Source organism: Oncorhynchus nerka, linkage group LG2 (genome assembly GCF_034236695.1).
Source record: "Oncorhynchus nerka isolate Pitt River linkage group LG2, Oner_Uvic_2.0, whole genome shotgun sequence".
NCBI lineage: Eukaryota > Metazoa > Chordata > Actinopteri > Salmoniformes > Salmonidae > Oncorhynchus > Oncorhynchus nerka.
Window position 1 is genome coordinate 14,404,808 of NC_088397.1, and position 66,050 is coordinate 14,470,857.

At 35.9% G+C, this 66,050-nt stretch overlaps 3 protein-coding genes across 3 annotated transcripts; 1 reads left to right on the forward strand and 2 right to left on the reverse strand.

Moving 5' to 3' along the window:
- Window positions 1–17,667: 17,667 nt before the first annotated feature.
- On the forward strand, window positions 17,668–48,679 carry pcid2 (PCI domain containing 2). Its single transcript, XM_065023632.1, is given in 16 exon segments — window positions 17,668–17,892; window positions 18,313–18,367; window positions 18,530–18,619; window positions 18,749–18,888; window positions 19,069–19,110; window positions 19,215–19,269; window positions 20,266–20,369; window positions 46,958–47,033; window positions 47,128–47,222; window positions 47,224–47,359; window positions 47,492–47,565; window positions 47,679–47,700; window positions 47,703–47,786; window positions 47,788–47,810; window positions 48,239–48,362; window positions 48,468–48,679. Coding segments are annotated over 15 exon segments (1,191 nt in total). The 5' UTR covers window positions 17,668–17,892; window positions 18,313–18,331; the 3' UTR covers window positions 48,558–48,679.
- Window positions 48,611–51,814, reverse strand: prozb (protein Z, vitamin K-dependent plasma glycoprotein b). The gene is made up of 8 exons (XM_065023630.1): window positions 51,602–51,814; window positions 50,784–50,947; window positions 50,578–50,602; window positions 50,372–50,485; window positions 50,134–50,265; window positions 49,870–49,955; window positions 49,605–49,725; window positions 48,611–49,493 (listed from the first exon to the last, which is right to left on the reverse strand). Exons 1-8 carry the CDS (start codon window positions 51,690–51,692, stop codon window positions 48,868–48,870), a joined length of 1,359 nt encoding a protein of 452 aa, XP_064879702.1. The 5' UTR covers window positions 51,693–51,814; the 3' UTR covers window positions 48,611–48,867.
- A 526-nt stretch (window positions 51,815–52,340) lies between these two features.
- Window positions 52,341–60,597, reverse strand: LOC115127300 (uncharacterized). Its single transcript, XM_065020625.1, has 18 exons — window positions 60,490–60,597; window positions 60,185–60,348; window positions 60,005–60,029; window positions 59,649–59,762; window positions 58,985–59,122; window positions 58,708–58,814; window positions 58,149–58,269; window positions 57,323–58,027; window positions 56,874–57,111; window positions 56,013–56,329; window positions 55,387–55,547; window positions 55,155–55,179; window positions 54,782–54,895; window positions 54,472–54,603; window positions 53,989–54,266; window positions 53,580–53,697; window positions 53,122–53,309; window positions 52,341–52,955 (listed from the first exon to the last, which is right to left on the reverse strand). Exons 1-18 carry the CDS (start codon window positions 60,545–60,547, stop codon window positions 52,533–52,535), a joined length of 3,426 nt encoding a protein of 1,141 aa, XP_064876697.1. The 5' UTR covers window positions 60,548–60,597; the 3' UTR covers window positions 52,341–52,532.
- Between the last annotated feature and the right edge of the window lie 5,453 nt (window positions 60,598–66,050).

The window sequence follows — 66,050 nt, forward strand, 5'->3', positions numbered from 1 at the left end:
TGACAAGGTACAAATCTGTCGTTCTGCCCCTGAACAGGCAGTTAACCCACTGTTCCTAGGCCATCTTTGAAAATAAGAATTTGTTCTTAACTAGTTATTTTCAAAGACGGCCTAGGAACAGTGGGTTAACTGCCTGTTCAGGGGCAGATCGACAGATTTGTACCTTGTCAGCTCGGGGGGTTTGAACTCAAAACCTTCCGGTTACTAACTTGCCTAGTTAAATAAAGGTAAAATAAAAAAACAAAAAAATAATATTTTATAAGGTGTTATATACAGCTGGCTCATGTAAAGAGTTATCAGCTGTCTATGTACTATGTATAACTCTGCAGTAGGAAAAACTGCAGCTGGCAAGAAAACCTGGTGGATTCTGGGTAACAAATGTCCCTTAATGTGTCTGTATTCGTGCACATGTGCATGTGTGTGTGTGCTTATGTCCCCATGTCTGGGACTGACAGCAAGGGACAGTCAGTCGGTCAGTGGAGAGGTTTACACCTTTCATCCTTTCACACACAGCTGCATTCTCTGCTGAGTCATCTGCCTACGTTACCATGGTAACGGCTGGTAGTACTGTAGCATGGGGGCGTCCATCTGTCTGTACTGCGAAAGTACCGGCTGGGAATTAATTTCACTACCGAGCAGCTCCGGGAGGCAGGACGCTACATGGATGATGAAACTGGAACAGGACCAAGTCACGACTTCTTTGTGAGGGAAGATGGGACACGGAGCAATGCGGATTGTGTTTGAGACTCATGACATTCAATTAAACAGCTGTCTCTGGTAGGGAGAAAAACATCATGCTTGATGCTACCAGATAGTGCATACAGTAGGTATAGGTAGGTGTAAGAGGTAGGGGTAGAGATAGAGGTAGGGGTAGAGGTAGGGGTTAGGGTAGAGGTAGAGGTAAAAGTAGGGTTAGAGGTAGGGTTAGAGGTGAGGGTTAGAGGTAGGGTTAAAGGTAGGGTTAGAGGTAGGGTTAGAGGTGGGGTTCCAGGTAGAGGTAGGGGTAGACGTAGAGGTAGGGGTAGAGGTAGGGGTTAGGGTAGAGGTAAAAGTAGGGTTAGAGGTAGGGTTAGAGGTGAGGTTAGAGGTAGGGGTAGGGTTAGTGGTAGGGTTAGGGTTAGAGGTGAGGGTTAGAGGTAGGGTTAAAGGTAGGGTTAGAGATGGGGTTCCAGGTAGAGGTAGGGGTAGACGTAGAGGTAGGAGTTAGGGTAGAGGTAAAAGTAGGGTTAGAGGTGGGGTTAGAGGTGAGGGTAGGGTTAGTGGTAGGGTTAGAGGTAGAGGTAGGGTTAGAGGTAGGGTTAGGGTTAGAGGTGAGGGTTAGAGGTAGGGTTAGAGGTAGAGGTAGGGTTAGAGGTAGAGGTAGGGTTAGAGGTAGGGTTAGAGGTAGAGGTAGGGTTAGAGATGGTGTTAGAGGTAGGGTTAGAGGTAGGGTTAGAGGTGGGTTAGAGGTAGGGTTAGAGGTAGGGTTAGAGGTAGAGGTTAGAGGTAGGGTTAGAGGTAGAGGTAGGGTTAGGGTTTAGAGGTAGAGGTAGTTAGAGGTAGGGTTAGAGGTAGAGGTAGGGTTAGAGGATGGGGTTAGAGGTAGGGTTAGAGGTAGTGTTAGAGGTAGGGTTAGAGGTGGGGTTAGAGGTAGGGGTTAGAGGTAGGGAGGTTAGAGGTAGGGTTAGAGGTAGGGTTAGAGGTAGGGTTAGAGGTAGAGGTAGGGTTAGAGATAGGGTTAGAGGTAGAGGTAGGGTTAGAGGTAGAGGTAGAGGTAGAGGTAGGGTTAGAGATGGGGTAGGGTAGAGGTAGGGTTAGAGGTAGAGGTAGGGTTAGAGATGGGGTTAGAGGTAGAGGTAGGGTTAGAGGTAGGGTTAGAGGTTAGAGGTAGGGTTAGAGATGGGGTTAGAGGTAGGGGTAGGGTTAGAGGTAGAGGTAGGGTTAGAGATGGGGTTAGAGGTAGTAGAGGTAGGGTTAGAGGTGTTAGGTAGGGTTAGGGTTAGAGATGGGGTTAGAGGTAGAGGTAGGGTTAGAGATGGGGTTAGAGGTAGAGGTAGGGTTAGAGGTGGGGTTAGAGGTAGAGGTGGGTTAGGGTTAGGGTGGGGTTAGAGGTAGTGTTAGAGGTGGGGTTAGAGGTAGTGTTAGAGGTAGGGTTAGAGGTAGGGGTTAGAGGTAGGGTTAGAGGTATAAATAGAGGTTAGAGGTGGGGTTAGAGGTAGAGGTAGGGTTAGAGGTGGGGTTAGAGGTAGTGTTAGGGTTAGGGTTAGAGGTAGGGTTAGAGGTAGGGTTAGAGGTGGGGTTAGAGGTAGAGGTAGGGTTAGGGTTAGAGGTGGGGTTAGAGGTAGTGTTAGAGGTATAAATAGAGGTAGGGTTAGAGGTATAAATAGAGGTAGGGTTAGAGGTATAAATAGAGGTAGGGTTAGAGGTATAAATAGAGGTAGGGTTAGAGGTGGGGTTAGAGGTAGAGGTAGGGTTAGAGGTGGGGTTAGAGGTAGTGTTAGGGTTAGAGGTAGGGTTAGAGGTAGGGTTAGAGGTAGAGGTAGGGTTAGAGGTTAGAGGTAGGGTTAGAGGTAGTGTTAGAGGTATAAATAGAGGTAGGGTTAGAGGTATAAATAGAGGTCGGGTTAGAGGTATAAATAGAGGTAGGGTTAGAGGTAGAGGTAGGGTTAGAGGTAGGGTTAGAGGTATAAATAGAGGTAGGGTTAGAGGTAGAGGTAGGGTTAGAGATAGGGGTAGAGGTAGGGTTAGAGGTGGGGTTAGAGGTAGGATTAGAGGTACGGTTAGAGGTGAGGGTTAGAGGTAGGGTTAGAGGTAGGGTTAGAAGTAGGGTTAGGGTAGAGGTGAGGGTTAGAGGTAGAGGTGAGGGTTAGAGGTAGGGTTAGAGGTAGGGTTAGAAGTAGGTTTAGGGTAGAGGTGAGGGTTAGAGGTAGAGGTGAGGGTTAGAGGTAGAGGTGAGGGTTAGAGGTAGGGTTAGAGGTATAAATAGAGGTAGGGTTAGAGGTATAAATAGAGGTAGGGTTAGAGGTAGAGGTAGGGTTAGAGGTAGAGGTAGAAGTAGGGTTTGAGGTGGGGGTAGAGGTAGAGATAGGGGTAGGAGCGACAGGTAGCCTAGTGGTTAGAGCGTTGGACTTGTAACCGAAAGGTTGCTTGTTTTCATAATATTTGTCGATAAATGTCTCTAGTCTTAAAATTTGTTTTGTGTTATTATCCAGATTGAAGGTTATCACCCACCAGATTATGTAGTGCTAATATTTTAGTCTAACTTGCCAATATTGAATATTAGGTTTTATCTTGAGGTGCTCCACATAACTTCAGTCCGCCATTACCTTCACGTCAGCACTGCTCCCTAATTCCCAGAATTAGGGGCTTGTAACCGAGAGGTTGTAAGATCAAATCCCCGAGCTGCCCGTTCTGCCCCTGAACAAGGCAGTTAACCCGCTGTTCCTAGGCCGTCATTGTAAATAATAATTTGTTCTTAACTAACTTGCCTAGTTAAATAAGGTTAAAAATAATCATAAATAAAAAGAAGGGGTATAGTATTTGAGAGAAACACTGTGTTCCATTCCACCAAAAGCAGTGTCTACCTCATAATCAAAATAATTTGAAGACAGTTTGTCTTAGTTTGATGATTGGCTACTACTTGAAGTATATACATGAAGCAAGAACATGACTTGTGTCTTCAAATTCAACCTGATCAACAAAGGATGAAGAACTAGGCCCGAGGCTGGTGGTGGGTCTGGTAGGCAGAATAACTTGATCCCATTGATCCAGACAGCTGAGAAAACTCAACAGTGGCCAGAATGGCCCCTGATACCCCCACAGAGAACACATACCTCAGACCACCCAGAGGGTCACACACACACATGCACACACAGAGACAACCACGCATGTTATTCAGAAAGCTTCCAGGATCTTTCACTGCTTTCCCTGGAAAATGTAAACTATTCCATGTCCACCATGTAGCAACTGTTCGTGATGACAGTAGACGTATACACTACAGTATATGCCTTTTTAGGGGTGAGGAAGTTCACTTTCCGTTAGACAGCAACTCGCCTTCACACCTCACAAACGTTTTGGGGCGTAGATCTACCTACTTATTTTATGGACTTAAACCCACACTGGTAAACGTCTCCCAACTTGTTCTACCGTAAGCCTAAGTAATTATCCCTCTGCTTTCAAAACAAAGCAAAGACTTGGAACACTGGTAATGTGTATACAGTAAACCTGGGTAAATTGTACCCACAACGCTGACCCTTCACCGGGCACAGATAGAGGTCTAAGGGTGCCTGAGCACCTGACCTTTTCCCTCCTATGACAACAGTGCCCTTTCAGATTGGTGGTGGTTTTCAATTATTATATTAGAATTTAATCTCATTTAATTTTCTCTCATTACTTAAATTAATTGCCCATCAAACTAGGTATATTCTCCTTTTTTGGATATTGGAAAAATTCCCCACATGAGCATGTGCACTGCGCTACCGGCACTGAACGGTAGTGTCGAAGGGCTCCCTTTTGAGTTGCATGTGTGATCTCACGGTCAGGAACAGGGAAGATTTCAATTTGACTGTTTGTTAGGAGGCCTAAGAGGCAGATGTCAGCACCCGAACAAACTCCAATCACAGGTAAAGACTAGTTAGATTGTTTCAACAGCATAGCTAACTAGCTAGCTAGCTAACTAGCTGATTTACATAATATATTTTCATTATGATCAGCTGATAGCCGACCCCTCTTTGCCCTCTCTTTGAGCAGTAGGCTGTAATCTTGCTTACAGTGGGATAAGTGACGTGATGTTGCAGAAAGTCAATGAGGCCTATGCTTGATAATATATGTTGAGCATTAGATAATTAGCTATGAATGTAAGAAATGTAAGTAAACTTGTGTGTGTAACTTGGAGCACCTTCCCCGCCAAAGGCCTGTGCACGGCCCTGCCCTTCACACTGTGTGGGATTGTGGAGATGGATTGGTGACATTCCTGATAGGCTTGGACAAGTTAAAGATTAGTTTTCTCAGTCATATTAGCTTTGGCTTTCATTGACTTCAATGAAAGAATCCTCAAAAGATAGGCCTCCCACTGAGGGAGACACACCTAAATAGCATACTTGAGGCAGGTGTGTGAGCTAATCAAGGGACTGTTGATTCATTGAATCAGATCGGGTATGTTAGTGCAGGGCAAGAACAAAAAATGTGCACCCCTGTAGGTACCCAAGGACCAGATGAAGAAACTCTTAAGCTAAGTGAAATGGTGAGATAGCATGGTCCTTTCCCCCTCTCCTTCTTAGCAGACACCACTACACCCGTCTCCAGCATCTGTCCCTGACAGTAATGTGCTGCTGTTTCATAATGTAGTATAATTAGTCACTAACCCTCCTCCACACCGCTTGGCCCAGCAGCGTGCCATTTGCACTAGCACCATGCCAGTGACCATGTGGGCAGCGGGATTATCCCCAACTTCCTGGTGGAGAGCCAAAAGCATGATGGGAAACAGGAAATTGACAAGTGACCTGACAGGAGGACTGTCATCTGCTGCGGAGCTGAGTGAAGCCAAGATGACATAACAACATGGTTGCTGAAACGTTTTGTTTTAGATTACATTTCCTTTTGTTTTACGTGTCTCCATGAAATATCTGGGTAAATACCTGTTACAGAAGCGTACATTAATGCAGTAATGTACCATTCCTCACAGCGGTTAGTACTGTGTATTTAGCTAGATTGATATGTTCTGCTGCTTGGCTGACTCTGGATGTATTACAAATGTGAACAATGTGAACAATTGATCTGAACAAATGTCTGTCTTTACACTGCATGTGAACATGGTCTTCTGTCCGCATGCATGACCTCTCCTGAAGGACAAAGACAGTCTCATATTTCACCCATTAAAACAATTGTTCTGCTCTAAAGTCACCTTGTCCCTGCAGTAGCAGCAGCACACTGCAGAGAAGGCCCCCAGCTACTCTCTCTCCCCCCTTCTCTCTGTTGGGCAGTAACTGATTACATGTAATCTGATTACCAAAAAAACGGCGTAATCAGGTACATTACCAGAAAAAAATATTGCAATCAAATTACAGATACTTTGGAAAAAATACTAGATGATTACTTCTTGGATTACTTTTCAAAAATAAATACATTGACACCATTCTGTTTTCTCAATGACATTCAATTAAGCATTGAAAAAAGTTGGTTCAGGTTGGTTCCACCTGAGCGAGTCTGACCACAAGTCAGAGACCACTATGATGTCAGAGACCACTATGATGACACAACAAATGTGTTTGTTGGATCCTTTTTGTCTTCTTCAGGGGAAAGTAATCCGATTACATTACTGAGTTTGGGTAACCCAAAAGTTACATTAATGATTACAACTTTGGACAGGTAGCTAGTAACTCTAACGGATTACAAGTAGAAAGTAACCTAGCCAATCCTGGCTACTTTCTCCTCTACCTCTATCTGTAATCACAGAGTCCCATTAGGTTCATGCTACCTGCATAGGTTTAAGTTCCTCCTGAGCGCCGACAGTAGTGGTTTAGTAAGGTGAGCCACCCAGTTTACAGGGATGGATGGATGACTGCATCTCCTCCATGCTGGTTAGTGACAGACAATGTGGGCAAACCCGTCCTGCAGGTAGGTGTATGAGGACTCCTGCAGGAGTGAGAGTAGAGGACCGTGGCTGTAGTGGCCGACCGTGCTGATCTCTAGATTATTGGCACGAGAACTATTCTGAAAAGCAAATCAATCACCTGCACTGACTCACAGGGGCCCCTTTCCTTGCAGCAGGCTACTCCTCCTTCTGAATCCTCCTCCTGTGAGTGGAGGGCTGGGAGAAGAGGCCCCGCCCCCAGCAGATCACATGGGCTAGGGGAACAGGAACAGGAAGAAAGTGAAGACTGCTGCAGTTACTGTGGACTGGAGTGTCCTTCCTGCATGCTAACCTTCAACTTCCCAGGCTCTCACTCCCACACCAAACCTATAGTCTACTGCCTGCTCCTATTCCCATCATAGATGCACTGTTCCCTCATCAGATAATGCCCATAATGCAGCAGATAGAGTATATGGAGACATTTTTTACAACTGAAATATACAGTATGTGAAATGTATTGTGAGGAATACTGCTCCATGTATTTCATATATTACTGTCCTGTCAGTCCTATTCTAAGTAACATTGGGAGAGAGATACCCATGAAGCCCCACACAGCCATGAAGGTAACACAGTCTTGTTACAGCTATTTTAATTGAGAGGAGCCTTCAGTGTGTGTCCTACTCCGACATGCTCCTCCACACACACACACATACACACACACACACAGCCAGGAGGGAAAGAGCCCTTTGCTCAGCCCGGGAAGCTGTGTTATTAATAGCAACAATGCATTTGGAGCTCAGAGAAAGAGAGTGAGAGAGATAGTAGAGAGAGGAAGAGAGAGAGTCAGATTGCAGGGAGTCGTCCTATAAGTGCAGTGTTTCTAAATCGAGGTTGTGTCCTCCACAGACGTCACTCGGAGTGACGGAAAAGTACCACAGTTGACTGACAGACCGAGCGCTGCTTCTCTCCGTCTGCACCCCTCAGGAGCACATTTGGGATTGAGAGATCATCAATCTCCCCTCTTAGAGCCCTCTCAGAGCAGTCCTTTACTTGTCACTACTATCACCTTCATCTTCCATATGCTGTAAATTGGGTTGTACAAGATGAGTAAGTTAGTCAACACCATTGTAAAGTGTCAACATGCATCTCAGTGTGAATAGCATGTTCTGGCTTCAGTTTAGATCAACATCTGAGCATGTTTTATTAGCATGAAGCAGAATATGAACACTTATAGGAATGTGTGGTTTTAAAGCATAAAGAGAAACTCTAAAAGGTCATTCCATTTTACTTGAAATGATTAGGTTCAGTTCCTTTGACTGATTAAAGACTAGAGGTATGCACCGATATTAGCCTTTTCTCACAATGTAGACTACCACGTAGTCACTTTAATAATGTTGACATATTTCTCATTACTCATCTCATATGTATATACTGTATTCTATTCTACTGTATCTTAGTCTATGCCGCTCAGACATTGCTCATCCAAATCTTTATATATTCTTAATTCCATTCCTTTAGATGTATGTGAATTGTGTGTATTGTTGTGAAATTGTTAGCCATTACTGCACTCTTGGAGCTAGAAACACAAGCATTTCACTACACCCGCAATAACATCTGCTAAACATGTGTATGTGACTAACACAATTTGATTTGAGTTCTAGTTTGATGTCACAGATATTGGAGGTGGCCCCCTACTGACAGACAGCCTCCATTGCAGGCTGAACAAAGTCAAACAAGGCCATGGGACACCATTATAGAAGAGTTTTACATGGCTCGTCATCTCTAGTGGACATTGAGCATCTGACCAAGTTACGCACGATTTGGGTTAACTAAGATTACATGGCTAGTCGTCTTATTAAACGGTGCCAATCATTTCCCTTCATTTAGGATTTAGGAGGCTGGCAGATGTTCCTGTAAAGCTGTCGGGTCAGAAACATCAGATAGCATGGCATATGAATCCACTGAACCTCTTTTGAAGTATGGAAACTTTGATTTTAGGGTGAAGAATCTCTTTAAGCTCATTACGTTTTCAGAGCCATTATAACTCATTATAACAGTGCCAGTGGTTATTAGAGTTAACTTCTAGCTACTTACTGCCACTCCAGGTATGTTGTCAGCCCATCCGCGCCCACTACCCACACACTAGGCCTAATCAAAGGCCCGAATATGCTGGAGGCAGGGAACCTGTCCTTGACTGTCCTTTATCTCCAGACTCTGTGCTCCCTAGCTACCCAGACTCTATAGGGACTAGGCTAAGAAGAGAGAGAAATAAATGAACCCAGAGCTCAAAAAACTCATCTAACTTTGCGGCTTACGTTTTGGATTACCCCGCACTAAGCACGTCAGTGGCATCGGGCAGAACGAAACCCATGCCAATCAGTCGGTAACAAAAGATGCCAGCATGAGAGAAAAATGTGCGTGTGTGTGTGTGTACAGTGTCGTTTTTCCCCATGGTGAAAGCAGAGACAACCAACACCGTATTAGATAAACATGGTCTTTGCGGAGCTTGTAACCAGAACCAGATCACTTGAAACCCATCTCAATGGTGTCATTGTCCTGCTGAATGGTTTGATTACCAGGGCAACAGTCAGGGTTGTCATTATGGCTGACATAAGCTTTTCTTCCAAATCAAAACAACAATTTGCCTCTTTCTGGTTCCCTCGGGATGTTCACTGTATCTAATTGAGCAAAGGCTTTGGTGTAGTGTAAAACTTCTGTGCGCTTTGCCCCAGTTAGAAATAGTAATTCCCTTGTTCTGCAAGCTATATTTACCTTAATACAGTACAGATGTTGGATCTTAATTTGCCCTATTTTGGCACACAAAATAATCCAGCAGCAACAGGATTTGAATGTTTAATTGCTTGATCTTTGGTAAGGCTAAAACTGGTCAAAAGTAAGCAACGTGAAAAGTGCCATACTGTTAATAGAACTGTGTGTTAGTGTGGGTTTTCAGTGAATTTATGCAAATCACGAAGCTGCAGAAAAATTCTCAGCAACAAAAGAGTGATCAAATTAACATCCTACACCTGTAGCACCACAGAGACTCCTCTAAGCTCTGACAATGACAAAAGACCACCAAGTGAAACAAAGTCAGGTGAAAATTACAGTATTAAAACTGAATTAGCTTTAGGTCCAGAGTAACAATAAAATGTTTACTGTTGGGGGTACTTGAAGACTGGAGTTGGGAAACACTGGTCTAGTGCACTAGATCCTGAACACTGTTCCTGAACACTAGATCCTGAACACTGCCGACTGTCAACAGAGGATGTGAGAATAGTGCACCGCCCTGCAGACAGTGCTTACAGTACACACTAAACACACACAAGAACACAACTGGGAAATAAGCACCTAGCAACCACCACACCCATAACTCCTCATAATGTATTACTGTACCCATTGTGTCTAGGAGTATATTTCTATTTGATCCATATTTGATCTATTATGCAAACTGTAAGAGTTTCATTTCTCTGCAAACTATGGACGGTTTTAGATTCCTATGACTTATCATCCTTTATCTCCCCCTCCCTCCCTCCTTCCCTCTTCCTGCTGCATCTCGCCTCACCTGCTCTGTGTCATGGCAGGATGATAAATAGAGACAAAGCCTGCACCGTGCCTCTCCATATTACTGCCATGCAGTAGGTGAACTCTGTGACACTCCATCCAATGAGAAAGTGACTGGCATCAAGGTTACTAGACACCGCCTTCAGTCACAAGGGAGATCACTCACTTGACGTGTCACTACACCTGAGAAATGAACCACTTTCAACAGCTACAGAACTACTAATCAGAAACAACATGAGTTTCCATATCTGCCACTTTCACTGCAGCACAAGTTTGGCTGAAATCTTAGCTTTCTCTCTTACAGGGAAAACAATCCACAGTATAGGAAGAGGGGTGTGCATTGGTCCTTACTGCTGACTAGACTTATACTCAGGACTCTGCGGCCCTATAGAATGTGCCACTATATACAGAAAGTACACATCACAGGCTGAAACAGTAGACCTCAGCTGCAGAATGCTCAGGCTCTGGAGCTCAGTAAACAAAAGGTAGAACCCTTTTGGGTTCCATGTAAAAACACTTTTCACAGAGGGTTCTATATGGAACTCCAAATGGTTCTTCTATGGGGACAACCGAAGAACCCTTTTGGAAGCCTTTTTTCTAAGAGTGTACTAGTTTTTGTTATTGCTGATAACTCTCATAGAGATCCTATTAAATTACTAAACCTTTTATTCATTGTGAATAATTCACCACAGGTTCATGAGAAGGGTGTGCTTGAAAGGATGCACATAACTCTGCAATGTTGGGTTGTATTGGAGATAGTCTTAAATTATTTTCCACACACAATCTGTGCCTGTTGTAGTTTTTATGCTAGTGTGGGACGAGAATCCACTCTCACATAGGTACGTGGTTGCAAAGGGCATCAGAGTCTTAACAGTGCGATTTGCCAAGGCAGGATACTCTGAGCGCAGCCCAATCCAGAAATCTGGCGGTGGCTTCTGATTCAATTCCATTTTCACAGAACAGCTTGTTGCAATTTCGATGAGGCTCTCTTGTTCAGATATCGTTAAGTGGACTGGAGGCAGGGCATAAAAGGAATAACCAATCCAGTTGTTTGTGTCATCCGTTTTGCTATATCACATTTGACATTGTCCGTAAGCTTGAGTTCATTTGCACACAAACAAATTATACAATGATGTATTGACCTGTGTGTTGTCCTTGATAATGCAGACAGAGAAGCGCTCCAACTTCTTAATCATAGCCTCAATTTTGTCCCGCACTTTGAATATAGTTGCAGAGAGTCCCTGTAATCCTAGATTCAGATCATTCAGGTGAGAAAAAACATCACCCAGATAGGCCAGTCATGTGAGAAACCCATCATCATGCAAGCAGTCAGACAAGTGAAAATTATGGTCAGTAAAGAAAACTTTAAGCTCGTCAAAATTTTAAAAACAATACTTTGCCCTTTGATAACCAGCACACTTCTGTATGTTGTAAAAGAGTTACATGGTCGCTGCCCATATCATTGCATGGTGCAGAAAATACACCAGGGTTCAGGCGCTTTGCTTTAACAAAGTTAACCATTTTCACTGTAGAGTCCAAAATGTTTTTCAAGCTGTCAGTCATTCCCTTGGCAGCAATAGCCTCTAGGTGGATGCTGCAGTGTACCCAAGTGGCGTCGGAAGCAACTGCTTGCACGCGCGTTAGCACTCCACTATGTCAACCTGTCATGGCTTTTGCGCCATCAGTACAGATACCAACATGAGCAGCAGCTACGTTTGGCTACATCCCGTGAGAGAGTAACAGTTAATGTGATTGGATGTTAATTATTTGACTAGGCTACCTGTATTTGACATTGTGTTGCTATTTTGCTGAACACTAGATGGTTTAATTAGATTTTTGGCAGTGAAGCAAGACTTACTCAGGCGAGAAAAGAACCTCACCTAAAGGTATAGCCCGGTTGGAATTTGTTTATCACATTTTTATTTGGTGTACCCCCGATGGCATTGTGCGTACCCCTGGTGTTGCCCCAGTTAGGGAATACCTACTGTAGACCAACATTTAGTTTTCAACCGTGGAGATTTGTATACATCTTCCTGTCTGTCTCTTTGACATTTGCAACATTGTTTCAATATTCAAATTAGATCTCCAGCTGTCCCATAGTAATGATCGTGTCGGGAGTCGGGACGAAGCAGACAGGCAGCGTTTCTCTGCCAGTCGAAATCATGAATCAGCTGGCATCATTTTTATGGATATATACAAAGAACTGTCAATTGAAAAAAGGTAAAACGTGCAGCTAGTTAGCAGTCTTTACAGCTTGAAGTGATTGTGTTAGCTGTGTTGTTGGCTAGCTCCTCTGAACAACAGTTGGCCGTAGTTGACTAGCTAGCAAGCAAGGGATAAGAACGTTTCCAGCCAGTATGGCAATGGAACATTTAGAATGAACGACAGTGTCATGACGTTGACCTGGGGGGTAGGTTTATGACAGTCATAAATACCTCTTCCCCCCTTTTTTCTCTCTCTACCCTACTGATGTTACATTTGCAAAACCCTTGGTTAACATAGAGATTCTAGGAACATCAGAAGGTGGGGGAAATGAACTATATTCTGGTAATCCGACCAATTGTCATATGCAGTGGTACTTAATTAATATGATGTCAGTTCAGTTGTCATCTGAGACATTCTCACCAATGATAAGATGACATAAACTCTACAGTGGAAAGTCTACACATCAGAGTTATCGGATTCACATGGAATTGTTGTTCAATTTAAATGTTTGAATATGAAATTATTCGTGATGGGATGAAATGTGATTTTAGCTTCTAAAATGTGAGATTTGGATTTCATAAGGTATGGCTCTGCTCAATCAGTGGCCCGCCCCTGTGAAGGGACATGGGCTATAAAACTTTTCAAACACGCCCTCCTCTCCCTTCCTATATAAAGCCTTGACGACAATATAACCTCCTGTTTCGAGGATGTGGGGACGACGGTCCGATGTCAGAATAGTTCAGATAATAACTACAGAACGAAGCCAACATCAGCGTGAGCTTTGGTTGCGAATGGTATGAACTTTGAACTCTTATTCACTACAGAACTGATACCTCCTAGCCGTTGAGTTAGCAACAGCCGCTGCAAACTAGGGTTAGGAAGGAACTGACAGAGTATCCCGTCTACCACACAATGACATTACTACAACGTATTCAATTTACCAGCAGAGACATTCTTCAAAGGACAAAGGACTCGGTTGGGCAACACGGCCTTCCATCTACCACCAACCTACCGAAACGCAGCTCAGAGTAAATATTTATTGCATTTTCCTTTTCCAAATGGGCGGTAATTTAGAATGCATAAGATACTATATTTACGATAGCACAGCTTCGCCCTTTGTTCCTCAGTCTTCCCGCTCTTTCACTCAAACCCAGCCCTTTTCTTTTGTGTAACCAGCTGTCATATCTGTTCCGCCCGCTAGGGACATTTTCCTTTATGACGTAATTTGTAATCAAGTTATGATTTAAATATGTGTATGTGTAATTCTGTGTGATTAGTTAGGTATTTAGTAAATAAATAATGATACCCAATTTTGCATTGCTGATTCAACTTGTTAGCCAGGGTTCGTGCAGATAACCAAGAATTTACAACTTTCAGATGAGACTGAATTAAGATGACGATTAATATTGACTGCTATTGATGTAAAATATTACTAGGTCTTTAGGAGTTTATTCGGAAGATTAATATTATTTTGTGGTGCCCGACTCTCTAGTTAATTACATTTACAAGATTAGCTGACAATCAGGTAGTATTAATTACGGAGAAATTATTTTATAGAATAGCATGTCATATCACTTAATCCGGCATAGCCAAAGACACGACAACAGGATTGCGTCCATAGATCCAGAAGAAAAAGACTGAACGACTGGGTCGCATCTCAAGCAACCGAACCAATAGAACAAGCAACCAGCCGGCTTGGGTAGCAACCCTAGATTTGTGTCAGGACTACATCTTGTGGAAGGATGAAATAGTATGAATAAATTCATTAAAATAAAGTTTTTAATGCAAATATGTCAATCACTATTTGAATATGTTGGTAACCAGTTGTATAAAAGTGATAATACCCTCGAAGACGGTGTTTGGAGAATATATTGACTTGGTCTCGGGCCTATCTACACCCATGCCAATATATCCTCCAAACACCGGCTTCTCAGGCATTATCACTGAATTCATTTGAAAAATGTATGGAATCATTCTTCTAAAATTGGCTGGCAAACCATGGTCAACCAACATGGCTGACCTTTGGACCATCATAAGAAGGTTCATCTCCATTCTAGTATTCTAATTTGTAAATCTATGATATTTATTACTGGCTGCCACTTTTTCAGGTGGCTTTGTTAACCCAATATCCACAGAATATGCAATGCAAAGCAGCATTGTCACCTGTGAGAGCAAATGTATTTAATACCTGTTGTCATATATTCTAAGACATTTATCTAACTATTTTTTTGCTTATTAGCTTCCTGGGATTGTTTTATTCAAATTTACCTAATTAAAAGACCTAATTAAAAGAGGTAGGGAAAGTAGAATAAAAAGAACTAAATGAGTCAGCTAAAGCTGACGTTACAGGGCAATAAACTAAGGTCAACACTAATGTGAGTAGTATGCAGTATTATAGTGCATCTGTCAGAGGGACACCAGCAGAAAACCTTGATTTATGTCAATTCACAAAAATAAGTATTTAATCTACTTTTCTATCGATTTAACTCATTAGTAATTACAAGTTATGTGACAGGAAGGTCAGACTGAGGTCAACATAAGGTTCCTCTGCCCTCATCGGCTGGACAGGGCCTATTGTAAATTATGCATGTGTGCAGTTACTGTATGTCTCATCATCACACAAACTAATCTGACAGCCAACCTCATGAGTCTAGTTTATAACGCAGTTTCGTGAGGAGAGCTTTAAGCTTCAGACAACACAGCTAATCCACAGCAGGAACTTCCATATATGGGCATTGTCTCCGGTATTGAAATTCAGCCTTAGAGCAGGAACTCCATATATGGGTACAGACTTTCATATTGTAAGTTGCCCGGAGGAGGAACTCCATGTATGGGCCCAGACACCCCTATTAGCAAAGAACAAATATGGACATAGAGCCGTGACCATGCCAATTGCTCACCTGCATTCAGCCCCTTACGAACACCCTGCCGGGAGGCCACCTACCAGCCTCAGTCCACGACCAGGGTCTGGCCTCCCCATCAACTCACCCCCTAGGCTTCCTACACAATGGTGGGCCAGCTCAACCCCGGTCCATGACCAGCGGCTGGCCCTGCCAGCAGGGGGCAGCTCAACAGCTCAACAGTAACAGGGCTTGGGGATTTGCTGTACTGTGGTTTGCTCCATTCACATCACCGACTGATATGCTGTCACACAATAGTGATGGGGCACTCGTAAAGATTTCTACTTTCTATGCTGAGGCCAAGGACAAAGCTTCAACAACACTAAAGAAGGGCACAGATAGTATAACTAAGGCACAGAAGTTTTTTTTTTAGCAGGAAAAATGTCCTTATGAAAAGCACTCAGACTCTCTTAAGCATCACTTAAAGGGTAATTCCACCACTTTTCAACCTCATATTTATTATCTCCAGCACAGTACCAGTGTATGCATTTTGAAAACCGACCATTTCTTTTCGTTTTGTAAAAATATATAAAGTTCAAAAGTTCTACCCGATGACATCATCAAAAGTAAAAACATTTTAAATGTGCGGTTGTGTGGGGAGCAAGAAAATACTTTCCCTCTGGCTAGAAACTTTTGAAAATCACAGGTTTTGAAAATCACTGTTTTTCCTTCATTTTAATCCAACCCTGTGATGTCACAGAGAAGCATTGTTTTTAGGATCTTTTTAACCACAGATCATAGAAACATGACATTTTCACATTCAGTATGTAGACACTGGTATGGTGCTGGAGATAATGATTATGAGGTTGAAAAGTGGCGGAATTGCCCTTTAAAAAAGAGAAGGTAATTTTGGAAGGTTATTCAAACTGAATGGATTAGGATTTCACACGAGAGTCAACTAGTGTCAGCCACGACATGAAACGCCCATCAGGCGAGCTCTAGCACAATGACACTCATGCCAGCACAGCAAAATGTAGAGGAAGATCAAATAGGGGTTTATTTACAGCAGACAGACTGTATGGCTCCCTGTAAACACAAAGCTATATTAAGAGTTTATAGGCTCCTTATATGTTGCTATGCCAAACAGGTTTTACAGTACAGAGTACAGTTTGTACTCATTTTTGGCTCTGGGTAGCAGCGTTCAATGTGATACTTTACCCTGTCTTTCCCATCAGAGGTACCCGGAAAAAAATATGCTCTCTGAGGTATTGTGGGGACAAAAAGAGAGCTTTCTCATACAGCTCCCCTGAACACGGAATGAGACAGCAATTCGAAAGAGTCCTAGTAAGGAGAGTCATTTGCAGTCAGTGTACGTACATTGGTGGCATTTCCATTGCGTCTGTACAAAGACACTGAGTGGGATGAAGGAGGGATGAAGAGCTTTTGGTGTGCTGAAATTGAAAATCTTCTGAAACCTTGTCACAATTGTGCCCAGCAGCGACCTCAAATAGACGCCTGGCTATTACTGATGTGACTCCTGAGTTTGACATCATCAAAACAGGGGCAGCAGGTTGCTAGGCAACAGAGGGGACAGCTGCGAAATCTACAGTAAGCAGATGTTCTTGAATGTAATGACAGCACTGTTGTTTTATGAGGGCAAAGAGATTTAAAATTTATGATTTTGACAGGTCTTTCAGAGAACTGAAGTTACTGCAGTGTCACCTACAGTGTCCTTGTTCTAGCTGTGCTATGTCGGCATCTCTGGATGTTGCAAGGCTCCCATTGGGAAGCATCTCTCCCTCCGACACACACGCACACACACACACACGGGCTTCATGGCCTATACCAAAGTCACTTTAGAGGGCATGCCGGCAATCCATACCCCGGCTGGGATCCAATATGTTGCTGTGATACCTCAGCAACCTGAGAAGAGGAGCTGCAGAATGATAGAGAATGGAGAGAGTGGAGGGGGTTAGAGATTGGAGGGGGTTAGGACAGGGAGGGTTAGAGGGATTGAGACAGTGGATGGGGTTAGAGACAGTGGAGGGGGTTAGAGACAGTGGAGGGGGTTATAGACAGTGGAGGGGTTAGAGGGAGTGGATGGGGTTAGAGGGAGTGGAGGGGGAGGGACTGGGCCACGTGCTGAGCTAAGGAAGGTAGAATCACTGTGATATCATAACATTGTGAACAGGTTTGCAGGACACACAGGAACACACACACAGAGACACACAAGGCTAGCGGCACTCTGCAGGTTCTATTTTAAGAGCCCATTCTCACTCGTCCATTAATCACACAGTGTAGCGTGAAACACTCCCTCCAACAGGGCCAGACACATCATAGATCACGGAGGCGCTGTGTGTGTGTGTGTGTGTGTGTTGTATGAGAGCGAGAGATTGCGAGAGCAGAGATTTCATTGTGCCTAGCTTCTAATAAGCACAGGGAGGCGACAAAGTTATAGCTAGACTATTGTAGTACGTGGGGGGACTTTTATTTTGAAGGCTGAAGGAATACCTTGACCCGGAAGTGATTCGTGTAGCTACAGCTCAACGACGCGAATACATTTTAAACATAAATTTAACCACAACAGGTAGCTATAGACGGATACATTGGAATTATGCCATTAGGTTAGTACAGTGGTTCCCAACCAACCAGGGGTAGGTACTAGGGAGCCCTGGCTTACTTGGCTTATCTACAGGGGATACTTGAGAAGACTCATGAGACCAAAGGCTTTTACTGGTAAAATGCGCATGAGGGGGTACAGTACTCTGGGCAGAGCAACATAACATTTTGTTGGTGGTACAATAACCGAAAATAATTGGGGACCACTGGCTATGTAAACTAGCTAGCTAACGTTAGTTACACGTTGATGTATCATTATCAGCTACAATCTAGCGGTCCTTGACAGTTAATGAATGAATGCATGCTACCTAGCTAACGTTAGTTAAAACGATACAAAAAAGTTACATTATATTGATCCCAATTTAATCATCACACTCGTGATACTGAATTAAATTCTTAGCAAATCTACTAGTAACGTTAACTAGCTGGATAAATTGCCAATAGCCATAGCACAGTAGTTATGTTGTCAGATTCAGAGCTTTTGCCGCTTAGCGGATTTGCTTAAATACCTGTTTTATTATTTAAACTTTTTCGTAGGTTCACATCCCTGGCTGCAATGGCGCACATAACAATCAACCAGTATCTCCAACAGGTAGCCATTTTTCTATTTTATCTTACAGGTTATCAAGTGAACCCATATAGCTAGCAGTCTTCTTCCTTAGCACAAACTTTCATTTAGTTATTCTTTGTGTTCACAATGGTCACCACTAGTCACGCATGCTCAGTTCACACCATGTTGCTTACCTGTTCCCAGGTGTATGAGGCCATTGATAATCATGAGGGGAGTTTTTGTGCAGAACTGCTGTCATTCAAACACCCACATGTGGCTAACCCACGTCTCCAGGTGAGGCTATTCAGGCTGCCTGAACCTTCCATGCCTTCAAGTCCTGCTGACCTGTTGTTACACTTGTATCTCTTCAGATAACACCCTCTGTGTTTTGCTCTAGAAACATGACTGTATGTATGCCTGCAGCTCGCCAGTCCAGAGGAGAAGTGCCAACAGGTGCTGGAAGTCCCGTACGATGAGATGGTTGCAGCACACTTGAGGTGCACCTATGCAGTGTCCAACCACGACTTTGTTGAGGCGTACAAATGTCAGACGTTGGTGGTCCAATATCCTTTTGGCATTTCTGGAGATTACTTTGGATACATATTCTCATCACTCCCCATCCCTGCCTGACAAATATATACATACACACAAGATATATGCAAAAGCACATATTGTGCTATCGACTGGTCCATTTCCAAACTGTTATTTCATGGTTTCTCTGCGGTTCGTCCTTGACTTTCTACGTCATTCTTGAGGGCCTTCCAATCTCACAAAGAGGAGAACTGGTAAGGATAAGCATGTAAAATTACATTTTTGATCAATTTAGCCTTAGTGTTTTTCTATTCTACATATACACACCTGTAGGATGACTGCTCTATGTGCTGTTTAGGGCCTTGCCAGTGATGTTCGCTGTCACGCTGGACCTGCGGATATTTGCCAACAATGTAAGTGAACATAAACTATTGTTCTCTAAAATGCTTCTGATCCAGTGATGGAAAAGTCATGTCCTAAAGGAGGGGTTTGATGATTGTAGTATTATTGTCCTATAGGAGGGTTTGATGATTGTGGTATTATTGTCCTATAGGAGGGGTTTGATGATTGTAGTAGTATTGTCCTATAGGAGGGGTTTGATGATTGTAGTAGTATTGTCCTATAGGAGGGGTTTGATGATTGTAGTAGTATTGTCCTATAGGAGGGGTTTGATGATTGTAGTAGTATTGTCCTATAGGAGGGGTTTGATGATTGTGGTATTATTGTCCTATAGGAGAGGTTTGATGATTGTAGTAGTATTGTCCTATAGGAGGGGTTTGATGATTGTGGTATTATTGTCCTATAGGAGGGGTTTGATGATTGTAGTAGTATTGTCCTATAGGAGGGGTTTGATGATTGTAGTATTATTGTTCTATAGGAGGGGTTTGATGATTGTAGTAGTATTGTCCTATAGGAGGGGTTTGATGATTGTAGTAGTATTGTCCTATAGGAGGGGTTTGATGATTTGTAGTAGATGATTGTATTATTGTCCTATAGGAGGGGATGATTGTGGTATTTTGATCATTGTAGTATTATTGTCCTATAGGAGGGGTTTGATGATTGTAGTAGTATTGTCCTATAGGAGGGGTTTGATGATTGTAGTATATTGTCCTATAGGAGGGGTTTGATGATTGTATAGTATTTGTGGTTGTCCTATAGGAGGGGTTTGATGATTGTAGTAGTATTGTCCTATAGGAGGGATGATTTGATGATTGTAGTATTATTGTCCTATAGGAGGGGTTTGATGATTGTAGTATTATTGTCCTATAGGAGGGGTTTGATCATTGTAGTATTATTGTCCTATAGGAGGGGTTTGATCATTGTAGTATTATTGTCCTATAGGAGGGGTTGATGATTGTAGTATTATTGTCCTGTAGGAGGGGTTTGATGTTTGTAGAATGATTTTCCAGGCAGAGCAGCAGCTCCTGAGGAAGGGAAAAGGCAAACTGGGAGACATGCTGGAAAAAGCTGCTGAGCAACTGATGGGCTGTTTCAGAGTGTGTGCCAGCGACAAGTGAGTCTCACAGGACATGGACACTATTGACAGCATATTACACTATACATCTAACAGCAGACAGCATATTACACTATACATCTAACAGCAGACAGCATATTAAACTATATATCTTACAGCATATTAAACTATATATCTTACAGCATATTAAACTATATATCTAACAGCATATTAAACTATATATCTTACAGCATATTAAACTATATATCTAACAGCATATTATGATTGTACTATATTGTCTATAGGAGCATATTAAACTATATATCTAACAGCATATTAAACTATATATCTAACAGCATATTAAACTATATATCTAACAGCATATTAAACTATATATCTAACAGCATATTAAACTATATATCTAACAGCAGATCTTGAGCATATTAAACTATATATCTAACAGCATATTAAACTATATATCTAACAGCATATTAAACTATATATCTAACAGCATATTAAACTATATATCTTACAGCATATTAAACTATATATCTAACAGCAGACAGCATATTAAACTATATATCTAACAGCATATTAAACTATATATCTAACAGCATATTAAACTATATATCTAACAGCATATTAAACTATATATCTTACAGCATATTAAACTATATATCTAACAGCATATTAAACTATATATCTAACAGCATATTACACTATATATCTTGCAGCATATTAAACTATATATCTAACAGCATATTACACTATATATCTTACAGCATATTAAACTATATATCTTACAGCAGACAGCATATTAAACTATATATCTTACAGCATATTACACTATATATCTAAGCATATTAAACATATTTACAGCATATTAAACTATATATCTAACAGCATATTAAACTATATATCTAACAGCATATTAAACTATATATCTAACAGCATATTAAACTATATATCTTACAGCATATTAAACTATATATCTAACAGCATATTAAACTATATATCTAACAGCATATTAAACTATATATCTAACAGCATATTAAACTATATATCTTACAGCATATTAAACTATATATCTAACAGCATATTAAACTATATATCTAACAGCATATTAAACTATATATCTTACAGCATATTAAACTATATATCTAACAGCATATTAAACTATATATCTAACAGCATATTAAACTATATATCTAACAGCATATTAAACTATATATCTAACAGCATATTAAACTATATATCTAACAGCATATTAAACTATATATCTAACAGCATATTAAACTATATATCTAACAGCATATTAAACTATATATCTTACAGCATATTAAACTATATATCTTACAGCATATTAAACTATATATCTTAACAGCATATTAAACTATATATCTAACAGCATATTAAACTATATATCTAACAGCATATTAAACTATATATCTTACAGCATATTAAACTATATATCTAACAGCATATTAAACTATATATCTAACAGCATATTAAACTATATATCTAACAGCATATTAAACTATATATCTAACAGCATATTAAACTATATATCTTACAGCATATTAAACTATATATCTAGCATATTAATCTTACAGCATATTAAACTATATATCTAACAGCATATTAAACTATATATCTAACAGCATATTAAACTATATATCTTACAGCATATTAAACTATATCTTACAGCATATTAAACTATATATCTAACAGCATATTAAACTATATCTAACAGCATATTAAACTATATATCTAACAGCAGACAGCATATTAAACTATATATCTTACAGCATATTAAACTATCTATATTAAACTATATATCTAACAGCATATTAAACTATATCTACAGCATATTAAACTATATATCTAACAGCATATTAAACTAATATCTATCAGCATATTAAACAGCATATTAAACTATATATCTTACAGCATATTAAACTATATCTTACAGCATATTAAACTATATCTAACAGCATATTAAACTATATATCTAACAGACATATTAAACTATATATCTAACAGCATATTAAACTATATATCTAACAGCATATTAAACTATATATCTAACAGCATATTAAACTATATATCTAACAGCATATTAAACATATTAAACTATATATCTTACAGCATATTAAACTATATATCTAACAGCAGACAGCATATTAAACTATATATCTAACAGCATATTAAACTATATATCTAACAGCATATTAAACTATATATCTAACAGCATATTAAACTATATATCATATTAAACTATATATCTTACAGCATATTAAACTATATATCTAACAGCATATTAAACTATATATCTAACAGCATATTAAACTAGCAGCATATTAAACTATATATCTAACAGCAGACAGCATATTAAACTATATCTAACAGCATATTACACTATATATCTTACAGCATATTAAACTATATATCTTATATTAAACTATATATCTAACAGCAGACAGCATATTAAACTATATATCTAACAGCAGACAAACTATATATCTTACATATTAAACTATATATCTAACAGCATATTAAACTATATATCTAACAGCATATTAAACTATATATCTAACAGCATATTAAACTATATATCTAACAGCATATTAAACTATATATCTTACAGCATATTAAACTATATATCTAACAGCATATTAAACTATATATCGTACAGCATACTAAACTATATATCTAACAGCAGACAGCATATTAAACTATATATCTAACAGCATATTAAACTATATATCTTACAGCATATTAAACTATATATCTAACAGCATATTAAACTATATATCTAACAGCATATTAAACTATATCTTACAGCATATTAAACTATATATCTTACAGCATATTAAACTATATATCTTACAGCATATTAAACTATATATCTTACAGCATATTAAACTATATATCTTACAGCATATTAAACTATATATCTTACAGCATATTAAACTATATATCTAACAGCATATTAAACTATATATCTAACAGCATATTAAACTATATCTAACAGCATATTAAACTATATCTAACAGCATATTAAACTATATATCTAACAGCAGACAGCATATTAAACTAAATATCTAACAGTAGACAGCATATTAAACTATATATCTAACAGTAGACAGCATATTAAACTAAATATCTAACAGCATATTAAACTATATATCTAACAGCATATTAAACTATATATCTAACAGCATATTAAACTATATATCTTACAGCATATTAAACTATATATCTAACAGCATATTAAACTATATCTAACAGCATATTAAATATATCTATATTATATATATTAAAGCATATTAAACTATATCTAACAGCATATTAAACTATATATCTAACAGCATATTAAACTATATATCTAACAGCAGACAGCATATTAAACTATATATCTAACAGCATATATCTTACAGCATATTAAACTATATCTAACAGCATATTAAACTATATAACTTAGCAGCATATTAAACTATATATCTAACAGCATATTAAACTATATATCTAACAGCATATTAAACTATATATCTTACAGCATATTAAACTATATATCTAACAGCATATTAAACTATATCTAACAGCATATTAAACTATATATCTAACAGCATATTAAACTAACAGCATATTAAACTATATATCTAACAGTAGACAGCATATTAAACTATATCTAACAGCATATTAAACTATATATATATTAAACTATATATCTTACAGCATATTAAACTATATATCTATACAGCATATTAAACTATATATCTAACAGCATATTAAACTATATATCTTACAGCATATTAAACTATATATCTTACAGCATATTAAACTATATATCTAACAGCATATTAAACTATATATCTTACAGCATATTAAACTATATATATCTTACAGCATATTAAACTATATATCTTACAGCATATTAAACTATATATCTAACAGCATATTAAACTATATATCTAACAGCATATTAAACTAGCATATTAAACTATATATCTAACAGCATATTAAACTATATATCTAACAGCATATTAAACTATATATCTAACAGCATATTAAACTATATATATATCTAACAGCATATTAAACTATATATCTAACAGCATATTAAACTATATATCTAACAGCATATTAAACTATATATCTAACAGCATATTAAACTATATATCTAACAGCATATTAAACTATATATCTAACAGCATATTAAACTAATATCTATATAAACTATATATCTAACAGCATATTAAACTATATATCTAACAGCATATTAAACTATATATCTTACAGCAGACATATTAAACTATATATCTAACAGCATATTAAACTATATATCTAACAGCATATTAAACTATATATCTAACAGCATATTAAACTATATATCTAACAGCATATTAAACATATATAAACATATTAAACTATATATCTAACAGCATATTAAACTATATATCTAACAGCATATTAAACTATATATCTAACAGCATATTAAACTATATATCTAACAGCATATTAAACTATATATCTAACAGCATATTAAACTATATATCTAACAGCATATTAAACTATATATCTAACAGCATATTAAACTATATATCTAACAGCATATTAAAACTATATATCTAACAGCATATTAAACTATATATCTTACAGCATATTAAACTATATATCTAACAGCATATTAAACTATATATCTAACAGCATATTAAACTATATATCTTACAGCATATTAAACTATATATCTAACAGCATATTAAACAGCATATTAAACTATATCTAACAGCATATTAAACTATATCTTACAGCATATTAAACTATATATCTAACAGCATATTAAACTATATATCTAACAGCATATTAAACTATATATCTAACAGCATATTAAACTATATATCTAACAGCATATTAAACTATATATCTAACAGCATATTAAACTATATATCTAACAGCATATTAAACTATATATCTACAGCATATTAAACTATATATCTATATTAAACTATATATCTAACAGCATATTAAACTATATATCTAACAGCATATTAAACTATATATCTAACAGCATATTAAACTATATATCTAACAGCATATTAAACTATATATCTAACAGCATATTAAACTATATATCTAACAGCATATTAAACTATATCTAACAGCATATTAAACTATATATCTAACAGCATATTAAACTATCTAACAGCATATTAAACTATATATCTAACAGCAGACAGCATATTAAACTATATATCTTGCAGCATATTGAACTATATATCTAACAGCATATTAAACTATATATCTAACAGCATATTAAACTATATATCTAACAGCATATTAAACTATATATCTAACAGCAGACAGCATATTAAACTATATATCTAACAGCATATTAAACTATATATCTAACAGCATATTAAACTATATATCTAACAGCATATTAAACTATATATCTAACAGCAGACAGCATATTAAACTATATATCTAACAGCATATTAAACTATATATCTAACAGCATATTAAACTATATATCTTAAGCATATTAAACTATATATCTAACAGCATATTAAACTATATATCTAACAGCATATTAAACTATATATTAAACTATATATCTTACAGCATATTAAACTATATATCTAACAGCATATTAAACTATATATCTAACAGCAGACAGCATATTAAACTATATATCTAACAGCATATTAAACTATATATCTAACAGCATATTAAACTATATATCTAACAGCATATTAAACTATATATCTTACAGCATATTAAACTATATATCTAACAGCATATTAAACTATATATCTTACAGCATATTAAACTATATATCTTACAGCATATTAAACTATATATCTAACAGCATATTAAACTATATATCTTACAGCATATAAACTATATATCTTACAGCATATTAAACTATATATCTAACAGCATATTAAACTATATATCAGCATATTAAACTATATATCTAACAGCATATTAAACTATATATCTAACAGCATATTAAACTATATATTAAACTATAACAGCATATTAAACTATATATCTAACAGCATATTAAACTATATATCTAACAGCAGACAGCATATTAAACTATATATCTAACAGCATATTAAACTATATATCTTACAGCATATTAAACTATATATCTAACAGCATATTAAACTATATATCTAACAGCATATTAAACTATATATCTTACAGCATATTAAACTATATATATTAAAGCATATATAAACTATTAAACTATATATCTAACAGCATATTACACTATATATCTTACAGCATATTAAACTATATATCTTACAGCATATTAAACTATATCTAACAGCATATTAAACTATATATCTAACAGCAGACAGCATATTAAACTATATATCTAACAGCATATTAAACTATATATCTTACAGCATATTAAACTATATATCTTACAGCATATTAAACTATATATCTAACAGCAGACAGCATATTAAACTATATATCTTACAGCATATTAAACTATATTTTACAGCATATTAAACTATATATCTAACAGCAGACAGCATATTACACTATATATCTAACAGTAGACAGCATATTAATCTATATTAAACTATATATCTATATATATCTTAACAGCATATTAAACTATATATCTAACAGCATATTAAACTATATATCTAACAGCATATTAAACTATATATCTTACAGCATATTAAACTATATATCTACAGCATATTAAACTATATCTTACAGCATATTAAACTATATCTTACAGCATATTAAACTATATCTTACAGCATATTAAACTATATCTTACAGCATATTAAACTATATATCTTACAGCATATTAAACTATATCTTACAGCATATTAAACTATATCTTACAGCATATTAAACTATATATCTTACAGCATATTAAACTATATATCTTACAGCATATTAAACTATATATCTTACAGCATATTAAACTATATATCTTACAGCATATTAAACTATATCTTACAGCATATTAAACTATATATCTTACAGCATATTAAACTATATATCTTACAGCATATTAAACTATATATCTAACAGCATATTAAACTATATATCTAACAGCATATTAAACTATATATCTAACAGCATATTAAACTATATATCTAACAGCATATTAAACTATATATCTAACAGCATATTAAACTATATCTAACAGCATATTAAACTATATATCTAACAGCATATTAAACTATCTAACAGCATATTAAACTATATATCTAACAGCAGACAGCATATTAAACTATATCTAACAGCATATTAAACTATATCTAACAGCATATTAAACTATATCTTACAGCATATTAAACTATATATCTTGCAGCATATTGAACTATATATCTAACAGCATATTAAACTATATATCTAACAGCATATTAAACTATATATCTAACAGCATATTAAACTATATATCTTACAGCATATTAAACTATATATCTTACAGCATATTAAACTATATATCTTACAGCATATTAAACTATATATCTAACAGCATATTAAACTATATATCTAACAGCATATTAAACTATATCTAACAGCATATTAAACTATATATCTTACAGCATATTAAACTATATATCTAACAGCATATTAAACTATATATCTAACAGCAGCATATTAAACTATATATCTAACAGCATATTAAACTATATATCTAACAGCATATTAAACTATATATCTAACAGCATATTAAACTATATATCTAACAGCATATTAAACTATATATCTACAGCATATTAAACTATATATCTACAGCATATTAAACTATATATCTAACAGCATATTAAACTATATATCTAAACTATTAATATCTAACAGCATATTAAACTATATATCTAACAGCATATTAAACTATATATCTAACAGCATATTAAACTATATATCTAACAGCAGACAGCATATTAAACTATATATCTAACAGCATATTAAACTATATATCTAACAGCATATTAAACTATATATCTAACAGCATATTAAACTATATATCTAACAGCAGACAGCATATTAAACTATATATCTATATCTAACAGCATATTAAACTATATATCTAACAGCATATTAAACTATATATCTAACAGCATATTAAACAGCATATTAAACTATATATCTAACAGCATATTAAACTATATATCTAACAGCATATTAAACTATATATCTAACAGCATATTAAACTATATATCTAAAGCATATTAAACTATATATCTAACAGCAGACTATTAAACTATATATCTAACAGCATATTAAACTATATCTAACAGCATATTAAACATCTAACAGCATATTAAACTATATCTAACAGCATATTAAACTATATATCTAACAGCATATTAAACTATATATCTTATTTAAACTATACATATATTAAACTATATATCTAACAGCATACAGCATATTAAACTATATCTAACAGCATATTAAACTATATATCTAACAGCATATTAAACTATACTAACATATTAAACATATTCTAAAATATTAAACTATATATCTAACAGAACTATATATCTAACAGCACATATTAAACTATATATCTAACAGCATATTAAACTATATATCTAACAGCATATTAAACTATATCTAACAGCATATTAAACTATATCTAACAGCATATTAAACTATATATCTAACAGCATATTAAACTATATATCTAACAGCATATTAAACTATATATCTAACAGCATATTAAACTATATCTTACAGCATATTAAACTATATATCTAACAGCAGACAGCATATTACACTATATATCTAACAGTAGACAGCATATTAATCTATATATCTTACAGCATATTAAACTATATATCTTACAGCATATTAAACTATATATCTAACAGCATATTAAACTATATATCTAACAGCATATTAAACTATATATCTTACAGCATATTAAACTATATATCTTACAGCATATTAAACTATATATCTAACAGCATATTAAACTATATATCTAACAGCATATTAAACTATATATCTTACAGCATATTAAACTATATATCTTACAGCATATTAAACTATATATCTAACAGCATATTAAACTATATATCTAACAGCATATTAAACTATATATCTAACAGCATATTAAACTATATCTAACAGCATATTAAACTATATATCTAACAGCAGACAGCATATTAAACTATATATCTAACAGCAGACATATAAAAACTATATATCTAACAGCATATTAAACTATATATCTTACAGCATATTAAACTATATATCTAACAGCATATTAAACTATATATCTAACAGCATATTAAACTATATATCTAACAGCATATTAAACTATATATCTAACAGCATATTAAACTATATATCTAACAGCATATTAAACTATATATCTAACAGCATATTAAACTATATATCTTACAGCATATTAAACTATATCTAACAGCATATTAAACTATATATCTAACAGCAGACAGCATATTAAACTATATATCTAACAGCATATTAAACTATATATCTTACAGCATATTAAACTATATATCTAACAGCATATATTAAACTATATAACAGCATATTAAACTTATAGCATATTAAACTATACAGCATATTAAACTATATATCTAACAGCAGACAGCATATTAAACTATATATCTAACAGTAGACAGCATATTAATCTATATATCTTACAGCATATTAAACTATATATCTTAACAGCATATTAAACTATATATCTAACAGCATATTAAACTATATATCTAACAGCATATTAAACTATATATCTTACAGCATATTAAACATATAAACTATATCTAACAGCATATTAAACTATATCTTACAGCATATTAAACTATATCTTACAGCATATAAACTATATCTTACAGCATATTAAACTATATATCTTACAGCATATTAAACTATATCTTACAGCTATATATATCTTACAGCATATTAAACTATATATCTAACAGCATATTAAACTATATATCTTACAGCATATTAAACTATATATCTAACAGCATATTAAACTATATATCTAACAGCATATTAAACTATATATCTAACAGCATATTAAACTATATATCTTACAGCATATTAAACTATATTACAGCATATTAAACTATATATCTTACAGCATATTAAACTATATATCTAACAGCATATTAAACTATATATCTAACAGCATATTAAACTATATATCTAACAGCATATTAAACTATATATCTAACAGCATATTAAACTATATATCTTACAGCATATTAAACTATATATCTAGCATATTAAACTATATATCTAACAGCATATTAAACTATATATCTAACAGCATATTAAACTATATATCTAACAGCATATTAAACTATATCTAACAGCATATTAAACTATATATCTAACAGCATATTAAACTATATATCTAACAGCATATTAAACTATATATCTAACAGCATATTAAACTATATATCTAACAGCATATTAAACTATATATCTAACAGCATATTAAACTATATATCTTACAGCATATTAAACTATATATCTAACAGCATATTAAACTATATATCTAACAGCATATTAAACTATATATCTAACAGCATATTAAACTATTATATATCTAACAGCAGCATATTAAACTATATATCTTACAGCATATTAAACTATATATCTAACAGCATATTAAACTATATATTAAACTATATCTAACAGCATATTAAACTATATATCTAACAGCATATTAAACTATATATCTTACAGCATATTAAACTATATCTTGCAGCATATTAAACTATATATCTAACAGCATATTAAACTATATATCTAACAGCATATTAAACTATATATCTAACAGCATATTAAACTATATATCTTACAGCATATTAAACTATATATCTAACAGCATATTAAACTATATAACTAACAGCATATTAAACTATATATCTTACATATTAAACTATATATCTAACAGCATATTAAACTATATATCTAACAGCATATTAAAACTATATATCTAACAGCATATTAAACTATATATCTAACAGCATATTAAACTATATATCTAACAGCATATTAAACTATATATCTAACAGCATATTAAACTATATATCTAACAGCATATTAAACTATATATCTTACAGCATATTAAACTATATATCTAACAGCATATTAAACTATATATCTAACAGCATATTAAACTAACAGCAGACAGCATATTAAACTATATCTAACAGCATATTAAACTATATCTAACAGCATATTAAACTATATATCTTAAGCATATTAAACTATATATCTAACAGCATATTAAACTATATATCTAACAGCATATTAAACTATATATCTAACAGCATATTAAACTATATATCTAACAGCATATTAAACTATATATCTAACAGCATATTAAACTATATATCTAACAGCATATTAAACTATATATCTAACAGCATATTAAACTATATATCTAACAGCATATTAAACTATATATCTAACAGCATATTAAACTATATATCTAACAGCATATTAAACTATATATCTAACAGCATATTAAACTATATCTAACAGCATATTAAACTATATATCTAACAGCATATTAAACTATATATCTTACAGCATATTAAACTATATATCTAACAGCATATTAAACTATATATCTAACAGCATATTAAATATTAAACTATATCTAACAGCATATTAAACTATATATCTAACAGCAGACATATTAAACTATATATCTAACAGCATATTAAACTATATATCTAACAGCATATTAAACTATATATCTAACAGCATATTAAACTATATATCTTACAGCATATTAAACTATATATCTATCTACAGCATATTAAACTATATATCTAACAGCATATTAAACTATATATTAAGCATATTAAACTATATCTAACAGCATATTAAACTATATATCTAACAGCATATTAAACTATATATCTAACAGCATATTAAACTATATATCTAACAGCATATTAAACTATATCTATATTAAACTATATCTAACAGCATATTAAACTATATCTAACAGCAACAGCATATTAAACTATATATCTAACAGCATACAGCATATTAAACTATATATCTAACAGCATATTAAACTAACATATTAAACTATATATCTAACAGCATATTAAACTATATATCTTACAGCATATTAAACTATATATCTAACAGCATATTAAACTATATATCTAACAGCATAAACTATATAAACTATATATATATCTTACAGCATATTAAACTATATATCTAACAGCATATTAAACTATATATCTAAGCAGCATATTAAACTATATATCTAACAGCATATTAAACTATATATATTAAACTAACAGCATATTAAACTATATATCTAACAGCATATTAAACTATATATCTAACAGCATATTAAACTATATATCTAACAGCATATTAAACATATATCTTATTAAACTATATATCTAACAGCATATTAAACTATATATCTAACAGCATATTAAACTATATATCTAACAGCATATTAAACTATATATCTAACAGCATATTAAACTATATATCTATTAAACTATATATCAACAGCATATTAAACTATATATCTAACAGCATATTAAACTATATATCTAACAGCATATTAAACTATATATCTAACAGCATATATTAAACTATATATCTAACAGCATATTAAACTATATATCTACAGCATATTAAACTATATATCTAACAGCATATTAAACTATATATCTAACAGCATATTAAACTATATATCTAACAGCATATTAAACTATATATCTATAGCAACAGCATATATATCTAAACTATATATATATATCTACAGCATATTAAACTATATATCTAACAGCATATTAAACTATATATCTAACAGCATATTAAACTATATTAAACTATATATCTAACAGCAGACAGCATATTAAACTATATATCTAACAGCATATTAAACTACTATATCTAACAGCATATTAAACTATATATCTAACAGCATATTAAACTATATATCTTGCAGCATATTGAACTATATATCTAACAGCATATTAAACTATATATCTAACAGCATATTAAACTATATATCTAACAGCATATTAAACTATATATCTTACAGCATATTAAACTATATATCTTATATTAAACTATATATCTTACAGCATATTAAACTATATATCTTACAGCATATTAAACTATATATCTTACAGCATATTAAACTATATATCTTACAGCATATTAAACTATATATCTAACAGCATATTAAACTATATATCTAACAGCATATTAAACTATATATCTAACAGCATATTAAACTATATATCTAACAGCATATTAAACTATATATCTAACAGCATATTAAACTATATATCTAACAGCAGACAGCATATTAAACTATATATCTAACAGTAGACAGCATATTAAACTATATATCTAACAGCATATTAAACTATATATCTAACAGCATATTAAACTATATATCTAACAGACAGCATATTAAACTATATATCTAACAGCATATTAAACTAAATCTATATATCTAATATCTAACAGCATATTAAACTATATATCTTACAGCATATTAAACTACAGCATATTAAACTATATCTAACAGCTATATATCTAAAAACTATATATCTAACAGCATATTAAACTATATATCTAACAGCATATTAAACTATAAACTATATATCTAACAGCATATTAAACTATATATCTAACTAACAGCATATTAAACTATATATCTAACAGCATATTAAACTATATATCTAACAGCACAGCATATTAAACTATATATCTAACAGCATATTAAACTATATATCTAACAGCATATTAAACTATATATCTAACAGCATATTAAACTATATATCTAACAGCATATTAAACTATATATCTAACAGCATATTAAACTATATATCTAACAGCATATTAAACTATATATCTAACAGCATATTAAACTATATATCTAACAGCATATTAAACTATATATCTAACAGCATATTAAACTATATATCTAACAGCATATTAAACTATATATCTACAGCATATTAAACTATATATCTAACAGCATATTAAACTATATATATTAAACTAACAGCATATTAAACTATATATCTAACAGCATATTAAACTATATATCTAACAGCATACAGCATATTAAACTATATATCTAACAGCATATTAAACTATATATCTAACAGCATATTAAACTATATATCTAACAGCATATTAAACTATATATCTAACATATTAAACTATATATCTAACAGCATATTAAACTATATATCTAACAGCATATTAAACTATATATCTAACAGCATATTAAACTATATATCTAACAGCATATTAAACTATATATCTAACAGCATATTAAACTATATATATTAAACTAATCTAACAGCAGAAACAGCATATTAAACTATATATCTAACAGCTACAGCATATAAACTATATATCTTACAGCATATTAAACTATATATCTAACAGCATATTAAACTATATATCTAACAGCATATTAAACTATATATCTAACAGCATATTAAACTATATATCTAACAGCATATTATAAACAGCAGACAGCATATTAAACTATATATCTAAGCATATTAAACTATATTAAACTATATATCTTACAGCATATTAAACTATATATCTAACAGCAGACAGCATATTAAACTATATATCTAACAGCAGACATATTAAACAGCATATTAAACTATATATCTAACAGCATATTAAATATATCTAATATCTAGCATATTAAACTATATATCTAACAGCATATTAAACTATATATCTAACAGCATATTAAACTATATATCTAACAGCATATTAAACTATATATCTAACAGCAGACAGCATTAAACTATATATCTTACAGCATATTAAACTATATATCTAACAGCATATTAAACTATATATCTATATATCTAACAGCAGACAGCATATTACTAGTAGACAGCATATTAAACTATATATCTAACAGCATATTAAACTATATATCTAACAGCATATTAAACTATAAACTATCTAACAGCATATTAAACTATATATCTATACAGCATATTAAACTATATATCTAGCATATATCTTACAATATTAAACTAGCATATTAAACTATATATCTAACAGCATATTAAACTATATATCTAACAGCATATTAAACTATATATCTAACAGCATATTAAACTATATATCTAACAGCATATTAAACTATATATCTAACAGCATATTAAACTAAACAGCAGCATATTAAACTATATATCTAACAGCATATTAAACTATATATCTAACAGCATATTAAACTATATATCTAACAGCATATTAAACTATATATCTAACAGCATATTAAACTATATATCTAACAGCATATTAAACTATATATCTACAGCATATTAAACTATATATATCTTACAGCATATTAAACTATATATCTAACAGCATATTAAACTATATATCTAACAGCATATTAAACTATATATCTACAGCATATTAAACTATATATCTAACAGCATATTAAACTATATATCTAACAGCATATTAAACTATATATCTTACAGCATATTAAACTATATATCTAACAGCAATTAAACTATATATCTAACAGCATATTAAACTATATATCTAACAGCATATTAAACTATATATCTAACAGCATATTAAACTATATATCTACAGCATATTAAACTATATATCTAACAGCATATTAAACTATATATCTAACAGCATATTAAACTATATCTAACAGCATATTAAACTATATATCTAACAGCATATTAAACTATATATCTTACAGCATATTAAACTATATATCTAACAGCATATTAAACTATATCTATACTAGCATATTAAACTATATATCTTACAGCATATTAAACTATAAACAGCATATTAAACTATCTTACAGCATATTAAACTATATATCTTACAGCATATTAAACTATATCTTAACAGCATATTAAACTATATATCTTACAGCATATTAAACTATATATCTAACAGCATATTAAACTATATATCTTACAGCATATTAAACTATATATCTTACAGCATATTAAACTATATATCTTACAGCATAAACTATAAAGCTATAAACTATCTAACAGCATATTAAACTATATATCTTACAGCATATTAAACTATATATCTAACAGCATATTAAACTATATATCTAACAGCATATTAAACTATATAAACTATATATCTAACAGCATATTAAACTATATATCTAACAGCATATTAAACTATATATCTAACAGCATATTAAACTATATATCTAACAGCATATTAAACTATATATCTAACAGCATATTAAACTATATATCTAACAGCATATTAAACTATATATCTAACAGCATATTAAACTATATATCTAACAGCATATTAAACTATATATCTAACAGCATATTAAACTATATATCTAACAGCATATTAAACTATATATCTAACAGCATATTAAACTAGCATATTAAACTATATATCTAACAGCAGACAGCATATTAAACTATATTAAACTAACATATCTAACAGCATATTAAACTATATATCTAACAGCATATTAAACTATATATCTAACATATTAAACATATTAAACTATATATCTAACAGCATATTAAACTATATATCTAACAGCATATTAAACTATATATCTAACAGCATATTAAACTATATATCTAACAGCATATTAAACTATATATCTAACAGCATACAGCATATTAAACTATATATCTATATCTAACAGCATATTAAACTATATATCTAATATCTTAACAGCATATTAAACTATATATCTTACAGCATATTAAACTATATATCTAACAGCATATTAAATCTTAACAGCATATTATATCTAACAGCATATTAAACTATATATCTATACAGCATATTAAACTATATATCTAACAGCATATTAAACTATATATCTAACAGCATATTAAACTATATATCTAACAGCATATTAAACTATATATCTAACAGCATATTAAACTATATATCTAACAGCATATTAAACTATATATCTTACAGCATATTAAACTATATATCTTACAGCATATTAAACTATATATCTAACAGCATCTATACAGCATATTAAACTATATATCTTACAGCATATTAAACTATATATCTAACAGCATATTAAACTATATATCTAACAGCATATTAAACTATATATCTATACAGCATATTAAACTATATATCTTACAGCATATTAAACTATATATCTTACAGCATATTAAACTATATATCTAACAGCATACAGCATATTAAACTATATATCTAACAGCATATTAAACTATATATCTAACAGCATATTAAACTATATATCTAACAGCATATTAAACTATATATCTAACAGCATATTATTAATATTAAACTATATATCTAACAGCATATTAAACTATATATCTTACAGCATATTAAACTATATATCTTACAGCATATTAAACTATATATCTAACAGCATATTAAACAGCATATTAAACTATATATCTAACAGCATATTAAACTATATATCTAACACTATATATCTAACAACAGTATAAACTATCTATCTAACAGCATATTAAACTATATATCTAACAGCAGACAGCATATTAAACTATATATCTAACAGCAACAGCATATTAAACTATATATCTAACAGCATATTAAACTATATATCTAACAGCATATTAAACTATATATCTAACAGCATATTAAACTATATATCTAACAGCATATTAAACTATCTAACAGCATATTAAACTATATATCTTACAGCATATTAAACTATATATCTTACAGCATATTAAACTAATATCTAACAGCATATTAAACTATATATCTAACAGCATATTAAACTATATATCTAACAGCATATTAAACTATATATCTAACAGCATATTAAACTATATATCTAACAGCATATTAAACTATATATCTAACAGCATATTAAACTATATATCTAACAGCATATTAAACTATATATCTAACAGCATATTAAACTATATATATATTAAACTATATATCTAACAGCAGACAGCATATTAAACTATATATCTTACAGCATATTAAACTATATATCTTACAGCATATTAAACTATATATCTAACAGCATATTAAACTATATATCTAACAGCATATTAAACTATATATCTAACAGCATATTAAACTATATATCTAACAGCATATTAAACTATATATCTAACAGCATATTAAACTATATATCTTACAGCATATTAAACTATATATCTAACAGCATATTAAACTATATATCTAACAGCATATTAATATATCTACTATATTAAACTATATATCTAACAGCATATTAAACTATATATCTAACAGCATATTAAACTATATATCTTACAGCATATTAAACTATATATCTAACAGCATATTAAACTATATATCTAACAGCATATTAAACTATATATCTAACAGCATATTAAACTATAAACTATCTATCTAACAGCATATTAAACTATATCTAACAGCATATTAAACTATATATATCTAACAGCAGACAGCATATTAAACTATATATCTAACAGCAGACAGCATATTAAACTATATATCTAACAGCATATTAAACTATATATCTTACAGCATATTAAACTATATATCTAATTAGCATATTAAACTATATATCTTACAGCATATTAAACTATATATCTTAAACAGCATATTAAACTATATATCTAACAGCATATTAAACTATATATCTAACAGCATATTAAACTATATATCTTACAGCATATTAAACTATATATCTAACAGCATATTAAACTATATATCTAACAGCTTACAGCATATTAAACTATATATCTAACAGCATATTAAACTATATATCTTACAGCATATTAAACTATATATCTAACAGCATATTAAACTATATATCTAACAGCATATTAAACTATATATCTAACAGCATATTAAACTATATATCTAACAGCAGACAGCATATTAAACTATATATCTAACAGCATATTAAACTATATATCTTACAGCATATTAAACTATATATCTAACAGCATATTAAACTATATATCTAACAGCAGACAGCATATTAAACTATATATCTAACAGCATATTAAACTATATATCTAACAGCAGACAGCATATTAAACTATATATCTAACAGCATATTAAACTATATATCTAACAGCAAACTACATCTAACAGCATATTAAACTATATATCTAACAGCATATTAAACTATATATCTAACAGCATATTAAACTATATATCTAACAGCATATTAAACTATATATCTATATTAAACTATATATCTAACAGCAGACAGCATATTAAACTATATATCTAACAGCATATTAAACTATATATCTAACAGCATATTAAACTATATCTAACAGCATATTAAACTATATATCTAACAGCATATTAAACTATATATCTAACAGCATATTAAACTATATATCTAACAGCATATTAAACTATATATCTTACAGCATATAAACTATAAACAGCATATTAAACTATATCTTACAGCATATTAAACTATATATCTAACAGCATATTAAACTATATATCTAACAGCATATTAAACTATATATCTAACAGCATATTAAACTATATATCTAACAGCATATTAAACTATATATCTAAAGCATATTAAACTATCTATCTAACAGCATATTAAACTATATATCTTACAGCATATTAAACTATATATCTTAGCATATTAAACTATATATCTAACAGCATATTAAACTATATATCTAACAGCATATTAAACTATATATCTAACAGCATATTAAACTATATATCTAACAGCATATTAAACTATATATCTAACAGCAGACAGCATATTAAACTATATATCTTACAGCATATTAAACTATATATCTAACAGCATATTAAACTATATATCTTACAGCATATTAAACTATATATCTAACAGCATATTAAACTATATATCTTATTAAACAGCATATTAAACTATATATCTAACAGCAGACAGCATATTAAACTATATATATATCTAACAGCATATTAAACTATATATCTAACAGCATATTAAACTATATATCTAACAGCATATTAAACTATATATCTAACAGCAGACTAGCATATTAAACTATATATCTAACAGCATATTAAACTATATATCTTACAGCATATTAAACTATATATCTTACAGCATATTAAACTATATATAAACTATATATCTTACAGCATATTAAACTATATATCTAACAGCATATTACAGCATATTAAACTATATATCTAACAGCATATTAAACTATATATCTAACAGCTAGACAGCATATTAAACTATATATCTATTAAACAGCATATTAAACTATATATCTAACAGCATATTAAACTATATATCTAACAGCTTAAACTATATCTCTTACAGCATATTAAACTATATATCTAACAGCATATTAAACTATATATCTTACAGCATATTAAACTATATATCTAACAGCATATTAAACTATATATCTAACAGCATATTAAACTATATATCTAACAGCATTATATATATCTAAGCATATTAAACTATATATCTAACACAGCATATATACAACTATATATCTAACAGCATATTAAACTATATATCTAACAGCATATTAAACTATATCTAACAGCATATTAAACTTATATCTTAGCATATTAAACTATATCTTACAGCATATTAAACTATATATCTAACAGCATATTAAACATATATAACACTATATATCTAACAGCATAGAAACAGCATATTAAACTATATATCTAACAGCATATTAAACTATATATCTTACAGCATATTAAACTATATATCTAACAGCATATTAAACTATATATATTAAACTAACTAGCATATTAAACTATATATCTAACAGCATATTAAACTATATTAAACTATATCTAGCATATTAAACTATATATCTAACAGCATATTAAACTATATATCTTACAGCATATTAAACTATATATCTTACAGCATATTAAACTATATATCTAACAGCATATTAAACTATATATCTTACAGCATATTAAACTATATATCTAACAGCATATTAAACTAGCATATTAAACTATATATCTTACAGCATATTAAACTATATCTAACAGCATATTAAACTATATATCTAACAGCAGACAGCATATTAAACTATATATCTTACAGCAGACAGCATATTAAACTATATATCTAACAGCATATTAAACTATATATCTTACAGCATATTAAACTATATCTAACAGCATATTAAACTATATATCTTACAGCATATTAAACTATATATCTTACAGCATATTAAACTATATATTAAACTATATATCTAGCATATTAAACTATATATCTAACAGCATATTAAACTATATATCTTACAGCATATTAAACTATATATCGTACAGCATATTAAACTATATATCTAACAGCAGACAGCATATTAAACTATATATCTAACAGCATATTAAACTATATATCTTACAGCATAATAAACTATATATCTAACAGCATATTAAACTATATATCTAACAGCATATTAAACTATATATCTATACAACAGCATATTAAACTATATATCTAACAGCATATTAAACTATATATCTAACAGCAGACAGCATATTAAACTATATATCTAACAGCATATTAAACTATATATCTAACAGCATATTAAACTATATATCTAACAGCATATTAAACTATATATCTAACAGCATATTAAACTATATATCTAACAGCAGACAGCATATTAAACTATATATCTAACAGCATATTAAACTATATATCTAACAGCATATTAAACTATATATCTAACAGCAGACAGCATATTAAACTATATATCTAACAGCATATTAAACTATATATCTAACAGCATATTAAACTATATATCTAACAGCATATTAAACTATATATCTAACAGCATATTAAACTATATATCTAACAGCATATTAAACTATATATCTAACAGCATATTAAACTATATATCTAACAGCATATTAAACTATATATCTAACAGCATATTAAACTATATATCTTACAGCATATTAAACTATATATCTAACAGCATATTAAACTATATATCTAACAGCATATTAAACTATATATCTTACAGCATATTAAACTATATATCTTACAGCATATTAAACTATATATCTAACAGCATATTAAACTATATATCTAACAGCATATTAAACTATATATCTAACAGCATATTAAACTATATATCTAACAGCAGACAGCATATTAAACTATATATCTAAGCAGCATATTAAAGCATATTAAACTATATATCTAACAGCATATTAAACTATATATCTATATCTAGCATATTAAACTATATATCTTACAGCATATTAAACTATATCTAACAGCATATTAAACTATATATCTAACAGCAGACAGCATATTAAACTATATATCTTACAGCATATTAAACTATATATCTTACAGCATATTAAACTATATATCTTACAGCATATTAAACTATATATCTTACAGCATATTAAACTATATAACAGCATATTAAACTATATATCTAACAGCATATTAAACTATATATCTAACAGCATATTAAACTATATATCTAACAGCATATTAAACTATATATCTAACAGCATATTAAACTATATATCTTACAGCATATTAAACTATATATCTAACAGCATATTAAACTATATATCTTACAGCATATTAAACTATATATCTTACAGCATATTAAACTATATATCTAACAGCATATTAAACTATATATCTAACAGCATATTAAACTATATATCTAACAGCATATTAAACTATATATCTAACAGCATATTAAACTATATATCTAACAGCATATTAAACTATATATCTAACAGCATATTAAACTATATATCTAACAGCATATTAAACTATATATCTAACAGCAGACAGCATATTAAACTATATTAAACTAACAGTAGACAGCATATTAAACTATATATCTAACAGCATATTAAACTATATATCTAACAGCATATTAAACTATATATCTAACAGCATATTAAACTTAAACTATATATCTAACAGCATATTAAACTATATATCTAACAGCATATTAAACTATATATCTAACAGCATATTAAACTATATATCTACAGCATATTAAACTATATATCTAACAGCATATTAAACTATATATCTAACAGCATATTAAACTATATATCTAACAGCATATTAAACTATACTAACAGCATATTAAACTATATATCTTACAGCATATTAAACTATATATCTAACAGCATATTAAACTATATATCTAACAGCAGCATATTAAACTATATATCTAACAGCATATTAAACTATATATCTAACAGCATATTAAACTATATATCTAACAGCATATTAAACTATATATCTATCTATATATCTAGCATATTAAACTATATCTAACAGCATATTAAACTATATATCTAACAGCATATTAAACTATATATCTTACAGCATATTAAACTATATATCTAACAGCATATTAAACTATATATCTAAGCATATTAAACATATATCTAACAGCATATTAAACTATATATCTAACAGCATATTAAACTATATATCTAACAGCAGACAGCATATTAAACTATATATCTAACAGCATATTAAACTATATATCTAACAGCATATTAAACTATATATCTAACAGCATATTAAACTATATATCTAACAGCAGACAGCATATTAAACTATATATCTAACAGCATATTAAACTATATATCTAACAGCATATTAAACTATATATCTAACAGCATATTAAACTATATATCTAACAGCAGACAGCATATTAAACTATATATCTTACAGCATATTAAACTATATATCTAACAGCATATTAAACTATATATCTAACAGCATATTAAACTATATATCTAACAGCATATTAAACTATATATCTAACAGCAGACAAACATATTAAACTATATATCTTACAGCATATTAAACTATATATCTAACAGCATATTAAACTATATTAAAGCATATATATCTAACAGCATATTAAACTATATATCTTACAGCATATTAAACTATATATCTTACAGCATATTAAACTATATATCTTACAGCATATTAAACTATATATCTAACAGCATATTAAACTATATATCTAACAGCATATTAAACTATATATCTAACAGCATATTAAACTATATATCTTACAGCATATTAAACTATATATCTTACAGCATATTAAACTATATATCTACAGCATATTAAACTATATCTAACAGCATATTAAACTATATATCTAACAGCATATTAAACTATATATCTAACAGCATATTAAACATATTAAAGCTATTAAACTATATTACAGCATATTAAACTATATATCTAACAGCATATTAAACTATATATCTTACAGCACAGCATATTAAACTATATATCTAACAGCATATTAAACTATATATCTTACAGCATATTAAACTATATATCTAACAGCATATTAAACTATATATCTAACAGCATATTAAACTATATATCTAACAGCATATTAAACTATATATCTAACAGCATATTAAACTATATATCTAACAGCATATTAAACTATATATCTTACAGCATATTAAACTATATCTAACAGCATATTAAACTATATATCTTACAGCATATTAAACTATATATCTTACAGCATATTAAACTATATATCTTACAGCATATTAAACTATATCTAACAGCATATTAAACTATATATCTAACAGCATATTAAACTATATATCTAACAGCAGACAGCATATTAAACTATATATCTAACAGCATATTAAACTATATATCTTACAGCATATTAAACTATATATCTAACAGCATATTAAACTATATATCTAACAGCATATTAAACTATATATCTAACAGCAGACAGCATATTAAACTATATATCTTACAGCATATTAAACTATATATCTTACAGCATATTAAACTATATATCTAACAGCATATTAAACTATATATCTAACAGCATATTAAACTATATATCTAACAGCATATTAAACTATATATCTAACAGCATATTAAACTATATATCTAACAGCATATTAAACTATATATCTAACAGCATATTAAACTATATATCTAACAGCATATTAAACTATATATCTAACAGCATATTAAACTATATATCTTACAGCATATTAAACTATATATCTAACAGCATATTAAACTATATATCTAACAGCATATTAAACTATATATCTTACAGCATATTAAACTATATATCTTACAGCATATTAAACTATATATCTAACAGCATATTAAACTATATATCTAACAGCATATTAAACTATATATCTAACAGCATATTAAACTATATATCTAACAGCATATTAAGCATATTAAACTATATATCTAACAGCATATTAAACTATATATCTTACAGCATATTAAACTATATATCTTACAGCATATTAAACTATATATCTAACAGCATATTAAACTATATCTAACAGCATATTAAACTATATATCTAACAGCATATTAAACTATATATCTAACAGCATATTAAACTATATATCTAACAGCATATTAAACTATATCTTACAGCATATTAAACTATATATCTAACAGCATATTAAACTATATATCTTACAGCATATTAAACTATATATCTAACAGCATATTAAACTATATATCTAACAGCATATTAAACTATATATCTAACAGCATATTAAACTATATATCTAACAGCATATTAAACTATATATCTTACAGCATATTAAACTATATATCTAACAGCAGATTAAACATATATTTCTCATCAATCAGCATATTAATCTATATATCTAACAGTAGACTAGCATATTAAACTATATATCTAACAGCATATTAAACTATATATCTAACAGTAGACAGCATATTAAACTATATATCTAACAGCATATTAAACTAGGGATCTAACAGCATATTAAACTATATATCTTGGCAGCATATTAATCTATATATCTAACAGTAGAAACAGGGATATTAAACTATATATCTAACAGCATATTAAACTATATATCTAACAGCATATTAAACTATATATCGTACAGCAGACAGCATATTAATCTATATATCTAACAGCAGACAGCATATTAAACTATATATCTTACAGCATATTAAACTATATATCTAACAGCATATTAAACTATATATCTAACAGCATATTAAACTATATATCTAACAGCATATTAAACTATATATCTAACAGCATATTAAACTAAACAGCATATTAAACTAATCTAACAGCATATTAAACTATATATCTTACAGCATATTAAACTATATATCTAACAGCCATATTAACACTATAAACTATATCTAACAGCATATTAAACTTGTTATCTAACAGCATATTAAACTATTATCTAACAGCATATTAAACTATATATCCAACAGCATATTAACCCTATATATGTTAACAGCAGCATATTAAACTATATATCTTACAGCATATTAAACTATATATCTAACAGCATATTAAACTATATATCTAACAGCATATTAAACCTATATCTTACAGCATATTAAACTATATGTCTAACAGCATATTAAACTATATATCTAACAGCATATTAAACTATATATCTAACAGCATATTAAACTATATATCTTACAGCATATTAAACTATATATCTTACAGCATATTAAACTATATATCTTACAGCATATTAAACTATATCTAACAGCATATTAAACTATATATCTTACAACCTTTACTGTAGCAACCATATCCCCTTGCTCATTATGTCTTGACTGTTATCGTATACAGTCGGGCTGGGATTGACGACTCCAAGAAGTGGGGAATGTTGTTTCTCATCAATCAGCTCTTCAAGATCTACTTCAAGGTAAGACAGTAGTGTGATTGGGTGAAGTTTTGTTTACATGAATAGGCCCTACTTTGTGTGTGTGTCCAGTGTAAACGGTTGTGTGTGTGTCCAGATCAACAAGTTGTTGGCTGTAAGCCAGTGATCCGGGATCGACAGCTCCAACCTGAAGGATGATTACAGTATGGCCCAGAGAGTCACCTACAAATACTAGTCCGCAGGCCATGTTCGTTGTTGGCTACAAACCAGCCGAGGAGTACCTGTCCTAACCCTTCCAGCACTGCCACCGCTGTAGCCAGAGGAACAAACGGATCCTCATCTACCTACTGCCTGTCAAGATGTTGCTGGTGAGACAGAGTGCCTCACTGAGAGAGCTCAAACATACACTCATCTAGCCACACACGTCTGAATTCAAATCAAATTAAAAAAGCTTGAGTGTCAATCAGAGACTAAGACTGGTGTTGCTCATGTTGATTCAGGGTCACATGCCTAATCACCAGCTGCTCAGGAAGTACGACCTCATGCAGTTTGCCGAGTCACTGTAAGCTGTGAGGTGAGTGTCACCACCCTTAGTTGTTGGCTCCTGCCATCTCTCTTTCTCCTCTCTCCCCCTACTCCCTCCTTCCCCCTCTTTTTCTAATTTCTGTCTCTCTGTCTCTGTAACAGTGAGGGCAACCTGTTGCTGGCTGTGAACCAGAGGCCTTGGCCAAGCACGAGACCTTCTTCATCCGCTGTGGCATCTTCCTCATCCTCGAGAAGCTCAAGATCATCACCTAACCGGAACCTCTTCAAGAAAGTGTGAGTCTACTCACCAAGTCCAGCTGGACTGTCCTGGCCTGGTTACACTTTTAACCCTAGAGCCAAGTCCAGCTGGACTGTCCTGGCCTGGTTACACTTTTCACACTACTGAGCCAAGTCCAGCTGGACTGTCCTGGCCTGGTTACACTTTTAACCCTACTGAGCCAAGTCCAGCTGGACTGTCCTGGCCTGGTTACAGTTTTCACACTACTGAGCCAAGTCCAGCTGGAATGGGCTGGTCTGGTTACAATCCATCATAGTTGCTGGAACCGCACTGAAAGGACAATGTGAAAATAAATTATCTGAGGCAGCACAGTACGATTCAGGCAGCCCTATAGTGTGAATTGGCATAGTGTTGTTGTGTGTGTGTGTGAACCTATGAAGTCCGATAATGACTTTCTGTTAACATGTTTGTGGTATGGGGTTAGGTACCAGCTGCTGAAGACTCACCAGTTGCCCCTAGATGCCTTCCTGGTAGCTCTGAAAATGATGCAGGTGGAAGAGGTGGACATTGACGAGGTGCAGTGTATCCTGGCCAACCTAATCTGTGAGGTGAGATCCCACCACACACCTTTTGTCTGACCATGTGCTTCCACCTGATATTTCAGACAGTCGTAAAACATGAAGCAGCAGATGAACTCTCTTCCTCTCTTCTAGGGTCACATCAAGGGCTACATCTCTCACCAGCACCAGAAACTGGTCGTCAGCAAGGCCAATCCATTCCCCCTGCTGTCATCATCTTCCTAATCTACGTATCCCAGAATCCCCTTCACCCAGGAACTGTTCCCAGAAATATATTTCCTTATTATTTAGGTTGCATTTTATTTTGTCATATTTTATACATTTTGAATAAAAGTTTTGTTGTTTTACTCCTTGTACCACATTTTTGTTTATTAAGGAAGTATGAATGATTTATATAATTATAGTACATGTTAAAATATAACCACTCGCTTTCATTTACATTGTTAACCTTGGAAAAAACAACTTAAATCTTGAACGCAACCTTGTTGGCTGTAAGTCCAGTGTAGGTAGGGATCAGGCTAACCCTTAGTTGGGGTTACACATAAGGTCCAGGTGGGTCATGGGTCATTTGTGGTGTCATCCTCATCTCTGTCATCTCCAGGCGCTGCTGGATCCATTGCAAGTAGCGAGACAACTTGGTGAACAACAGGGTTTGTCCACAGCCATGTGACGTGGGTGGCGAAAGGTGCAAGCCTGTTAGGAACGCTGTACCCCTCTCCACAGTCACAACGGGGGTCCCGGACAAAAGGCTGCAGTTCCTCATTAGTCCTGGTTTGAGGTCTGTCTCATTAAACCTAGTCAACTTAGTCCCACAGAAGCCCTTCTGGCTCCCCATACAGAACATCTTGTTGGTGAGGGGCTGGGAGACGTTCACCTGGTTCCGACAGCCCTCCGCATGCAGGTAGGAGAGAACAGGGGGGCCGTGGGATTGCCCCCGGAACTTATCCGGACCCCTGGCCACCCCCTCCCTTCCTGGACTCATCAACACATTCTCACTGAAATCCTTAGTGGGCAGGCACAGGTGGGAGACAGAGGTGCCGAAGGGAAGGGGCTCATTCAGTCTCACCAAGGCCAGGTCGTCCTCCAGACTGCCTCTCTCGTGGCGGTTGTGAATGTACAGTTGGGTCGATAGATGGATCCTCACACTATTTTTTGAGGCACCTTAAGGATGAAGGGAAACTGTTAGATTTCAGAAAGATTTGAATCTGCCTGAGCTGGAGGTTTATACACTAACAGATCAAACGTCAGTGTTTTTATCGCTGTGGGACTCGCCTGTCTGCATGCTGTGGACTTTCTTTCCCATGTACAGGCAGCTAGCTGAGGTCAGGACCGCCTGAGGCCCCAGGATCACCCCGCTACACAGCTCTGCACCAACCTCATCCACAAACACCACCTGCCAATCACAAAGCCACAGGTTAAAGGGGAAGTTCAGTATTTCACAACTTATTGTTCCTCACCTTGAAAGTAGTCTATAGGCCAGGAGAAACAGACTCCCCCTCACCTTGCTCTACGTTGTGCTGGTAGGGGAGGAACTTACTTGCCATGGACAGCGGTTGTGTGGACAGACGTGATAGGCTATGTTGATTTGGTTTGTTGGCTGGAGTCTTCCACAGGGGTGCTTAACTTTGGTTTGTTGGCTGGAGTCTTCTTGTTTCATCAGGGAAGAAGATGCCTTGGAACTAATGTTAGAATGTTTTTGTTGACAAAATACCCTCAATAGAGAACGTGTTCAATCTATTTAAAGTGTGTGAGAGAGGGAGTGTTACAGATGTCTAATTCAAAAGAATAGGTAGATGTTAACCTGCAGGTATGCAGCTCCTCTTATCACTGTGAATCTTGTACCCCGTGGTGCAGGAGCACTGGTATGCTTCAAAGTTGGGACTGCAGAAGTGGTCACAGGAGAAGGGCCCCTTGGTGGGGCACTGAGCGCTATCTGTCACAACACACAAACATATCTCTTAGACTACTCGCATAACTATGAACTCACACACACATTCACACACACCCAAAAAGAGTTCTAATGTAGGTGTTCTTTGGACCTATTTCACAGTTCTTCCCGTGGTACAGCTCTGTGCAGCTACAGGTGAAACCTCCAATGCTGTCCTTGCAGCTGCCGCCATGGAGACAGGGATTGGGTTTGCACTGGTCCCCATCTGAGGAGGAAGAAGAAGGGAGGGGATTCAATATCTGGAGTCGGGAGAAAACCTAATACCCCTCTGCCGCGATTCAAAAGAATGAGACATACCTACGTAGACATTCCAGAAAGTGTCCTATTGAGGTATGAGAGAGAGAGAGACAATGGACACAGGGTTTAAATCAGAAAACTACTACATTAGTTATGGATAAGGGGATTGCCTATGTTGTCAGATCAGTGCAGTTGAAGGAAATGAGTCAAGGAAAGGAATGCATTTTAGACTATTGAGATGCACCCTGTAGGCCTAAACTGCTCACAGTTTTGGGTGTGTCTTCAAAGTACTCCCTGGCCTCCTCGTAGTTGCAGGTCTCCTCATAACACTCTCTCTCCAGGTTCCCCTGAAGCATCTCCTCCAAGAAGAACGCATTCGCTCTCTTCGACCGTAGGAAGACCGTGCTGGCGTGCGCAGGGGGTCTGAACACTGAGGGTCAGGGAGGAGGTGGAGGAAGAGCAGGAGAGGAGGAGGGATAGGAGGGGAAGTGGATGAAGAGGGGGGGCAGGTTGATGAAGAGGAGGGGAAGGAGGAGGAGGTGGACAAAGAGGAGGAGAGGAAGGGAAGGGGGAGGTGGATGAACGGGAGGAGAGGAGGGGAAGGTGGATGAACGGGAGAGGAAGGGAAGGAGGAGGGAGAAGACATAGGGAACAACAACAACTGAAAAGTGAGACAAACCAGAAGTGACTCAGTATTCATTTTTCTCCTTCCAGGTTGAGGATAATATGTTAAATGGTGGAAAGTTAAACATGAAGAGTTTTCACTTTTAAGTGGTCCCATCATTGAGTTTCATGCCATTTAATTACATACAGAACAGATTGTTTAATGTATACCTGTGGAGGCTGCTAAGGGGACAAAACATGGTTTTCATACCGTTCCATTTACTCCATTCCATCTATTAAACTCCATTCCAGACATTATTATGAGCCGTTCTCTCCTCAGCAGCCTCCACTACTGCATACACAACACTATGCTGGTCATATGTAGACTGGAAAACTATGCTAGCAAAGTCATTGTCAGCCTGAAGGTATGATTAACAAAATGTCTACTTGGTCCTGTAGCTTTCACAGTGCAGTGGCTTACCTCTCCCATAGCTGCAGACCAGGAGGACACTGCTCAGAAGAGAGAGAGACAGAAACCACCATTGCCTCCACGAGCCCATTGCAATCCACATCCACACCGTACCCACAAGCCTCTCTGCCTGTGCCAAGGTCCTGTCTGTAGCCCTGTCTATCTCTCTCTCTCTCTCTCTTGTGCTCTCTCTCTATCTTTCTGTCTTACACACACAACCATGCTGGCGGGTTAACATTGCCAAGTAAACCCCCACCCGCTTGCCAGCCCAAATGTCAGTTTTTAGTCATTGCTGTATACGCCAACAAAGTTATGTGGTGTGAATGTCTCCAGGATAGCGTAATTTATGTGGATCTCCCTGTCACCTGATGTAATAAATGTAGCTGGTGCCAGCTCTAGATAGTTTAAAGATGGTGCCTCATTAGCAATTGTATGTAATATAATATCTACCAAATATGCTAAATATGTAATGAAAGATGAATTGAGATGAAACGTTCAGTAAAACTCATTGTATAACATGAGATCTTCACAAACACAATGTCCCACAGATGGACTCTAGACTGTACACACAGTAGAGCAAACAGCAAATCCACCTATCCTTGTGTGCTCGGTACTTACACCAGCAATGATTCAAGTCAATGGTGACCTTTGAACCCTGCTGTTTTTCTGATACGATCGATTCAGTTTGTACTTTAAAAAAACAGGAACAGTAGGAACATTTCTGTCTAATGGCACTCCTGACTCAACTTCATATTGTGTAATGTAGTTTAATGTTGGTATGTGATGACTGGACATTCAAACAAAACATGTTTTTTTTTTACCTTAAGTTAGTTGGTCATGGATACATTTTGTGAAAAACAATGATAAACCACACAACAATGTTTATTGACCATAATTCCCCAAGCCTCTTTAATGATTGGTTCTCCTCTCTCCTTTGTCTCCCTCAAACCCACATCATTGAGTGCATTCTACCTGCCCCCCTCGTCTTCCTCTTCCCTCCCTCCTTGGGGAGAAACTTCCCCATGACCGCCCGGATCCAGTCGATGTACTTGGACACCTGCGTGTAGATGCCGTACTTGCCCTCACGGGCGCACCCCTCGCCCCAGCTCACCACGCCCGTCACGAACCAAGTGTCTCTGTAACGGGTGACGTGGGGTCCTCCGCTGTCCCCCTGGCACGCGTCCTTCTTCTCCTTATCGTAGCCGGCGCAGAACATGCGGTTGGAGATCTTGTGCTGGCTGGACTGAAGGCAGGTGGCCCGGGGTACGTAGGGCACGGTCAGACGCAGCAGGATGGTGGACGGCTGCTTGGCCTCCCCCACACGGCCGAACCCACTCACCAGCCCGTCGTGCTGTTTCATTAACACCTTGTATTGATAAGTAGACAGGACACCATTATGTTAGGTTCAGGAACATCTTTACTAAGATATAAACCATAGACAGATTCATTATAAACTGTATGTTTATATGCATCACTGGATAAACCAGATGTGTCACACAGAGAATTATGTGTAGTACATCATTGCTACAGACCTTCTCTGCAAAGTCTCGTTCGGGCAGGCAGGCAGGGAGGATGAACTGGGTGAACTTGATAGGGTCCTTCAGCATGACGAGGGAGATGTCGTTGTGATAGGTGGTGGAGATGTAGGACCTGTGGATGAACACCTGTTCCACCTGGTGGATGGCCTCCCGCCCATCCTTCACCTCCGTGTCAAACTCTCCTGAAGGCAGATGGACCAATGGGGAGGTTTGATTTCAATCAATTCAATTCGTTTGATAGGCTGCTACAACTTAGGCTATGTATGGGTGGTATGGTTATTGACTGTTGTTATTTCACCCAGTTAGCAACTATGCTGTACACTGCAATATACTTTTCTGATAATGAAGTTTTGTGATTATGGCACAATTATATTATATAGGATATGATTAACTTAAAAACAATTCCCAGATGTAGAGCCCCCTGTTAAAGGTGATTGGCTAACGGTACCTACCGAGGACAACGTAAAAGGAGCGTGTCTGGTTCATGCAATGTGCTGCCGTTAAGATGAAGTACTTATTCAGGATGGTTCCTCCACAGAAGCCCCTGTCCTCGTGGTTTACCAGGAAAGCCTGTGGAGAGAGGGAGAGAAGGAGAGAGAGAAAGAATGAGAGGGAGAAAGAGGAAGAGAGAAACAGATAGACAGAAAAAGAGAAAAGAAAGAGAGAAAGAATGAAAGCGAGAGAGAGACAAAGAGAGACAAAGAGATATATATATGAGAGAGAGAGAGAAAGACATATATATATATATATATGAGAGAGAGAGAGAAATAGAGAGAAAGAGAAAGACAGAGTTGCAGAAACAAACAACCCTGAACGCTATTTAGAGGGAACCCCACTAGAGGTTTCTCTACTCTACTCTACCTGCCAGGGACATTCTCCAGGAGGACACTCCTCCCCATTGACAATACGGGTGTTGCCTCTCGCCTCGGCAAAGACTGGCTTCTCCTTCACCATTTCGATAACGTCATCCTCAAATGCAAATTGTATTTCTCTCTGTTGGGTTACGTTCCAGGCCGTTTCCCTGATAGGGTCCTCCATCATGTTGGTCTTTTCAGTGGTGTTGGTGGCAGTGGTGTTAGGCTGGTAGATGAAGATGCTGCGGGTGTTCTTGGATACCACAAAGCCACACTTAAAGGCCTCTTCAATGACAAAAGGGCAACAATGTTATTAGGTACTAACTAAGCCCAACCTCCAACCTATTACCAGTCCATGTTGGAGAATGGATCATAGATCATTTCTCTCTCTCTCTCTCTCTCTCTCTCTCTCTCTCTCTCTCTCTCTTCTGTTGCTCTGTCTGTCTGTCTGTCTGTCTGTCTCTCTCTCTCTCTCTCTCTCTCCTCTCACCGTTGGAAATGCAGGACTTGTCGTCTGTGTCCAGATAGTAGCCATCAGCACAGGAGCATTGCACACTGTCCTTCTTCACTTGGCAGAAGTGATCACAGTCTCCATTCTTATTCTCACACAGCTCAGGAATGGCTGCAGAACAGCATCACATCAAGGATCCAGATTAGACACAGATCACAGTCATGATTAGAGCCAGGTGTTGTTTCTGACTATGGAGTAACTTGGAGTCAAGATATTTCTAGCGTCTATGTGGGAGTCGGGAATGAGATTGCTTGTCAAATTTCAAGAGCAAAGGGAGAAGAAGACATACCAATCTCACAGTTGTACCCCTGGAATCCAGCGAGACAGAAGCAGGTGTACATCCCAATCCCGTCCTTGCAGACGCCATTGTGGACACATGGCTTAGAAACACAGGCATCTCCATCTGTGAAACACAGTTTATTTCTTGCCATGGACCTACCAGTACAGCAACACCAAACACACTGCAAACAATCAATTCATGAATTGAAAATAGCCCATTGTTCTGGTGTGTGGACGTGAGTCCTTTACTTCCTGATCTGATTAGGTTGACCCCAATCTGACCCCAACCTGACTCCAAACCAGCTCTAATCAGAAAACTCCATGTGATCCAATCCCTAGCCTCTTGCACCAACCCTTAGCCTCAACAGACTCCTGGGCCTTACCGTAATATTTGTTCCAGAATTCAGTCTGAGGGAAAGAGGTAAAAAGAGACACAAACATCACAAATTCAAACCAGAAAGGTCAAGATTCCAAAAACAAAGGAATTTCTGGTTGAAATCATGAGCGTGTAAAGGTGGTGTGAATGAGTGCAAAGTGAGGAATGACTAAACAGGAATGTGATTTATGTGTTTAAAGAGAGATTGATAGAAACAAAGATGGAGAATGGCAATTTACAGTCAGTTTGTCGTCCTCAAAGATCTCCCTAGCCTCCTCTCTGTCACAGCGTTCCTCGATACACTCTCTCTCCATGTCTCCCTGCCGCCACTCCTCAAATGGGCTGTTGGCTCGCCGCCGCCGGTTCAGAACCTGGTTAGCATCGTCACTGTTCAGGAAGACTGGGGACACAGGGAAAAATCGGTATCAGTGGCAGCAGGGCACCATCATCATCGTCATCACCCTCATCATCATCACCACCATCTTCATCTTCATCACTATCATCATCACCATCTTCATCACCATCATTGTCATCTTCATCACTATCATTACCATAATCATCACCATATTAATGACTGTCATCGTCATCACCATCATCATTATTTTTTTCCATCTTTTCCATCAATTAGGCTGTTGTCATCATCACAGCATGCCTGTCTAGCACACAGTCATCACAATCATCAAAGCAATCAGAGATACAGACACACCATAAAATATATCAACACACACATCCCAGTCACCCACCCTCACCCGTACTCACACACTGACCGCAATCACTGACACTGACTAAACCCCAGAGTCTCCCTCACTTTCTCTCTACATAACTATTTGTCAACCGTTTGAGACGGTGGGGTGTTTGAACATACCCTCGGAGGCCACGACGTGCAGCAGCAGAGAAGGAAACAGGTTTGGGACAGCCGAAACATGGCCTGATCTCTGGGTGAGGCACCTCTCTACTCCTGGCTGCTCTGTGGAGCACAACTCTGGAGAGAGCAGGCGGAGAGGGAGGGCAATGACCTGAGAGACAGGAAGAGAGAGAACATGCTGAAGAGAGAGGGAGAGGAAGGAATGTGTGTGTGTTTGTGTTTGTGTGTGTGTGGGGGGGGGGGGGGTAAAAAATAAAAAGGGGAAGAGAGAAAGAAAGGGGGAGGACAAGAGGGTAAAAAAAGAGGGATTAGGGATGTTTGAGAGAGAAAGAGTGGAGAGAGAAGGGAAGAGAGAGAGAGGGAGGACTCACTTCAAATCCAGTCTTCACCATTCAGAGAGGCAAGGCCTTGTCCAGACCACCATTTAGCTCTGCACTCTTCAGCATGACAGACAGCCCTTATTTGAGCCAATCAGAACAGCTCTCAGGAAGGGGCACAAAATCCTCAGTGTTCATGTGATCAGTGTTCTGAGGTCCAAATCACTGAGCTAATATTGACACTAAAGGATCTATTCCAATGGTTTAGCCTGCTGTGTTGTGGTGCCTTAAACGGCTAATCTAAATAAATGCGTATGACTCAGATAATATGCATTTCAGAGAAAATACCATGTAGATAAGCTACTGCTGAAGTGTGGCTATGGATACATTTGGACATTTCATTCACTCACACACATGAACACACATGAACACACACACACATAACACAAAGGAGGCAAAGATTTAGTTTATCAGCGAGTAATATTTATTCTTCAGCTATCAGAGAGGAAACTTTGGAAGTAAATATACGTATTGGGAAGCAAACATTCTGTATGGCATCAGGTCAAACATTCTGTACGGCATCAGGTCAAACATTCTGTATGGCATCAGGTCAAACATTCTGTATGGCATCAAATCAAACATTCTGTATGGCATCAGGTCAAACATTCTGTATGGCATCAGGTCAAACATTCTGTATGGCATCAGGTCAAACATTCTGTATGGCATCAGGTCAAACATTCTGTATGGCATCAGGTCATCCAAATCACCACTTGAAATATACACTTCAGCATAAGAGTCAAATGAAAAGAATAGCAGAGTGAAAAGATGTCTGCTTACAAAGTGATGAAACAGGACGATATGCTACACCATTAGCATGATATACTGTATCTTCCATGTACTATAAAAATATCTAGTAATGTTATGTGACAATAGATTCACTGTAAAGACAATTGGTGTTGTGTGGTGACTGGTGACATTTTAATGGGAGTTAACCAATGCTCTGCACATTGGGAGGTGGTGGCAATAACTTCTCCGTAGCCTGCTGAATCTGAACCTTCTCTAATGCCATCTCTAGCAGGAATGGCATCACCGGGGCACTGACTGAAGGCACCGGGGCACTGACTGAAGGAGTATTCATCACCTCCTCAGCCCAGTCCAGGTAGTTGGCTACGGTAGTGTAGACACCATAGTAACCCTGTTTGGGGCAGCCCTTCCCCCAGCCCACCACGCCCATCAGGAAGTGGGTGGTCCCGTAGTAAGTGACCAGGGGGCTCCCGTCGTCCCCCCTACAGGCCTCCTGGTTCCCCTCCATATAGCCGGCACACAGCATGTTCTGGGTGAAGTTGAAGCCGCTCTTGAGGGTGCACTCAGAGTTGGGCAAGATGGGCACGGCTAGCCTGCGGAGGAAGGGTGAGGAGGGGGCTGGCGGGGTGCCAGGTTTGGGATCGTTGCCCCCGTTGGTGCGCTTCCCCCAGCCGCTAAGGGTGTGAAAGCGGACGGCCGCCAGCTCGCTCTTGGCGAAGTGTTGCTGAGGCAGGCAGATGGGTACAGCGTCAGGGCCCAGAGTTACAGGCCCTCTCAGACGCAGCAGGGCCATGTCACTGTCACCTGTTGCTGGGTCGTACAGGTTGTAGGGTATGGCTCTGGCCACGGGGATCCTCTGCTCGCTGCCCTCTTCTACGTCAATGTTGTGTTCCCCTGGAAACAGTGTTGTTCATTAGGACATTGTTTTGTTATGTGACATAGTGACACAAATAATGTTCTCACTATATGTTTCTAGAAGCTCTATGAAAGGCACACACCCCACACCGTAACCTACCTGCGACCACCATCAGGTCCTTGGTGTCTCTATCCACGACACAGTGGGCAGCAGTGATGACCCAGTCAGGATGAACTATGACCCCACCACACAGACTAGTGCCTTTATGCTCCAATAGGACCTGCAACCACCAGTCCCATCACAAAGACAAATTGGCCACTCATTCATCACATCTCATTGTACATAAACCAAAATAATACTGTGGAATTATATAATGCCTAATGGAAGAGGTGGTAATAGATACTAACCTAGTTAATATTACACCCTTTGACTTCAAGGATAGTGGTTGTATGGGAATGACTGTGGTTTAGTTATTCTACCAACTATGCCACATAATGCCCTGTGTAGCTTAGTTGGTAGATCATGGTGCTTGCAATTCCAGCACGGTGGGTTTAATTCCCATGGGGGACAAGCACAAAAAATGCACTCACTACTCTAAATCCCTCTGGATAAGAGTGTCTGCTAAATTACAAAAATGTAGAAGGGTAGTATTGGCCAATCAAATGTGAAAGAGGTGGATGGATCCATTGTGCTCTCCAGCCAGGCGTTGATATGTTACCTGCCATGGACAGGCTCCTTTGGGACAGTGGTTCCCACCGACTAGTCTGACTTGTGCCTGGCTCATCGGAGCTTCCAAGCCTGGGATTTTACCACACGGATACTGAACTGATAATAGACAGACAGATGAGTTGTTGTTTCTAACTCTAATCATACATCAACAAATACACGTTGGCTCCTTTTGGTTCTGTTAATATTACAGTCTGTTCGTAACAAACAGGGATTTCCCGTCTTTAACAAAACATCTGGGCTCATCTACTGTCCGTTACAGTTAGTACCTTGGGCAACACACTCTCTTCCGTCCTCTCCCAGCGCATAACCAGGAGCGCAGGAACACTTGCGTCTTGACCCAGAACTGTTACAGAAGTGCTCGCACTCCCCGTTAAGGAAGAGGCATTTCAGGGTGTCCTCAAACACTACAGTATGTTGGGAGAAAGGGGAAAGGCAAGTAAGATGAGCAGAATGGGGTCAACATATAATATCAGCTCACTAGTAAATGTGGGCAACACTTCACATTAGGGTGCTCTTACTACTGCGGAATTACAATAAACTATTGGTATGAAACTATTGTGAAAACCAGTGTTGCTTAATCCTGGTCCTGGAAACCCAAAGGGGGTGCACATTTTGGTTTTTGCCCTAGCACTACACATCTGAGCACATATACTTTCTTAACACTTATTTTTCTTAAAACTGCATTGTTGGTTAAGGGCTTGTCTGTAAGCATTTCACTGTAAGGTCTGTTGTATTCTGAGCATGTGACAAACAACATTAGATTTGATTCAACTAATCAACTCATTATCTAACATTTGATTAGTGGAATCAGGTGTGCAGTGCTAGGGCAAAACCAGAAATGTGCTCCCCTTTGGGACCCCAGGACCAGGATTAAGAAACACTGGCGTAAACTATTGGTATAAAAATGTCAGCTAGGAATTCTCTTCCTACCTGTCTGACAGTATTTTCCTTCATAGCCTTCCAGACACTGACATGTGTAAGAGTCATCCATGTAAACACAAGTTCCATTGTTTTTGCATGGGTTGACCAGGCAGGGATCCTGACCTTAGAGGGATCAATAGGGTAAAGGATATGACATTTGCTATTTGACATGCTGGACATTTCTTGTGCAAATAAATTAGGAATGTGATAACATACATGGTAGTACCATATTGGATTTTATACAACAATATAATTAGCATTTTATGAAAATGAATGAAAGCACATTTGAAAGCAATACTCTATCATATATTTTAGGCTGGTTGGAATGTTTTGTGTACAGTCCACATAAAAAATATCTGATTTACCCGTGTATGTCAACCAAAACCTTTTCTGTGGAAACAAACCATACATAGTCAGTTTTAAGTGTTCTCTGGAATTCTCACATGTTCCTATGCATTGCTAAATATTTAATTCAAATAAAATAAAATACTGCTTCAATCAAAGTAATAGAAAATATTTCAAGTGAAATTACAACAAAATTGCACCGTTTGGGCGTCGTCCTCGAAAACTTCCCGAGCCTCTTCATAGTTACAAATTTGCTCCACACACTCGCGCTCGATGTTGCCCTGAAACAACTTATCGAAGTAGCCGCTGTTGGCGCGCCTTGCTCTGTCAAGCACCAGGTGCGCATCATCCTTCTTCAAGACGACTTAAACATCGAATGACAAACCATAAAAGAAAGAAAACAACTGACATTTTGCACCTCTCCATCTTTAAAAAAAATATGACTTTAATCATTTAACTAACTGTAACGCTAGATTCAAAATATATGTTTTCGAAACAAACTTACCAGCGGCAGAAATGACATTTGAAATGGCCCAAAGTGCACAATTTTTTTTCAGCAGCATCGTGGCTTACCTGAAGCGGTTTGAGGCAAACAATGCCAGCTCATATGACTCCCACCCACTCCAACAGCTCACTCCCACTGCCCTGCAAACAGTTGCCACATCTGGGTGATGGTGGCCAGAGCTGAACCAGAGGATTAGGCCTATGTCTTACACTACATGGACAAAATAATGTGGACACACCTTCAAATGAGTGGATTCGGCTATTTCAGTCACACCAGTTGCTGACGTGTATACAATCGAGCACACAGCCATGCAATCTCCATAGACAAACAATGTGTCATGTATTGTCATGTTATGTCTTGTCCCTGTGCTTTCTCTTCTCTTCGTTTACCCCTGCTGGTCGTATTAGGTTACTTTCTCTCTCTCTATCTCTCTCTCTCTCTATCGTTCCGTTCCTGCTCCCAGCTGTTCCTCATTCTCCTAACGACCTCGTTTACTCTCTCACACCTGTCCCCTCTTTTGCCCTCTGATTAAGTCTCTATTTCTCTCTCTGTTTCTGCTTCTGTCCTTGTCGGATTCTTGTTTGCTTTGCCCTTGTCCCGTCCTGTCGTAATCTGCCTCTTCATCAGATGCTGCGTGTGAGCAGGTGTCTCTGTCCTCTACGGCCCGCGCCTACCCGGAGGGACCAGCAGTCTGTTGCCGCTAGCCCTGCTATTCTCCTCTACTACTAGAAGAGGGACTCTCCTGTAAAGATAGAGGATTTATGTTTTCCCTGTTTGGACATTAAATAAACTCTGTTTCTGTTAAATCGCTTTTGGGTCCTCACTCACCTGCATAACAGAAGAATCCGACCAAGAATGGACCCAGCGACTTCAGATCCTCTCTACTCAGCCGTCGAGATCCAGGGAGCGATGCTCGGCAGACACGAGCAGGAATTGTCTGCTGCTCGACATGCCGTTGAGACCCTGGCCGCCCAAGTCTCCGACCTCTCGAAACATATTCACAATCTCCGCCTCGATCCACCGGCTACTTCCAGGGCTTCCGAGTCTCCGGAACCCAGGGTTAATAACCCACCGTGTTACTCTGGGGAGCCCACTGAATGCCGCTCCTTCCTCACCCAGTGTGATATTGTGTTCTCTCTCCAGCCCAACACATACTCCAGGGGTACAGCTCGGGTCGCCTACGTCATATCTCTCCTTACTGGACGGGCTCGTGAGTGGGGCACGGCAATCTGGGAGGCAAGGGCTGAGTGTACTAACCAGTATCAGAACTTTAAGGAGGAGATGATACGGGTTTTTGATCGTTCAGTTTTTGGGAAAGAAGCTTCCAGGGCCCTGTCTTCCCTATGTCAAGGTAATCGATCCATAACGGACTACTCTATAGAGTTTCGCACTCTTGCTGCCTCCAGTGACTGGAACGAGACGGCGTTGCTCGCTCGTTTTCTGGAGGGTCTCCACGCGGAGGTAAAGGATGAGATTCTCTCCCGGGAGGTTCCTTCCAGCGTGGATTCTTTGATTGAACTCGCTATTCGCATAGAACGACGGGTAGATCTTCGTCACCGAGCTCGTGGAAGAGAGCTCGCGTTATCCGTTTCCCCCCTCTCCGCATCACTACCATCTTCCTCCACTGGCTCAGGTGCTGAGCCCATGCAGCTGGGGGGTATTCGCATCTCGACTAAGGAGAGGGAACGGAGAATCACCAACCGCCTCTGTCTCTATTGCGGTTCCGCTGGTCATTTTGTCATTTCATGTTCAGTAAAAGCCAGAGCTCATCAGTAAGCGGAGGGCTACTGGTGAGCGCTACTACTCAGGTCTCTCCTTCAAGATCCTGTACTACCTTGTCGGTCCATCTACGCTGGACCGGTTCGGCAGCTTCCTGCAGTGCCTTGATAGACTCTGGGGCAGAGGGCTGTTTTATGGACGAAGCCTGGGCTCGGGAACATGACATTCCTCTCAGACAGTTAGGGGAGCCCACGGCCATGTTCGCCTTGGATGGTAGTCCTCTCCCCAGGATTCAGCGTGAAACGCTACCTTTAACCCTCCCTGTCTCTGGTAATCATAGCGAAACCATTTCTTTTTTGATTTTTCGTTCACCTTTTACACCTGTTGTTTTGGGCCATCCCTGGCTAGTTTGTCATAATCCTTCTATTAATTGGTCTAGTAACTCTATCCTCTCCTGGAACGTCTCTTGTCATGTGAAGTGTTTAATGTCTGCTATTCCACCTGTTTCTTCTGCCCCCTCTTCACAGGAGGAGCCTGGTGATTTGACAGGGGTGCCGGATGAATATCATGATCTGAGCACGGTGTTCAGTCGGTCCAGGGCCACCTCCCTTCCTCCTCACCGGTCGTATGATTGTAGTATTGATCTCCTTCCGGGTACCACTGCCCCCCGGGGTAGACTATACTCTCTGTCGGCTCCCGAACGTAAGGCTCTCGAAGATTATTTGTCTGTAGCTCTCGACGCCGGTACCGTAGTCCCTTCCTCCTCTCCCGCCGGAGCGGGGTTTTTTTTTGTTAAGAAAAAGGACGGGACCTTGCGCGGATTATCGAGGGCTGAATGACATAACGGTTAAGAATCGTTATCCGCTTCCCCTTATGTCTTCAGCCTTCGAGATCCTGCAGGGAGCCAGGTTTTTCACTAAGTTGGACCTTCGTAACGCTTACCATCTCGTGCGCATCAGGGAGGGGGACGAGTGGAAAACTGCGTTTAACACTCCGTTAGGGCACTTTGAATACCGGGTTCTGCCGTTCGGTCTCGCTAACGCTCCAGCTGTCTTTCAGGCATTAGTGAATGATGTACTGAGAGACATGCTGATCTTTGTTTTCGTTTACCTTGACGATATCCTGATTTTTTTTCACCGTCACTCCAGATTCATGTTCAGCACGTTCGACGTGTCCTCCAGCGCCTTTTAGAGAATTGTCTTTATGTGAAGGCTGAGAAGTGCGCTTTTCATGTCTCCTCCGTCACATTTCTCGGTTCTGTTATTTCCGCTGAAGGCATTCAGATGGATCCGGCTAAGGTCCAAGCTGTCAGCGATTGGCCCGTCCCTAAGTGACGTGTCGAGCTGCAGCGCTTTCTCGGTTTCGCGAATTTCTATCGTCGTTTCATTCGTAATTTCGGTCAGGTGGCAGCTCCTCTCACAGCCCTTACTTCTGTCAAGACGTGCTTTAAGTGGTCCGTTTCCGCCCAGGGAGCTTTTGATCTCCTCAAGAAGCGTTTTACATCCGCTCCTATCCTTGTTACACCTGACGTCTCTAGACAGTTCATTGTCGAGGTTGACACGTCAGAGGTGGGCGTGGGAGCCATTCTGTCCCAGCGCTCCCATTCTGACGATAAGGTCCACCCTTGCGCGTATTTTTCTCATCGCCTGTAGCCGTCAGAACGTAACTATGATGTGGGAAACCGCGAACTGCTCGCCATCCGCTTAGCCCTAGGCGAATGGCGACAGTGGTTGGAGGGGGCGACCGTTCCTTTTGTCGTTTGGACTGACCATAAGAACCTTGAGTACATCCGTTCTGCCAAACGACTTAATGCGCGTCAGGCTCGTTGGGCGCTGTTTTTTGCTCGTTTCGAGTTCATTATTTCTTATCGTCCGGGCTCTAAGAACACCAAGCCTGATGCTTTATCCCGTCTCTTCAGTTCTTCAGTAGCCTCCACCGACCCCGAGGGGATTCTCCCTGAGGGGCGTGTTGTCGGGTTGACTGTCTGGGGAATTGAGAGGCAGGTAAAGCAAGCACTCACTCACACTCCGTCGCCGCGCGCTTGTCCTAGGAACCTTCTTTTCGTTCCCGTTCCTACTCGTCTGGCCGTTCTTCAGTGGGCTCACTCTGCCAAGTTAGCCAGCCGGCCACCCCGGCGTTCGGGGTACGCTTGCTTCTATTCGCCAGCGTTTTTGGTGGCCCACTCAGGAGCGTGACACGCGTCGTTTCGTGGCTGCTTGTTCGGACTGCGCGCAGACTAAGTCCGGTAACTCTCCTCCTGCCGGCCGTCTCAGACCGCTTTCCATTCCCTCTCGACCGTGGTCTCACATCGCCTTAGACTTTATTACCGGTCTGCCTTCGTCAGCGGGGAAGACTGTTATTCTAACGGTTGTCGATAGGTTCTCTAAGGCGGCTCATTTTATTCCCCTCGCTAAGCTTCCTTCTGCTAAAGAGACTGCACAAATCATCATTGAGAATGTTTTCAGAATTCATGGCCTTCCGTCAGACGCCGTTTCGGACAGGGGTCCGCAATTCACGTCTCAATTTTGGAGGGAGTTTTGCTGTTTGATTGGGGCTTCCGTCAGTCTCTCTTCCGGTTTTCACCCCCAGTCTAACGGTCAAGCAGAACGGGCCAATCAGACTATTGGTCGCATCTTACGCAGTCTTTCCTTTCGAAACCCTGCGTCTTGGGCAGAACAGCTCCCCTGGGCAGAATACGCTCACAACTCGCTTCCTTCGTCTGCGACCGGGCTATCTCCTTTTCAGAGTAGCCTCGGGTACCAGCCTCCTCTGTTCTCGTCCCAGCTCGCCGAGTCCAGCGTCCCCTCCGCTCAGGCTTTTGTCCAACGTTGTGAGCGCACCTGGAAGAGGGTCAGGTCTGCACTTTGCCGTTATAGGGCGCAGACTGTGAGAGCCGCTAATAAGCGTAGGACTAAGAGTCCTAGGTATTGTCGCGGTCAGAGAGTATGGCTCTCCACTCGTAACCTTCCCCTTATGACAGCTTCTCGCAAATTGACCCCGCGGTTCATTGGTCCGTTCCGTATTTTCTCAGGTCGTTAATCCTGTCGCAGTGAGACTTCTTCTTCCGCGACATCTTCGTCGCGTCCACCCGGTCTTCCATGTCTCCTGTGTCAAGCCTTTTCTTCGCGCCCCCGTTCGTCTCTTCCCCCCCCCGTCTTTGTCGAGGGCGCACCTATCTACAGGGTCCGGAAGATTATGGACATGTGTCCTCGGGGCCGTGGTCATCAGTACCTAGTGGATTGGGAGGGGTACGGTCCTGAGGAAAGGAGTTGGGTTCCATCTCGGGACGTGCTGGACCGTTCGCTGATCGATGATTTCCTCCGTTGCCGCCAGGTTTCCTCCTCGAGTGCGCCAGGAGGCGCTCGGTGAGTGGGGGGGTACTGTCATGTATTGTCATGTTATGTCTTGTCCCTGTGCTTTCTCTTCGTTTCCCCCTGCTGGTCGTATTAGGTTACTTTCTCTCTCTATCTCTCTCTCTCTATCGTTCCGTTCCTGCTCCCAGCTGTTCCTCATTCTCCTAACGACCTCGTTTACTCTCTCACACCTGTCCCCTCTTTTGCCCTCTGATTAAGTCTCTATTTCTCTCTCTGTTTCTGCTTCTGTCCTTGTCGGATTCTTGTTTGCTTTGCCCTTGTCCCGTCCTGTCGTAATCTGCCTCTTCATCAGATGCTGCGTGTGAGCAGGTGTCTCTGTCCTCTACGGCCCGCGCCTACCCGGAGGGACCAGCAGTCTGTTGCCGCTAGCCCTGCTATTCTCCTCTACTACTAGAAGGGGGACTCTCCTGTAAAGATAGAGGATTTATGTTTTCCCTGTTTGGACATTAAAAGACTCTGTTTCTGTTA

Excerpts from the sequence above, each read along its gene's own strand:
- prozb (XM_065023630.1), bottom strand. The coding sequence starts at position 51,692 with ATGTGGATTGCAATGGGCTCGTGGAGGCAATGGTGGTTTCTGTCTCTC. Across the intron at positions 50,603-50,783 it reads TTGAAGACACACCCAAAACT|GACACTTTCTGGAATGTCTA; the intron begins GTGAGCAGTTTA and ends ATACCTCAATAG. Across the intron at positions 49,726-49,869 it reads ACAACCGCTGTCCATGGCAA|GTGGTGTTTGTGGATGAGGT; the intron begins GTAAGTTCCTCC and ends TGTGATTGGCAG.
- LOC115127300 (XM_065020625.1), bottom strand. The coding sequence starts at position 60,547 with ATGCTGCTGAAAAAAAATTGTGCACTTTGGGCCATTTCAAATGTCATT. Across the intron at positions 54,604-54,781 it reads GGGGTACAACTGTGAGATTG|CCATTCCTGAGCTGTGTGAG; the intron begins GTATGTCTTCTT and ends GCTGTTCTGCAG. Across the intron at positions 52,956-53,121 it reads AACGAGACTTTGCAGAGAAG|GTGTTAATGAAACAGCACGA; the intron begins GTCTGTAGCAAT and ends TATCAATACAAG.